Genomic DNA, 72,089 nt, shown 5'->3' with positions numbered 1-72,089 from the left:
GGCTGCTGCTTTGCTTTCTGAATCACTGGGTAGCAAAGGGGCCCTCTGGTCCCTCCACCCCGACCCCTGTCACCCGGCCCGCGCGGCCAGTTGACTGTCTCTACACCCACCCCTTGCCCCGCCCTCCTCCGGTTGACCTTTGAACACTCCAAGGCCCTGTCACTTACCATACCTCTGGAGTCAGCCCTGCGTTTTCCCCACCCTCCCGTCCCAAGCCCACCGGCATCTCTGGACCCACTCCCACCTTCCAGAATGCTGAACCTTTTGACTCCTCCATCTGCTTCTCCCTGCCCCCAGCACATGACCCAAACTCTTGGACCCTGGTCTCTGACACCTCTGATTACAACCTTTGAACCCCTTCCTTGTCACATCTTCTTAGATCTTGTGACTCTTGCTTCTCTATTTCTGACTCTTTTTCTAGCTCCCTTGTACAATTCCCTGTTCTCAACACTTTGCCCTTGATTTCTTCTCCCTCCCACCCTCCACCTCTCTGACTTCCTTTGATTTGGTTCCAGACCTGGAACTTTGACCCTTTAGACCGCATTCCAGCTTGACTTTCATCATGTGTGATCACCAGCCCCATCTTGACTGGTTTTTCTTAGACGTGGCTTCTTCTCCACTACCTCAGTCTCTTTCACCCTTGCTCCTCCCTGTTCTGCTGAGTCCCTCGGAAGACAAGCCAAATAGACCCCTTTTCTCCCTTCAATCTCTGACATATGATATGAATGGTGACTGCATTTTAGCTGTACTGCCTTCTCATTAGGTAATGAGCTCCCTTCTTTATCAGTTCAGGTCTTGCTTACCCACCTATTCTGCAAGTTCTACCTCAAATACCACCTTTCCCATGAAGATGCTTGTCCCTGAACCCAGGGAGATATGCCCATGTCATTTGAACTCCTCTGACACTGTTTTTCTTATTTCTGTCCCTCCATCCCTCTTTTTCTGTCACCATAACTAGTACAATGGTTAAAAACCCTGACTTTGGAGTGATGGGTGCAGACCGCAGTTCTGCCACATACTGTGTGCTCTTGGGCAAATCAATTTCTGTGAGCCTCAGTTTACTCATCTAAAATAAGAATGAAAAATGAATAGCCCGTAAAAATGAAACGAGATGATTCAAATATAGTGCTTAGTTCAGGGTCTAGCCCTTGGTAGGAGCTTTAAAAAAATGCTAACTATTATAGGCTCCTGTATAATGTGCCAGGTTCTGTACTAGGCACTGAGAAATTGGTATATAGGTGACTAAGGCACAGTTCCTGTCTCCTGGAACTTGACCTTCTGTATTGTATGGCAGTTTCTGGAGTTCATGGTCTATTTCACTATAATAATCAGTTTGGGGATAAAAGTCATAATCCTGAATCTTTTTGCTCTTTTATTGACCCAGCATTTAGCCCTGGGTAGAACCCAATCTTGATAAATTATAGGTTCTCAGAATAGCAGTTTTGGAAGTGAATGCTCATATAGCTCATTACATACAAATACTAGAGCCCTAGGTGAGGTGGGAAGGAGCAGGGAGTAGATTAAGATAACATCCGTTTACTCATTCATTCAAAAGATGTTTGCATACCCCACTTTATGCTACAGAAGATTACTATGATGACCCAGTCTCTTTCCTCAAGTTACTTATAAACCACTTGTGGAAACAGATTTGTTAACAGGTAATTACAAATCACCATAACAGCAAGCACCAGATTCTGTGGGCACATAAAGAAGAAAGTGGGCAGTAATCTTGAGATTGCTGAGAAACACTGGATGAGAATAGATGCATGAAATTCTAAGCATGAAATGGGTTTTGGAGACAAGTATAGCCTTCCTTTTTTCATTTTGCTCAACAAATATTTATTAAGCATCTGTTTATGCTTGCAACTATTCTAGAAGTGTAGGTTACATTAGTGAATAAAACAAAGATTCCCAACCCTCATGGAAAGTGTGTTGATCATGGGAGGTAGACAATAAATACTGGAAGTGTGGGAGGAAGTTGTAATTTTTATAGGATAATCAGAGGAGAGTAAGTATCAAGGAATAAATACTGGTGTTTAAAGCAGCCTATTTTCATATCACTTATTTAAATTCTTCAGGGAATGCTAACAGGGTTTTTTTTAAATTTATTTTTATTGTAAACAAATGGAATACATGTTTCTGTTTGTACATGGAGTAACAGCATACCATTTGCGTAATCATACATTTACATAGGGTAATGATGTTTGATTCATTCTGTTATTTTTTCCTTCCCCCCACCCCTCCCACCCCTCTTTTCCCTCTATACAGTCCCTTCTTCCTCCATTCTTGCCCCCCACCCCCCATTATGTGTCATCATCTGCTTATCAGTGAGATCATTGGTCTTTTGGATTTTTGAGATTGGCTTATCTCAGTTAGCATGATATTCTCCAGTTTCATCCATTTGCCTGCAAATGCCATAATTTTATTATTCTTTATAGCTGAGTAATATTCCATTGTATATATATACCACAGTTTCTTTATCCATTCATCAACTGAAGGACATCTAGGTTGTTTCCAGTCTGGCTATTGTGAATTAAGCAGCTATGAACATTGATGTGGCTGTGCTAACAGGGATTTTTAAATGACAGTTTGTTACCTGTTGTTTTAAACAGTTTTATTGAAACCCAGCCTCATTCATTTACATCTTCTGTGTGTTGCTTTCATGCTAGTGGCAGATTGAGTAGTTACAACTGTGATTCTATGACCCTAAATATTTATTAAATATTTGTTATCTGACTTTTACAGAAAAAGTTTGATCTCTGCTCCTTAAAGAGTTGTTATTCTATCTTTCACATTTGACATTATGTAGTCTTGTACTATTTTTGTAATTAAAACATTTTTATTTCTTAATAAGATCATCAAAAGGATCTTTTTGATTCTTGTGCTCTTTGAAAAGCTAGGATATAATGTCTTCAATAATTACACCAGCAGCTGTCATTTGCTGAATGACCACCGTGTCTCATAAACTCTGCTGAGTGTAGTATAGGCATTTTCTCTTAATACAGAGTCCCACAGTATAGAGTCTTAATACAGAGTCCCACAGTTTTAGAGATGAGGGAGTTGAGTCTCAAAGTATTTGAATATTTGCAGAATTATAAAGATTGTCTGTGTCACCAGTGTAACCTATGCTAAATGTAGTCAGTGCCCCTTTTACTGTGGCTTATTTTCAAAAATATTTGCTGATTTGAAGAAAACATCAGTCTTCATTGTCAGTGTTCATCACTGCAAGGCAAGCACAAGGCCCTGGGTTCAATCCCCAGCACCACGGGAAAAAAAAAAAAAAAAAACGAAGTAATTTTTTCTTCCCCTCCTTCCTGTCCTTGGCTGAAGTAACCAAAGGATTCTGTGCCATTTAACAAGCATTTACTGATGGTGCATAAGTAGGCCCTGTGCTAGGCATTGTGTGTTTAGCTGTGTTGTGGGGAGGAGTGTGACTTGTGTATCTGTGTCTGTATCTTTGTGTGTGTGACTGAATGATATGAGAGTTTGGCTGTATGTGTGTGTGGTGTGTGAGTATGTATCCATGTATATTGAATGTGGCTATATATGTGGGAGGGATGTGTGTGGTATGTGATCTGTATGTACCTGTGTGTAATGTGAAGGTGTATGGATGTGTCTGTGTATGTATGACTGTGTGGTGTCTACATGGCTGTGTGTGGTATGTATGTGTGGTATGAGTGTAACAATGTGTTTGTGGTATATGTGACTGTATCATGTGAGAATGTGACTGTGTATGTGTATTGAGTATGTGTGAGAGTGTGTGTGTGTGTGTGTGTCTTTGTGTGATGTTTGAGACTGGTGGAAGTGGGCACTGACCAGTCAGAACAGACACAGTTCAGGCCCTACAATAGGTCTTGGAAGTCTAGCTATTTAGCTATTAACCCTTCATTTACTAGGTTATGGTAAGATCTGGAGAGGGATGAGGTAGTGGAACATTTAGGATTCAGACTTTGGTCTTGTAGACAATTAGGAGAGAGTTAAGATTAAAAGGTCTATTTTCATTTTGAAGGCAGTCACATAAATGGATACTTTTAATCCATTAAGTCCTAAGTTTTAAATTCTGCATACATAATAAATATTCAGATATTTCAAAGTTACCATAATTGGTATATTTCTTGCCCACTTTAAGTTTTTGTCGGTGTTCCATATCTGGAACCACAGGACAAAATGGGTTAAGAAATGTTTTTCAAAATAGATTAAACATAAAAAGAGTTTTTGTTAACTTACAGTTAGGCAGAGAAATTAAACTTATCCTAAAACAGAAGTTCCTTACACACAAGTTATAGTCTAGACAGTCATTGTTTAGTGGTATTAAGAAAAGTAACATTGTTCGATTGCACAGAAATCGTCTGGGTGGTAGACAAAGGTTGTGTCTTCTTTTTACTCTGATGGGTAGCTTTATATGTCTGTGAAAGTTTGTCACTTGAAAGTGGTAAGTAAATGCTTTCCAGTTAATTGAGGTTATCCTGATGGATGGTTCCATAGGGAAAGTGTATGCATGTAAGATTTTATAAGGTCTGGCTTGAATAAAGGTGTTGAACATTTGTGTTCATTCTCAGGGTTTAAAGATGGGCAGTGAGAAGGAGCAGAGTCCAGAACCACAGCTGCCTGAAGAAGGGGAAGGGGGTGAGCCTTGGCAAGTGGATGGCTCAGAGAGTTCTCGGGTCCCAACTGGGGAAAAGAAGCATGGGCAGGAGAACCCACTAATGAGGCCACAAGGAACACATTCAGAAGAGCCATGGCAGAAAATCATTGCCCCAGCTGAAGGACCAGAGGACCCTATTGCTCGTCCAAGGCCTGAGACAGAGGAGAAGCCTTTTATATGTGTTCAGTGTGGCAAAACCTTCACCAATACCTCTAACCTGAGAACACACCAACGGATCCACACTGGTGAGAAGCCTTACAAGTGTTCCGAATGTGGCAAGAGCTTCTCCCGCAGCTCCAATCGCATCCGGCACGAACGGATCCACCTGGAAGAGAAGCACTACAAATGTCCCAAGTGTCAGGAGTGCTTTCGGCGGCGCTCAGACCTTACTACGCACCAGCAAGATCACCTGGGCAAGCGGCCATACCGCTGTGATATCTGTGGTAAGAGCTTCAGCCAGAGTGCCACACTGGCTGGGCATTACCGGACCCACCTAGAGCCAGCGCCTTACATCTGCTGTGAATGTGGGAAGAGCTTCAGCAACAGCTCCAGCTTTGGAGTGCACCACCGCACCCACACAGGTGAGAGGCCATATGAGTGTGCTGAGTGCGGGCGGACCTTCAGCGATATCTCCAACTTCGGAGCACATCAGAGGACCCACAGAGGGGAGAAGCCCTACCGGTGCTACTCTTTGTGGGAAACATTTCTCCCGGAGCTCGAATCTTATCCGTCATCAGAAAACGCACTTGGGTGAGCAGACTGGGAAAGATTCCAGCTGAAGCGGAGCCTCAGGTAGAGAGTGGGAAAGAGAGAATGAGAGACCCATCCTAGTGGAGGAAGAACACCTTTAGCATCTGCTGCTGCCACCTTGATCTCAAGTGCTTCATCCCACTTTGGAGGATGGTTTCCTGTTGCCTGTAAAACCAGGATCTCCAGGAAATCCTGAGAAGGAACTCTGAATAAAAATCCTCCTAGGCAGTTTCTTGCCATGGAAAGTCAGAGAACCCAGTCTCGGCTTCACCTTGTTGGATGTGAAAGAAAAGTAGGGTGGGCTTCAAACATGTTCATGTCATTGGGTTAGCAGTTCTCTGGAAGCACCCTGTGAAATGGTATCACCATCTGAAGGACCTTCTGATTGTCCATGAACTGTTTAGGGTATACTGCAATAGGCTAGGTTCCCACCAGCTATACCCCAACTCAAGTTGTGCTTCTGGATTTGTAGGCTGGGAGGAGTGGCTCTCCTAATGAAAGGGTCCTCCTTGACCTGAGAAGAAGTTTGAGGTTCTGTCTTAGGAATGAAAGGGAAGCCCCCTAGAATCTTCACACTCTCCCATCTTTGTTACCTATATCCATCTATTTTCTTGTGGTGATTAGCACTGATTCAGTGAAAAAGACCCATGGACCTATTTGAGGAGGTGGGGAGTAAGGGAGATTGTCCCAGTGCAGCCATTCTGGAAGGGAACTGAAGTCCAAGAAAGATAGGTGGCTGTTCTGTAAAGCTAAAAAAAGCAGGCTGAGTCTTTTTGGTGTTTGTGGAGAAGGGAGAAAAGAAAGGAACTAACATCGATTGAACATTCACTATATGCTATTGTTTCTGCCAGTTACATTGACATTCTTCATCTCATTTAGTTGTCAGCAGTCCTCAAGGGTATATAAGATGAGGAGACAGAAGAAAGGTGGCTCCCTGCCGATGCTTTTTTTTTTTTTTTTCCCCATTACATTCCCCTTGCTGGCCTCTGAAGGAGGAACCATGTAGGAGATAAGCCTGGAGATGGGAGCTAGTGTGGCCTTGTGATATGGCTCTGGACTGTTCACTGTATGGGAAGTCAGTACCAAGCAGGAAACTCTCTTCAGCTTTACTCTTTTTTTTTTTTTTTTTTTTTTCCTTTTGCGGTGCTGGGGATTGAACCCAGGGCCTTGTGCATGCAAAGCAAGCACTGTACCAACTGAGCTATATCCTTAGCCCCCTTTTCAACTTTAGATTAATTGAGGATGTCTTCTGTTGCTAGGAAAAATGACAGTGGCAGGGGTAGAGGGTAAAAGATGTGATAAGATGAGAAAAATCTTAAGACCCATAAGAAGAGTGTGCCATTAATAGCAATAATTTATTCCCCAAGCTTAGGAATACAGGGAATTATGCTTGGTTTCCTGGGCTTCTAGTTTAGGTCTGGCCTCACATGAAAGTTAGTGTTCATCCAGCTTTCCTCTAACAAACACACAACACCCCTATCTTGCTTTTTCCCCTGGGAATTGAACCCAGAACCTCACTCATGCCGGGCAAGTGCTCTACCACTGAATTATACCCCAGCCCCCAGACATCCCTTTTTGTCTCTAGTCAGTTTGGGTCCCTGCCTTCCAGAGTAAGGGTTCCTCTCATTTGTAGCTAACTGGCAGAATGTGAATCTGTTGAAACTGATACCACCCATGTCCTGACCTATCAGATGGGGTCCCTGCCACTTGTTCAGGGAGGGATATGCCAGAACTTTATGGTCATCATTTTATTGAATTCTCAACCTCAAAAGAATTATCCACATTTGACATATGTGAAAACAGGTGGATAGAAAGTGACTTCCCAAGATAACAAAGCAAGTAAATGTCAGGGCCAAGAACTAAATCTAATTCTACCCAAAGCCTGTGATTTTTTTAAGCTATAGGGAACTTCCCAAATAATTATTCTACATTTGTAGGGTGATTTACAGTTTACAAAACACTTTTCATTGCATACACATTTACTTTTGGAAAATCTACACATATTATTTAAAACAAGTCACCTAAACTTAGACATGTAAATTGGCACATACCCTAATAATAAAAGTCACCATCTATCAAATGCCTACCGAGTGCCAGTTATTGTACACCTATTATTTCCGATCTCTATGCTATAAAGTCGTAGGGTCCCCATTTTGAAAATAAGAAAATTCTACAAGGCTAAATGACCTAACCTGGCAGAGCTGGGGTTTATTTATGTGTTTGATGCCAAGACCAGGATCTTCATTATACCCACTACCAAGCTAGATCTACTGCAAGCCCCAGAGGTTGGTATGGTTACCCTTCTAGACCTGTAACCTTAGTGACAACTGCAGTGACTTTTTGGGAGACTGTTGGCATCTAGTGCAGAACCAATGTACCAGTATCAGCTTTGATCTTGGATCAGGACTTTCTGGCCAATCTCATTTGCCCTTTTTTAATCTAGTTCATAGGCTAAGGTTTCTGTGTTGGTCAGTGCTTTGACTCTTTCATATGTGTGTGTGTGTGTGTGTGTGTGTGTGTGTGTGTGTGTGAACTTCATTTATTTTTTCCCTTCACTTCCATTTTTCTTTTCTTCATTTTGTCCTTTCTTTCCCTTTTCTTTCATCTGCTCCCTTCTTCCTTCCTTCCCCTCCTCTTCCTTCCCCTCCTCTTCCTTCCTTCCTTAGTAACTGGAAATATTGACAGTGAAGACAATGTGGCTTCTGTGTTCTCTATTATGGGAAATTGACAAGTCTGGAGTTAACAATGCAGGGTGATAGGTGTAATTACATTTCTACCCAGGGTTTTATATCTGGGTAGAGACTTACTCTGTCCAGTACTGGACAGTGGGACCCAGAAGTAAATAAGACATAATCCTTCCTGCAAGGAACTCAGAGAAAGAGAAACTTCTGAACAAAGTGCTGGGGGAACACAGGTAGGAATGGCTGATCCTTCTGAGGGGAGGAAGGGAAGAGGAGACTGAGAGGATGATTGAATTTGTCCTTGAAGGAAAGTGGAAGGTTATTTCAGATGGAAGGGGAGACATGGTGTTTTAGGGAACAATGAAACATTTGATGTAGTTAGAATGTCCTATGTGAGGAGGAGAGGAAGTGGGTAAGGTAGACAGGTCAGCTCATGAAGGGTGCTGGATGCCAGGCAAGAAATTTTGGACTGTGGATAATTTTAAAGTAGGGGAATGACACATAACATTCACCTTTTAGGAAGAGCACTCAGTCTAGAAGATAAATTAAAGGGATCAAGTGATTTGGGAAATGGTGTGTATGTAGGCCAGGGCCTCCTGGGATCTTCCGGATTCACAGAAGCTCTGTATGATCACCTCAAAGTCTTGTCAGTTCCATAAAATGGGAAATCCAAGCTGTCCATATAATTTCTGCAGATTACTGAGATATGTAACCTCATAGTGTCCTTTTGCCTGAGGTTTCAGTGATAACAAGCCTTTTCTATTTTTTATATCTTTATATTATTTATTTGTTTTTATGTGGTGCTGAGAATCAGACCCAGTACCTCACACCTGCTAGGCAAGTGCTGTAGAGCTAGGGCAGCCCCAGCTTCTTCTGTTTTGACCCTATTAACCCTATCACAGAACTCAGCATTTTCATTAACTACTCCAAGGAAATTCTGTCAGTCCAAGCATTTTGTGAGTTTAGAATCCTTTTCTAGAGATTGGGAATTTTGGGGGAGGGGGTTACATCATGGCATATCACTAGCTTCCTTTCCTCTCTCCTCCCATCTTTGTCCTTAACCCTTTCCTCCTGGTTTGCCATAAAAGACTGTGGTGCATCTTGCTGTATAGATGGTGTCTTACCATCATTAAAGGTAACTTCTTTCTATACATATAAAGCTTTAGATTGAATGAAAGATCACATTATAATAGAGAGATGAGGCAATAATGTCAGAGATGGTGAAATAGGAAGTCTCAGTCTCCATTTTCCCAGAGACACCAACTTACGAACAATATTCAACCTAAAGTACCTTTTTGAGAACTCTAGAGTTCTTCCAGGATTAAGAAGCTTCAGACAAACACAAAGCCAAGAAAGAAACACACTGAAATGGTAAGAGTCATTTTGCTTTAGCCAAGATTGCCCTTCTCATAAGCTAGCACAGCTCAACTTGGGCCACAGATTCTTCCTTGAGGGTTAAAGAGAAGAGTGGAACATACATTCGGTGTTCTGAATTTTCAGAGAGCTGCCCAAAGAACTGGTTCTTCCCTTGCCTAACTTGGAATGCTAGTGAAAATGGAACAGTTTGGATGCCTGGGGGCCACTGAAAGCAAGGGAAGTTTGCTCTATCACCAGAGGGCATGCAATATGGTAGACAGAGGACTCAGCATGACAGGGAGAAGGCTCTCAACTGCAGCTCTTCCCTGGGGATGGAGGAGAAGAGTAGAGCATGTGTCCCATATTCAAACATTTTTGAGAATTGATCAGAATCAACAAAATGAATGCTTGGGGGTCACAGTAAAAACAGATGGTTGCTATAGCACCAGAGAACTTGCAGTACTGCAGGCAGACACTAGAGGGAGCAAAAGATTATTAAGCTCCTGAAAAACTGGCAAACATCTAAGAAATTATAGGCATAAACCTGGAGAAGTCACGTTCCCCACAAAGTATTCAGTGACTCTGAGCATTTAACTGGACTGATTGTTGAAGGTCTTTACTTGTATGAATCCAGTCTGTTAAATCCAGGTCTTTACTTGTATGAATCCAGTTTGGTTAAAAGAACCAAATTCTGAAATGGAAAAACAATAATTGTGTTGAAAAATTCACAGCAGGCTTGCTCATACAAAGATATAGGTCATTTGAAATGATCAGGTCAGAAAAACAAGAATGAGGAAAAGTGAAGAAATCTAAGGGACTTATGGGATGCCATCAAGTAGATCAATATATGAATTAATTTCACAAAGAGAAAAGAGAAAGGAGCAGAGAGCATATTTGAAGAAATAATGGTCAAAAACTTCTCAAATCTGAGAATGGAAATGAATATCCAAATCCAGGACACTCAAAGAACTAAGATGAACCAAAGAGATCCACACTAAGAAATATTAAAATAAAAACGTCAACAGGGGTAGGCATGTAACTCCATAGTGGAGTGTTTGCTTAGCATCCTCAAAGCCCTGGGTTTGATCCCCAGTAACCCCCTGCCAGAGTTAAACAAATAAAATGCCAACAAGGACAGAATCTTGAAAGCAGCAAAAGAAAGGCAAATAACTGCATACAAGTGAGCTCTCATTAAGACTACAGGGCCCAAAGAGAGTGTGATGATACATTCAAAATGCTGAGAGAATGGCGGGGGCAGGGGGTGGCCAAACAGTATTACTATATCTGGCAAAGCTGTCTTTCAAAAATGAAGGAGATGGGCTGGGGTTGTGGTTCAGTGGCAGAGCGCTTGCCTAGCAAGGCACTGGGTTCGATTCTCAGCACCACACATAAATAAGTAAAATAAAGGTCCATTGCCAACTAAAAAAATATTTTAAAAAAATGAAGGAGAAATAATTTCCAAGACAAACAAAAACAGGTAATTCACAAAACAGGGAATTCACCACTACTAGACCTGGTTTATAACAAATGCTAAAGAGAGATCTCAGGTTGAAACAGAAGGATGTTCAAATTGAAACAGAAGAACACAAGACAACAACACAAAAACTGAAAAATATACATCTCATTGGTAAAGCTAAATATATAAACAGAATAAAGTAATATAATGACGGTACATAAATCACTTAATTCTGATAAAGGATTTAGGAGAGAAAATCATTAAATATATAAAACTATGTTAATGCATACAAAACATAAAATGTATTTGTGACATTACTAGCATGAATTAGGGTGGGAAGGTAAAGGAATAGAGTTTTTGTATAGGATTGGAACTAATAAGCAATCACAGCAAGGTTATAGGATACATAGTTCATATACAAAAGTTAATCACTTTCCTTTATACCAGCAATGAATGAGTGGAATTTGAAGTTGAAAACTCAATACTGTTTATATTAGCATCCCCCAAAGTGGAAATACTTATGTGTGAATCTAACAAAATATGCACAAGATCTACATGACAAAAACTACAAAACTGTGTTAAAAGAAAGAGGAACTAAATAAATGAAGAGATATTCCATGTTTATAGTTAGGAAGACTCAGTATTGTCAAGATGTCAGTGCTTCCTAACTAGATCTGTAGATTGAACGAAATTCCAATTCAAATCCCAGCAAGTTATCTTGTTATATTGACAAAATGTTTTTCAAGTTTATTTGGATAGGTGAAAGACTCAATATCAAACGAGAAGACTAACACTGCTTGAACTCAGGACTTTACTATAAAGCTACAGTAATCACAACAGGGTGGTGGATGAAAGAATAGGGTTCAATGGCACAGAGTAGAAAGCCCCAAAATATACCCATACAAATATAATCAACAAATCTTTGACAAGAGAGGAAAGGAAATACAAAGGAGCAAAGATAATATTTTTAACAAATGGTATTGGAACAATTGGATACCCACATGCAAAAAAAGAAAGGAGAAATCTAGACACAGGCCTTAAACTTTTCACAAAGACTAATTTAAAATTAATCAGAGACCTAAATGTAAAAGAAAACTAAAATTCCTAGAAGATAACATAGGATAAAATTAAGTGACCCTGGGTATGATGATGTTTTTTTTTTTTTAGATATCACACTAAAGAAACATGAAAGAAACAATTGAGTCAGGAGCTGCGGCTCATGCCTGTAATTCCAGCTACTTGGGAGACTGGGGCAGGAGGATTGCAAGTCAAATCCAGCCTGGGGAATTTAACAAGACCCTGTCTCAGAATAAAAAATAAAAAGGCTGGGGATGTAGCCCAGTGGTGGAGTGCACTTGGGTTTAATTTCCAGTACCACAGCAAGGAGAAGAAGAGAACAGTTGATAAACTGGACTTTATTAACATGAAAAACTGATGTCCTGTGAAACACAATGTTAACAGAATAAGAAGACAATCCACAAACCATGAGAAAACATTTGCAAAGGCCTTAAAGGACTATCTAAAATACAAAGAAGTCTTTGTAAGGAGACTAAGAAATAAAAAAATGAACAACATGATTTAAAAAATGGGCAAAAGACCTGAAAACACACCTCACTAAAGCCACAGAGATGGCAAATAAACATGAAAAGATGCTCCACATTGTGTATGATAGGGAATTGCAAATTAAAACAATGTATCACCACTACATACCTATTAAAAAGACAAAATCCAGAACACTGACATCACAGATGCTGGCAAGGATGTGGAACAATGGGAACCCTTATTCATTGCTGGTGGAAATACAAAATGATATAGCCACTTTAGAAGGTCATTTGGCAGTTCTTAGTAAAACTAAATGTACTTTTAGCATGCAAACCAGCAATTGTGCTCCTTGGTGTTTATCCAAAGGAACTAAAGACTTACGTCCACACAGAAACCTATGTTTAGCAACTTTATGCATATTGCCCAAACTTGGGGCAACTAAGATGTCCTTTAGTAAGTGAATGGTGAATGGATAAATGATGTTACATCTATTCAATAGACTATAATTCAATGATAATAACAAATGAGCTTTCAAGCCATGAGAAGACATGAAGGGAACTTAAATGCACAGTACAAGTGTAGGAAATCTTCTGAAAAGGCTAGAAATGATGATACCAACTGTATGATATTCTGGAAAAGGCAAAATTACGGAGACAGTGGAAGGATCAGGGATTGCTAGAGTGGATGGATCAACAAAGCATAGAGGATTTTTAGGGCAATGAAAATATGAAGTATGATACACTAACATGTCATTGTACATTTATCCAAACACAAAGAATGTACAACACCAAAAAGGAACCCTATGATAAACTATGGACTGGCTAATAATGATGTCTCAGTGTAGGTTCATCAGTTGTAACAAATGTACCTTGTGGTGGGGGATGTTGATAGACAGGGTAGCTAGGGGCTGGGATGTGGCTCAGTGGTAGAATGCTTGCCTGCATGTGTGAGGTACTAGGTTTGATTCCCAGCACCACACACACACGCACACACACACAAAAGCTATACAAGTATAGAAACAGGAGATATAGGGACTATATCTGTACCTTCCTCTCAATCTTTCTGTGAAACTAAAACTTCTCTAGAAAAATTAAGTCTTAAAAAAAAAAAACTATGTTGTCTACAGGAGAATTGCTATTGATATAAAGACACATACAGACTGAAAGAGAAAGAATGAAAAAGGTATTGCATTTAAATGGTTATCAAAAAAAAGTAGTGGCTCTGTGTGTGTTTGTGTACACACATTAAGTAAAAAACTATTATAAGAGTCAAAGAAGGATATTTTATAATGATGCTCATCAGACAGATGTAGTAAAAATAATGATAATAAAACATGGCACCTAAGAGAGCATCCAAATATATGAAGCAAACATTGACAGAATCAAAGGAAGAAATAGAAAGTAATACAATAATAGCAGGAGGTTTCAGGACCCAACCTTCAACAGAAGAGCAACTCGGAAAATTACTAAAGAAACAGGATTGGAACAACACTAGACCAATAAGACCTAACAGACCTATAGAACACCTCACCCAACAGCAGTGGAATACACATTCTTCTCAAGTGCAATAGAACATTCTCCAGGATAGATCATATGTTAGGCCACAAAACAAATCTTAACAAATTTAAAAAGATGAAATCATACCAAGTATCTTTTTTTTTTTTTTTTTTTTGTAGTGGGGATTGAAACCAGGGGCACTATATCACTGAGCTACATCCCCAATCCTTTTTTATATTGAGACAGGGTCTCACTAAGTTTCATTGCTTAAGCTTGCCTTTGAATTTGTAATCCTCCTGCCTCAGCTTCCTGAGTTGCTAGAATTACAGGTGTGCACCAATGTGTTTTCTGATCACAATAGAATGAAACTAGAAGTCAATAACATAAGAAATATAAAATTTCTCAATCATGTGGAAATTAAACAATACACTCTTGAACAACCAATGGTCCAAAGAAGAAATCACAAGTGCTACTATCTTCTGATAAGTGAAAATGGAAATATAACACATGGAAACTTATGGGATACACCAGAAGAAGAAGGAAGATTATAGCAGTGAATACCTACATTTAAAAAAATATCAAATGAACAACCTATCTATACCTCAAGGAACTAGAAAAAGAAAAACTCAACCAAAGTTAGCAGAAGGAAGGAAATGATAAAGATTGGAAGAGAAATAAATGAAATTGAGAATAGATGTCACCAAAGCTGGAGAAGGCTACCGCAATGAAAGAAAATGACAGGCTTATATACTGACAAATATTAATGCAAAAATTCCCAACAAAATGCTGGCAAATGTGACACCATATTAAAAGGATTACACATCATGACCAACAGGGTTTTATCCCTAGGATACAATATTCACAAATCAATACATATGCCACATTAACAGAAAAAGAACAAAAGTCATATGATCATCTCATTGACCAGCTCACTGAGGCAGAAAAAACATTTGACAAGATCAATACCCCTTCATGACAAAAAACAACAACAACAACAAAAAAAAACAACAAAAAAAAGTAGGAACAGAAGGAAAGAAAATACCTTAATCAAATAAAGCCTATACCCGAAAAGCACATACCTGACCTCATACTCAGTGGTGAAAATGGAAAAGTTTTCCTCCAAGAACAGGGTCAAGGAAAAGATGTCTACTCTCCATTTTTATTCAACATAGTACTGGACATTCTTGTTGGAGCAGGCAGACAAGAGAAATAAAGGGCATCTAAATTGTAAAGGAAGATGTCAAATTATCTCTGTTCACAGATGATACTACTTTATTTGTAGAAACACACAGAGAGAAATAAATAGTTGCAGGACATGAAATCAACATGCAAAAATCAGTTATACCTCTATGCACTAATAATGAACAATCTGAAAAGGAAATTAAGAAAATAATCCCATTACAAAAACATCAAAAAGAATGAAAATGTTTAGGAATGAACTTTTTTTTTCTTTTTGTAGTACTGGGGATCAAGTCCAGAGGCACTACCACTGAGCCACATCCCCAGCCCTTTTATTTTTAATTTGAGATAAATAGGGGCTTGCTAAATTGTCCAGTTGGCCTCAAACATGTTATATTCCTGACTCAGTCACCCAAGTAGCTGGGATTATAGGCTTGAGCCACCTGCCTAGCAGGATGAAACTTTGGAAGGCAAAAAGACTATATAATGAAAACTACAAAACATTGCTGAATTGAGGCCCTGGGTTCCATCCCCTGCACTGAAAAAAAAAATGCTTCAAAGAAATTAAAGAACACACAAATAAATGGAAAGATGTTCTATGTTCATGGATTTCATGGGTTGGAAAACTAATATTGGTAAAATGTCCATACTACACAAAGCAATCTACATATTCAGTGTAATCCCTATGAAGACATCAAAAGCATTTTAGCAGAAGTAGAAAAAAAGAAAATCTCTAAAATTCATATGGAATGTCAAGGACCCTGAATAGCAAAACAAACTTGAAAAAGAAAAAAAGTCGAAGCTTCCCACTTCTTAGTTTCAAAACATATTATGATATAGTATTGAAAACAATATGATACTGGCATAAAGACAGATATAAAGATCAACGGAACAGAGTAATGAACCCAGAGGTAAGTCCTCATGTATACATGCTCAAACAATCTTTGACAAGTATGTCAAGACTACCCATGAAAAAGGATATTTTCCATCAACAAACAACAATGGGAAACTAGATACCTACGTGCAAGAGTGAAATTGGACCTTACCAAGCCTATGTTTAAAAATCAACAAAATAAAGACCTAAATATAAGAGCTGAAACTATCCCAGGCAATTACTAATCAAAGGAAATCTAGTTAGTGTGTGGCTGTTAAGATCAGAAAACACAGACTGTAAAGGAAAAAGCATTTCTAGGGATAAAAAAGGCCCATGGGCTGGGGAGATAGCTCAATCGGTAGAGTGCTTGCCTTGCAAGTACAAGGCCCTGGGTTCAATCCCCAGCACCGCAAAAAAAAAAAAAAAAAAAGCCCCATATTGAGGCATTGCAATTCACCAGGAATATTTAATTCTGAAGTTATAAACACCCAATAACAAAGTCTTGAAAGTTTGTGTGGCCTTGTTACTTCTGGGTGGGACCTCTAAGGATCTGTTTGGTTTACTACATGCACTCTTCCTACACCACGGTAATCAGGACTGCTCTAGTTATGCCTTCCTCATCAGCATGGGTCCTGGAGTGAGAACAATGATAGTACCCCTAGTAAATTCATGCGGACAAGGAACATAAGCAAGATGTATACCTTTGATGATTTTGTTTCAACAGCTTTATTGAGTATACTTGATATATAATGAACTGCATATATTAAAGTATTTGAGGTATAATTTTATAAGTTTGATGTAGGTATGCACCAGAATCTTAGAAAATGGAGAGGCCTCAATAGTTTTTAAAGAATTGCATTAAAATATCTTAAGAGACTCCAGCATCCACTCAAATTGTGATTGAGTTCCTTTCTTACAGGCTGGGTGAGGTTGTAGACTTTGATCAGATGAATTACAGAAGACTGTAATTTGAATCCAAGAGGAAGATACGCATTAAAAGTCCTCTGTTGTCATGGTGACTACAGAAGAGCTCACTGTAACACGTGTCTCTAGTAGAATCATCCTGGAAGCTTGCAAAGCTCAGGTCCTGCTCTCCAGTGTCAAATTCCTGATTGGTAATGACCTTATTGTGTTAATGAATTATCAACTCAATAACCTCAACTTGTTTAAGATGTCAACCTTAGCCTTCCTGAGAAAGAAACTACATATCAGAGCCAGGAACTGTTGAGCCAGTCACTCCAACTTGGCCCCCCTGAGATGGTAACTCTATAGTGGATGTGAATTGTTGTCAGTAATCCAAACTCCCCGGATATGTTAGAACTTTTTCCTCAGTGACTAAGGGGATTTGCAAACCTGAAAAACTTAGAGGTAAATATAGTGAACAGAAATCAAACATATATTAATAAGTTTGTGTTTAAAATAACTATGTGTGTATGTATGTGCTCCATACTTAAAGGATAATTTAAAAATAATATGGCACATTGAAGGATCTGGTAGATCAGCTGAGTTTGATAGATTAGATCAAAGATGTATAAGAAAATTTGATTATAAATTGCATTGGAATATTTGAGAACTAGGCCTACTAGATTTGTTTCATATTTATAAATTTTTGTTGAGTACTTGGGAAAGATTTGCTTATTAGGGATGGAAACTTGATTGGCCAGGAATACAAAGGATATAAAATAAAGAGTATATGAGATTTAAAAATTCAGTTTAAAATGCTTAATGAAATTATGTTTTGTGTTTATAAGTGAGATTGTTTAACGAAGTTTAAATCTTCTTACCTGAGTTACTTGAACAATAATAAAAGATTCCCTTAAACCTACTTATTATTTTATATAAATATATTAATAAATGGAATAGCATTCTTATGAATTGAACTTTAAGGCTTAAAACCAAGCGTTTGAGTTTTTGATTAATACATTTAGTATTCCCACTATTATGTATAATTATAATACACCAATAAAAATATGGAAAAATAAATTTAGTATTAATTTAAAACTCAAGATAGTATAAATAGTCCTTTGTGCTCACAAAAATCTGCTCTCATGCATGAAAAAAAATCACACTGAAACTACTATTATCTGCACTTAATAACTGAAGAAACTGAAGCAACTTAAGAAAGCAGAATCAACTTCATTCATGACTGTCTCTAAAGTCTGTACTCTTAACCTTGTTAACTTGGCACCCATATGTATCTCTTACACCATATTTAATCTTCAAATAAAGACAATAACAAATTATAATTCCATTTAACATGATAAAACTATCCTGTGTACTACTGAAAACACACTAATGCTTTCTCCAGAAGAAGAGATAAAAGTCTCTGAGTGATGTATACTCTACTCCTGATATCCTGTAATTTAAATACTGTGATATAAAACTGAAATCTTAAATTGATATAAATAAAGTTAACACATTTCACATTACATGCTAAAGGAATACGAGGAAAGAAAACAGATATTTGCTTAATATTTGTATACACACATTAACAAAATAGAAAATACTGATGGCAATGAGAGTCCTTATTTCTGCAGCTGATTACATGATTATAGCTGGTATTTATAACTAACTTCTACTGCCTGTTCTGTGTTCATTTTGCCTTCTGCAAGAACCTTAGTTGGTTATTGTTCTTAACCTTGAAAGGTCTAAACTATTCATAGTCTTGTCTGGATTGGGTTGTAGTTTCCCATTGACCATAATAATAGAGCATGGTAATACTCTATTATATGCCCTAAGGGATTGTATATATTCCAGATATATTCTTCCTTGCCTCCATCGTGGAGTAGTAGCCCTATTTCACCTTGGTAGTCCACATCAATCATCCCAGTCAACTGTAACTCCCTTCTTGGACTTTTGACTTTGACTCATGGAAAATCCAAAGTGGCTATGTACTAGTTGTCTTAGGTTCCAATTCAATGGAGTCCTTATTGTCTTTCCTCATGGAAGTATTCCTTACTCTGAAACTAAAATCTCTAGACCAGCATAGCATAAACTCATGGGAGCAGGAAGCAAAAAATTTTCTAGTGAGTCACTAGGAGTAATGTGAATGATGCCACTCCCATTTCCATTCCTTGATACCTGGATCCATGAATACTAGTTTTGCGTAAAACTGTACCACATATTGGGCGCTGAGTCAGAGCATATAAAGTCTTTCAGAGAATTTTGCTCTATCTCTACAAAATATTGCAATCTGTAACTGAGTCTTCAAAAGGTTATTCCACTATATATATATTTTTTAAGATGGAGCTCACTATGTTGCCTAAGCTGGGCTTGAATTTGAGATCTTCCTACTTCAGCCTCCTGATATATTCTGAGTAGCTGTGATTACAGATGTGTACCACTGCACCTGGCCATTCCACCATTCTATTAAGCCAGCTGCTGCAGGATAGTGGGGAACATGGCAAGACCGGTGAATTCCATGATCATGGGTTAACTGCAGTACTTCTGTAGCTATAAAGTGAGTTCCTTGGTCAAAAGCAATGCTGTGTGGAATACTGTGATGGCATAGAAGGCATTTTGTAAGTCCATGGGTGGAAGTATTGGCAGAAGCATTGCATGCAGGCAAGGCAAATCCATATCCATAGTGTCTATTCTAGTGAGGACAAACTGCCACCCCTTGCATGGTGAAAGTGATTCAAAGTAATCAACTTGCCACCAGGTATCTGACTGATCACCCCCAAGGATCATTTTCTACTAAGGTGCAGTAGCAGGTTGAGAGTTATCTCTCAAAATAGAGAGTCACTATATGTGGGTGTAGGCAGGGCCTTGTTTCACACTGGGGGGCTCAGTATGGGTGTCTGCATTGCTGGCAGATTGGGCACTCAGAGGTAGCTATAGCTTGGACAGCCTTGATGAGTGGAAGTCCAGGCTGCTGAGCCTAAGCATAACCTCATAACTGCTACCATGCCCACTTTATTCATGAAGCTCATTGGGCAATGACAGGTACAGTTGGAGAAAGAGGATAATTGGCATACACAAAATGGCTTACCCTATTCACTCAATTATTACTTCTCCTCTGTTGAGGTCATCCTTGGATGAGCATTCACATGGGACACAAATATCTTTCATGTCTTTTGATCACTCAAAGAAGTCTATCTGTATACCTCTTCCCCAAATTTCTTTTTTTGACAGATTTTCCGTCATCTTCAAGTTCCTGACCATCAAGTCAACCACTGGCAATAGTCCATGAATCAATATATCTGTATTATTGCATGTATGGGTATTTCTCCCCCTAAAAAAGTACACCATTAGGTGCACTGACTGAAATTCTGCCCACTAGGTGATTTCTCTTCACTACTATACTTAGGAATGTCATAGGGGCTATAGTGCTGCAGCTATCCACTTTCAGGAAGTACCTTAATATCATAAAAAACCATCTTTAAACCAAGACCAAGTCTTCTCTTCCTCTATCAAATTATTGTAGGGAACTTGCCCATGAGGCCATAGATACAAGTTGGGAAGAGAAGGCAATGTAGCAGGAGTGATAGCCATGGGCTTTGGAGCACTTCAAGTAACTCACTTGTGCCTTTAGGGCCTACTCTGGCCCAATCACATATATACAACATTCATCAGATAATAGAGTGTTGTGCACACCCAACTTTATGGCTTGGAATCAGATAACACCAGTTCGTGATAGGCAGCCACATCACAGAGTAGCAGCTTGATGGATTATGGTCAAGCATTCAGTTTCTACTAAGGTGCGGCAGTAGACCAAGAGATATCTTTCAAGGGATTAAAATACGGCATAGAACTGGATGTTGGACAGTAAAGAGGCATTTATGCCCTTTCTAGATTAAAGAAAACTGCTTCTGTTGGGCCTGTTGAATGAGAATAGGAGAAAAAAGGTCATTTTCCAAATCAATAGCTATATACCAGGTACCAGGGGCTGTGTTAATTTGTTCAAGCAAGAGAACAAAACCTGGTATAGCAACTGTAATTGGAGTCATAATTTGGTTAAACTTATAACAATCCACAGTAATTCTCCAAGATCTATCTGTCTTCTGCACAGGTTAAATAGGAGAGTTAAATAGCAGGAAACACCATTTCTGCATCTTTCAAAGCCTCTACCACAGAGATTGACATTAATTTCTGTAATATAGCAAAGGCAATATTGTTTCTTATTACAATTTTCTCAGGTAGAGGTAGTTCTGATAGCTTCCATTTGGCCTTTTCCACCATGATAGCCCTCATCCCAAATGCCAGGGAACCAGTGTAGAGATTTTGCTAGCCGATAAGTATGTTTATTTTAAGTATACATTCTTAAACTGGGGAAATAAGCATAGAATGGGTTTGGAGACCTAATTGACCCACTATGAGATGGACTATAACTAAAATTCTATTGATTACCTGACCTCCATAAGCATCTATTTGACTGGAGGGCTACAGCAAGGTTTCAGGTCTGCTGGAATAAATGTCAGTTCAGAGCCAGTGTCTAGCAGTCTTCAAAAGGTCTGATTATTTCCTTTTCCCCAATGCACAGCTACCAGATAAATGATTGTAGGTACTTTGGGGGAAGGTACTATGTGTGTCCTTCCTCAAGGGAATCTAGACATCCTTTCATTCAAGGGGATCTGGGTTTGTAATCTGGCTCAAGTCTGGGAATTGATCGAGGAATGGTGATGTTTTTTAAAAAGGATTTGAGTTCGACTTTGTTTACCTGTCCTGGAACTTTTCAGATCAAGTAAGAATATAGTAGGTCTCTCATGTATTTTACACTTCGGAACATCACAATTAAGTAGGCAATGGCATAGATATGTGTGAGTTGATAATTCCGAATGCCTCTTCTGTCCATTTTGGTAACTATGCCCCTTATGACTTCGGTGATTGAGTGCTGCCCACTTTGTCCTTGCCACCTTGGGATCCAACTAATCCCATTACACTTAGGTTTTCCAACTGAATGGCTGTGGTTCCCACTCTAAGATATGGCTACAGAGAAGAGAGATCACAGAGCTTTTCATAGATGTTTGGGCTCCATTCATAAATTTATTTCAAAATATTGGTGAAAAATTTGTCTTCTATACAACACCACCCCAGTATGTGTTAGTAGAGCTTAAATTCATTCTAATATTCCAGTCTGCCTAAGCTTTTGAATTCCTTCCTCTACATTAAATCAAGGGAAACCAAACATTTTCAACTCACTCATGATGGGTGCTATGGTTTGGAAACTGTTGAGTGTATCCTGCGTGGGTTCATGTATTCAGAACTTGGTCCTCAGTGTGGTGATGTTGGAAAGTGGAAAGTAAGCAGGCTATTGAAAGTGCTGCCCATGGAATCAAGTAGTGTAGTTCTCATGGGACCTGAGTTACTTCTTGCAAGAGAGTTGTTATAAAAGAGCAAATCTGGCCAGGCACAGTGGCATATACCTATAATCCCAGAGATTCAGGTGGCCGAGCTACAAAGATTGCAAGTTCAAGGCCAGACTCAGTAATTTAGCAAGACTCTCAGCAACTTAAAAATGACTGGGGATGTGACTCAATGGTAAAGGCCCCTTGGGATCAATACCAGTATAAATATAAATATAAATATAAATATATATATCTTGCCCCCCTTGCTGGTTTCTCTACATTATTTCCACCATGATGCCATCTGCTGTGATCTGATGCTGAGGGGCCTTGCCAGAACCAACACCATACTGTTTGTACTTTGAACTTCCAAAATTGTGAGCTAACTATACTTACTGTCTTTATAAAGTAGTCAGTCTTAGGCATTTTGTTATAGCTAAATAATTGTCTAATATAGTGGTCCATTTTTTAATCCATGGTGTAGCCAACAAACCAAAGATTTTGTTTCTCTAGAACTACTCTCAGTACCAAAATGTATATTAGGGTTCTCCAGAGAAACAGAACCAATAGGATATATTTACATGGATATATAACAGGATATTTATTATGGAAATCAGCTCACATGATTATGAAGACCAAGTCTATCTGAAGGCTAGAGAACCAGAAAAGCTGATGGTGTAATTCAGTCCCAAGTTCAATGACCTGAGAACCAGAGGAACCAATAGCATAATTTCCAGTATCCGAGGCCAAGGCCTGAGAACTAGGGGGTAGGGAGTTAGAGTGTTTTGGGGCATTCTATGGATAGAGAGGGGGCGGGGGGAGGAAGGGAGAGAGGGGGAGGGAGAGAGAGAAAGAGAGGAAGAAACTCTTCATCCACCTTTTTGTTCTATTTGAGTAGACCCTCAACAGATTAGATGATCTGTTGTGTGTATAGATCTGATACTGATTCAAATGCTAATTCCTTTAGAAACACCCTTATAGGCATACCCAGAAATAATATTCTACCAGTTATCCAGGTTTCCCTCAATCCATCAAGTTAATACAAAAAATTAAGACCAAACCACTCAAAGCCTGCCAGATATATCCTTGGACCCAGATGCCTAGGATCAGGGATAGAAGAAAGCCAGTGGAGGAAGCAGGTACCTTGACAGCATATCCAGGTCAGAGTTAGGAAATAAAACTCAACTGGGAGCCAAAGGAATACCTAGAGCCTCCAGAAAAGCTGTCCTCAAACTGAATATGCATTTATCTGGGTGTCTGCAAAACTTTCCAATGAGTATGTGAATATATTTGTTCTTAAGGGAATCATTTCCCTGGTCCTGAGCCTCAGCTTCCACATGTATACACTCTTTTAAAAAACTAACTGCTTGAGAAAAGTGACATCAGCAAGATGATGCAATGGGAATCCTTAGAACTTGTTTCTCCAGAGAGACCAACTTATCACTGTTCCCAAACCTTTTATGTGAGAACTTCATAGACCCCATGCAAACTTAAAACTGACACCAGCCACATTGTAAAGGAAAAAAAAAAAAAGTCATTTCATTTAATCCACAGTAGTCTTTTCCCCAGACTAGTACAACTTGGCAGTATCAGGAGTAAATACCCAACTTGAACCTTCTCACTTTAGAGGGAAACATGAGTAGAATATGCATCTAACATTCTGGCTTTTCGGGAGGACATCTGAGGGAATGGTTTCTGTTTTGTCACACTCTGAGTACTTATGAAATTAGCATACTTTGAATGCTTGGGTAGTACTGGAAGAAAAGAGATGAGCTGTTTTTTTCAGTGCCCAGAAAACCTGCAGTACTATAGACAGGCACCAGAGAAAACAAAGGATTACAATCTATTGAAAAAGAAACTGGCAGCCCTCTTGAATTGGGATAGTATATGCACAAACCAAAATAAGACATATCCCCAAAAACAGTTTTGAAAGACACCCAGAATTATTACGTGGGCTTATTGTTGAAGGTTCCCTCTATATAAAGGTAACCCATAAAAACTGGAAGATATGACTGCTTTTTCAAATGCACAAATCCTAGCAAAATATAAGCACACAAAGAAACAGGTAAACATGATCCAACCAAGGAAAAGAACACTAAAGAAATAGAGGTCTATGAATCACCTGACAAAGAATGCAAAATAATCATCTTAAATGAGCTCGATATGCTCCTTTAATCTAAATAGAAAATTAAATGAAATGAGGAACTGATGCATGAACAAAATGAGAATATCAACAAAGAGATAGAAACTATTTAAAACATCAAACAAAAATTCTGGTGTTGCAGAGCACAATAGCTGAATTGAAAAAGTTCACTAGAGAGGTTCATAATAGATCTGATCAAGCAGAAGAAAAAAATCAGCGAACTGAAGACAGATCATTTGAAAATTTCAAGTCAGAGGAAATGAAAGGATAAAAAAGGATGAAAAGTGAAGAAAGGCTAAGGACTTTATGAGACACCAACTAGACCAATATATATATATCCTATAAGTTCTAGAAAAAGAGAAAGAAAGAGATAGAGCTTATTTGAAGAAATAATGGTAAAAAATTCACCAAATATGAGAAAAAGATGGACATCCAAAGTCAATATATCAAAAGACTCCAAGCATGGTGAACCCAAAAAGCCTCAGTGAGACACATTAAAACCAAACTATCCAAAGTCAAAGACAGAAGTTTTGAAGACAGTAAGAGAAAAGAAGCTTATCAAGTACGAGAGAGAGAGATGAAGAAAGATGTACCATGCTAATAGTAATAAAAAGAAAGTGGGACTAACTTTAATGATTTCAGACAGCAAACTTCAGAGCAAGGCAAATTGTCAGGGATAAAAAGAGGTATTAGTGAAGCCAGGTCTGGTGGTACACATCCATAATCTCAAGGACTTGTAAGGCTAAGGCAGGACGATTACAAGTTTGAGGCCAGCTCAGCAATTTAGCAAGTGCTATGGTTCAGATATGAAGTGTCTCCCAAAATCTCACATGTGAGACAATGCAAAAATGTTCAGAGATGAAATGATTAGATTATGAGAGTTGTAACCTAATCAATGGATTAATTGACTGATATGGATTAACTAACTGGGTCGTAATGACATAGCTCCCCGACCACCATCCCACTGATCACTTCCAGGAAGTGGCAGCAGAGTGGTGCAGCAGCAGAGCAGAGGCCTGGGAGAGCTGGAGTGCAGGCAGCAAGCACAGGCTGCAGTTGTGTGGTGCCCACCTTGCTGGCACAGGCCTGCAGGCCTGAGGCACAGCAGGGCTGAGGCACAGCAAGCCAGTTAGCCCCAGGTGAGCCTGAGGCACACCAACCTGTCATCCTGCAGCAGCCTGGCCAGGGCCCAGTGAGGATGCCTGATGCAGAAGCCCTACTCCATGCAATGCTGCAGCTCTGGAACCTGAGCATGTGTGATCCACAGATTTCAACCTGTTGGGAAGCTATGATTGCAGAGGAGTGGCAAGAAAATGGAAGTGGAGCAGACCTGAATGAATGGAAGTTTGGACTTTATAGTTAACCAAAAGCATTAGTACTTTTCCAAATACTAATTAGCATAAATTTGGACCAGTAGCATTGGTACTTTTTTCAAACCTTGATTAGCATAAGTTGGAACCCATAGTATTGAGCCAAGTGCTATACAAACCCCTAGACTAGGTAGGCAACCCCCACTGGGTCCCTTCTTGCTCTGCAGGAGTTCCATTTCTATGCATCCTTGAATAAATCTTACTCTTAAACTCACTCATGTGGTCTCTGGATTTCATTCTTTGAATTTGTGAGACAAGAACCCAGAGAAAAGAAATTGACAATGAGCTGCTGGGGTCTGCTGCAACACTCGGGGGCATAGCCTACCGTTAAGAGATATAACATGTTTTTCAGCTGCAGAGACCTGCAACTTATGCAGACCTCACCTACCAGCAGAAGCAGAGAATTGAGTTTCATCTCAAAATTCTGGTTTCATTTTCTGTAGGTAGGTAGGTGTGGTTGGAAAAAACAGGTCACTGGGGGTGTGATTTTGGAGTTTATATTTTTTCCCTAGTGATGGGAACTTTCTCTGCTTCCTGGCAGCCATGTTTTCAGCTGGTTTCCTCTGTCATGCCCTTCTGCCATGATGTTCTATCCCATGACGTTCTACTTCTGGGCCTCTATCAGGGCCCAGAGCTATGGAGTAGGCTGACCATGGACTGTACCTCTGAAATTGTGAGCCAACATAAACTTTTTCCCCTCTCAGTTTTCTTATCAGGTATTTAGTTTACCATAACAAAAAGAGCTAACAAATAGCAAGATCCAATTTCAAAATAAAAAATAATTAAAAGGTTACTGGGGATGTAGCTCAGTGGTAAAGCACCTTGGGTCTGACCCCCAGTACAAAAAAAAAAAAAAAAGAAAAAAGAAAAAAGAAAAAAAGAGAGAGCTATTACATGATAACAGAGGTAATACTCCAAGAAAACATAATAATCCTTCATGTGTACATGCCTAACAAGAGTACCAAAATACAGGAGGCAAAAACTGGTAGGACTGCAGGAAGAAATAGATGGATCTACTATTATAGTTGATGGATTTAATACTCCTGTATCAGAAATGGACAGATCTAAACAGGTGGAAAGTCAATTAGGACATTCTAGAATTCAACGCCATCAATCAACTAGATATAATTGACATGTATAGACTACATCATCTGACAACAGCAGAACACACAGCTCAAATTCACATGGAATATTTATCAAGATATACTATAGTCAGGGCTACATAACATACCCTAACAAATTTAAAAGAGCAGTAATCATATAATGTCTGTTCTCAGAGCACAAAGATATTAAACTACAAATAAAAAATATAACTGGAGAATCCCCAAATACTTGCAGGTTAAATAGCACACTTCTAAATAACACATGGGTCAATGAAGAAGTTTCTACAGACATTTTAAATGTTTTCAACTGAATGAAACTCATCAAAATTTATAGGATGTAGAAAAAGCTGTGCTTAAAAATTTATAGTAATGAATGCATATATTAGAAAAGAAGTTCTGGGGCTGGGGTAGCAGCTCAGTGGTAGAGTGCTTGCCTAGCATGTGTGAGGCACTGGGTTCAATTCTCAGTACCACATAAAAATAAATAAATAAGATAAAGGTATCGTGTCCATCTACAACTAAAACAATTTTAAAAAAGAAAAGGAGTTCTAAAATCAATAAACTATGATACTACCTTAGAAAACTAGAAAAAAAAGAGCAAACTAAATCCAAAGTAAGCAGAGGAAAAGTAATCATAAAAGTTAGATCACATATAAGTGAAATTAAAATTGTGAAATCAATAGACAAAAAAAAAATCAACAAAACCATAAGCCTGTTCTTTGTATAAGTCAGTAAAATTGATGAGTCTTTAGTGAGGCTAACTAAGGAAAAAAAAAAGAGAAGACACAAAATACTAATATCAGAAATGGAAGAAAGAACATTAGTACAAAGCTCACGGAAGTTAGAAGGATAATCAGGAAATACTATGAACAACTCTATGCCCACATATTGGATAACCTGGATGAAATAGATCAACTCTTTGACACTGTTAAAACTCATGAAACAGAAATAGATGATGTGAACAGTCCTATATCTGTTCTAGAAACTGAATCGATAATTAATAAATTCCCCAAAGAGAAACCATGAAGAATTGGTGAATTCTCCCAACCACTTAAGGGGGAATTATACCAAATCTCTATATCTTTTCCAGGACACAGAAGCAGATGTAAGATTTCCTAACTTATTCTAGGAGGCCAGAATTACCTTAATATCAAACCAGAAAAAGACATTACAAGAAAAGAAAACTACAAACCAATAGTTCTTATGAATACAGATGTAAAAATTCTCAACAAAATATTAGCAAATTGAACCCAAAGATGTACAATAAGAATGATACATTATAAAAAGTGGGATTTATTCCAGGTATGTGAGACTGGCATAACATTTAAAAATCAATTAATTTAATTGTTTAAGGAAGAACAATCATATGATCATATCAGTGGATACATAAAAAGTATTTGACAGAAATACAACATTGATTCATGCAGTAAACTAACAATAGAGGGAAATTTCACCAACTTAATAATGTATATGAAAACCCTATAGTCAATACACACTCAACAGTGAAAAATTTGAGGCTTTATGGTTAAGATCAGGAACAAGGTAAGGTTGTCTCCTCTCACCACTCCTTTTCAACATTGTACAGGATGTCCTAGCTCATGCAATGAGACAAGAAAAGGAACTAAAAACATGTAGGTTGAGAAGAAAGAAATAAAAATGTTTTTGTTTGCAGATAACAGATCAACTAAGTAGAAAATCCTAAAGAATCAACAACAACACAAAAACTTTTGGAACTAATAAGTGATTATAGTAAGTTTGCAGGTACAAGGTTAACATACAAAAGTCAATTGCTTTGCTGTACACAAGAAAGCTTTCTGTCACTATAACAAAATATTCTAGATAATTCAGTTATAAAATGAAAGGTTTCTTTTGGCTCATATATTAAAGATTCTAGTCCAAAACTGGGTAGGCCCATTGCTTTGGGCCTCTGATGGAGTGCCATATTGCAATGATGGGGAGTGCATGGCAAAGCAAACCCACTTTTATTACAAGCTAGGGAGCAAAAGAAAAAGAGGAAGTGGCCTGGGTCCCACAATTCCCTTTCAGGGCATATCCCAGTAACTTAAGGACCTCCTTCTAGGCCTCACCTCTCAAAAGTTCTACCACCTCCCAATAGCACCACTCTGGGGATCACACTTTTATTTAACACATGGGCCTTTGCAGGACATACAGCATCCATACCATAGCCCTAAGGATGAACAAGTGGAAGTTGAAATTACAACATATTACCGTTCACACGAACACTGTGAAATCTAAAATACTTAGGTGTAAATATAACAAAATATGTAGAAGATCTAATATCTTGTAGATCAGGATAGCATATCACTGTGGTATATTATTGGATATATTTAGGAGAACAGCATAACAGTTGTTTTTTTTTAATGACAATACCACATACCAGAAATTAAATTCCTGGCAAATATTTGAATTTAGGATGAAAAAATTTTAATGTCAACCTAAAAATTTGCAGAGGTACAGTTTTCCAAAGTTCTTTTTAGGGAGTATATGAGCAAAAAGGTTTGAAGATAACTACTCTAGGAGAAAGAAAGATAAGAAATCTGTTTTGAGACAGTGAAGGAAGATGAAAGAACTCATATCTTAGGATCACCACCACTCTCCTCTTGAGTCTTAAATCAAAAGGAAGCCCTTTATCTATGAGGCAGTGGAGGCCAGTCTATTAGAACAAGAATGGGACAAAAACAGTGAATTCAAGAAGAAAAGAAATTCACTATCATTTAATAAATACCCTTAGATTTTTGCCTCACTCACTGCTTAATGCAAACATGTGTGGGATAACTTTTGCAAGAGATTGCAACTTTTAGTAAGGAGAGAACTGTGGTTCCTCTGCTTCTTGACAAAAACTGGGTAAAGGACAGCCCAGGAATTTAAATGGACAGGTCCTTACCTGACCAGCTATCACTTCAAAGCATCAATCAAGGCCTTTCATAATTAGGTAGGGAGAGGGACAAACTGGTTGCAGCTGAGGCCTGTGGTGAGGACGAGACAAAGGGACTGAGGTCACTAAAATTCAATTTTAGGTTATGTTGCTGTGATTTGAATCCTTTCTCCCTCAAACTTTTCATAAAGGTTTATGTAAATTTCAGACCAAGATATTCAATTGCCTACTCGATGTCTTTACTTGAAGATCTGATAGGTATCAACTCAACATATCCAAAACATTTTTTTCCTCCAAAACCTTTTGATTCTAACTTCCTCAAGACTCCTATTTCCAGTTAGCACCACCACCATTCATTCAGTTAATCCAGCTATTCTTTATTTCTCTCTTTCTCAAACCTCATAGTTTGAGATCTCATCAGCAAATCCTGTTGGCTGAAACATCAAAATAAATCCTCACTCTGACCACATCTACTTGTTGCTATTACCTGAGACAAGATGCCATTGTCTCTCACCTGGACAACAGCAAATGCTTGAGAATAGCATTCCCATTTCTGCTTTTGCTCCCTTACAGTTTACAGCATCCAGATTATCCTTTAAAAAATGTAAATCAGATTGGGTCACTACTCTGGCCAATGTTCTCCAGTGACTTCCCATCGGCATTGAAATTAAAACCAAAGTTCTCATGTGATCTATGAGGCTGTACATAGAGCCTTTCTTACCTCAATTACATGTCACCCTAGTCCAGTTGCTTGGTCTCCTTGCTGTTCCTCCAATACACCAAATGAGGTTCTACCTCAGCCACTGGTGAACTTACTAGAAGGCTTTCCCCTAAGATATGTGTATGTCTTACTTCATTCAGATCTTTGACCCTTAGGGAGGGTTTTCAAGTGATTTCATCTAAAACTGACCCCTAACCCCATCATGGCCCTGACAATCCATCATCCTCTCTATTCCTACATTGACTTTTTACCCTCATAACACAGATCACCATCTAACTCTTTTATTATATTTTATTAACAGAATGCAAGTTCCATGAATATGAATCTTTCTTTTTTCTTATTGCTGCATCCCTGGCACCAGGTAGGTGCTTAGTAAACAAATGAAATGAAACTAAGGAAAAGATTTTGGTTTCATAACAGGTAACAGTTTATACTAGGGACCCTGCAGAAGGTGGTTTTAGGGGATGCCAACCACCAAAACTAGAGGGGACCTTAAAAAAATGGAGATTCCTGGGAATTCATAGAAACCACTGTGGTGAGTTCTAGACTTTCTGAAACATGAGAAAGAGGGATTGCAGTGTGTAACTCCAGCTGATACCTGCATTACACATAGCTTATTTCACCTTTGTATCACACCAGATGAGGAAACTGAAGATTGGAAAAGTGAAGTGACTCGCCCAAGGTTAGTCAGCTAAGTAACAGAGCAGGAAGTTGAAATCATCTGTTTCTGACTCTAGAAGCCATGTTGTTGCTAAGACACCGAGTAACATAGAATGCTTGGCAAAAAGTGTGCACTCAGTTAAGTAACAGTTGAAGGAAATATTTCACAGAGAAAATGACATTTAATTTGGTCTTTTGAGACCAGACAACCTATGGAGAGGAAAACAATGAGAAAGAAGCTTGAACATAAAGTTTTAAGTAAGAAAGTTATAGGGAGCAGCTATCTAGTAACTACTAAATAGTCTGTTTGGCTGGAACTTAGGGTGTTGAAGGAGCATGTTGGGAGATATGGTCTGTGAGGTCAGAACATAGTTGAAGAATTGGGCTTTTTCATGAGGCAGCATGGAACATTAAGCCTTAGAGCATTATGATAAGAATACTGTTTTGGTCAAGTCACTTGGGGTGCCAAGGACATGGTGAACAAATATATTTGTTGTAGTGGTCTCATAGTCTGTCAAGGGTTGCTTCTATTCTCCCTGACACCTGAAAGGTTGATGTTAAATCCTGCCCTGACCTAAGAGTTCACTCAAGAACCACTAGTTGGCAGCAGTGTGCCAATTAATGGATGAGCGTGGTCCCCAACTGGTAATCTACCCAGTGGATCACTCCTTGGGCTGTGACCAGGTGTGATCACCTGGTGGAAAACAGTAGTAGTGAGGAGGGCAATATGTGTAGAGAGGATCCCAAAGACCCAGTGAGGAAGGAGAATGTGGAGGTCAGAGGATAGAGTGGCTGATGACTGCAGGTTATGGGGGTGAAGAGGGGACAGTAGTAAGAGACTGATCATGAGTGGCCTTGAGTTCCCAGGCTCAGAAAGAGATGGACATCGTGAGGGAAATGGGAACCCTGTAAGATGTGTGAGAGAGACATAACTAATTTACAATTTAGAAAGATCATTAAAATTGTAGTGTGGAGAACAAGGAGGAAAAAGTCAGGAAGAAGAGAGAAGAATGAAGAAGCTGCTGCAGTGATCCTGGGAAAGAGGATGCATGGCCCACAACTCAATGGACAGAGGTGTCCGATTTGTAGGGGACTTAAGAAATAAAAATCATAGAGTGAGAAAGGAGTCATTTAAAATGCAGTTCTGACAAAAGAGGATAAATATTCTTTATTAGTTCTCAGTTGGATTTTCTGCCTAAAACCGCCCTGGAAGAACTAAGATTATGCAAGTTCTTTTAAGTCTCTAGTCCATTCATTCAATAATCTCGACCAGATTCTGTGGTGGAAACAAACCCTACACTTTGAGGAGAGGGCTTTGATGGAGGAAACACAGGACGCTGTGGAGAGAAGACTTGGAGCCTAGGATTTCAGATAAAGCATCAATCGAAACTCAGGACCGATGGGGAAAGAAAGGGGGTCGGGGAGTAGCTCCGTTACCTATTTACCCTCTAGAAGTCACCTGATGCGTGACAGGTATCCATGTGAGCGACACTCCCCAGGACGTGTGGCGCTGAACAGCCACGTCCCTCCCTCCCGCTGAGAACCGCACCTCCGGAAGCCTTGTGTTGGGTTGGGTGCGTCTGCAGCAGACCGCGCCCGCGCCCCACCTCGACTCTGATTGGTGGAGACACTGCCTTGGCCCCGCCCCGGCGAGTCGACCGGGGTAGTCTCAGGGAGTCGGTGCGCCTCGGCGGGGCCAGGCTCCGAGCCACGCGTTGGGGTTTGGGGAGGGTGGACCCTGGCCCCAGATCTTCCACACTGGGGGAGGTTGCAGCCCCCAGAGGGAGGGCGTTGGGCTCCGGAAGCCGCGCTTCCCAGAGCATTCTGGGCCGCGGCTGGGGGCGAGCTGCGCTCCCCGCGCCTGCGCGTCCCCTCATTTTGGGGAATGGCGGCGTTCGGGAGCGTCGATTCCGGCTCCGTGCAGAACGGAATTGGGGAGTGGGGTTTCGTGTCTTTTCACACCCAGGTCTCGACCCCTGGGATGGGTGAGTCCTGATTCTGTTGGCCTTCGAGGCCCGTGGACGCGAGGGGAGCGGGACGAGCCCCTTGCACCATCTCTTTGACGGTGTTTACCCCCTGCCGCGCTCCTCCCGCTTGTCCCCACCCCCTCCTTTATGAGCCGGTGGGAACAGCCGGTACGTAGCGCGGTAGGATCCGTCCCTGGCCTCGCTTGCACTGCTCCTCCGGAAGCCTCACTCGCCCGTAAAGCTTACGGAGATAAGTCCTTCCAACAGAAGGCTTTTGGGAACACATGATAAAGCTTCCCCTCACCTGGCCCCAGCTCCCCCATGGGTTAACCACCTGGCCCCCATGCTCAGGCAGGGCACATCCTTTCTCAGCCCTGTTCCTCATTTGTGAAATGGGGATGGAGAGTTCTCATACAGTCTCTTTACTTAATGGTGATACACAGACACTTCCATTTACCAAGTACCTGTTTTTCCTTCTCACCCCTTTCTTAAGACCTCTTTATACCAGTTTTTATAATTTTGCCCTTGTGCATTTATGGAAGCGTATTATCCTTAGGTTTTGTCAGCTGAGTCTCTAGAGATAAATGTCCTTTGTGCTTTATCTCAGGTATTTTCTGAGTGCCTGCCTGTTCAATAGTTCAGACCCAGACAGACCAGGTCAACTTCTTTCCAGGAAATTCGGACAGGTGGAAGAAATTTGGATCTGTGATAAAGAGTAGAAGGGCACAGTGTCACAGGAAAGGAACAGATGAATGCTCTTAAAATTCAGGGGTGAAAGAGGAGGTAGTAGCATACAAGCTTGAACCAAAGGGGAAAATTCCAGAAGACAGATCAATGCAGCTTGATAATTCACTGGGCTTACAGCAAAAAAAGTTCATTTTTGTTTGGGGGCATGGGGAAGGGGTTGTGAAGTGTGATTGTTAAGAGGGTTTTAAACATACTTGCTGTCAGACTTAAGCACATAACTTCTTTGAGCCTGTCACATGAAGATTCAGGCACCTGGGCTGGAGAGATAGCTCAGTCAGTAGAGTGCTTGTCTTGCAAGCACAAGGCCCTGGGTTTGATCCCCAGCACCGCAAAAAAAAAAAAAAAAAAAAAAAGATTCAGGCACCTACTTCACATTTGAGATAATTCATATCAAGCCTGACCATCATGGTTGTCACAGAGCTATCATTATTTGAACTCCAGCTATCACATACATGATAGGAATACCTTGAATACTGAGATCAAGAAATTGGATTTTTCTCTGGGTAATAAAGAGATCATACAGACTTTTTGAGAAATGAAGGGCACTACCCAGAAGTGCTTAGAAGAGACAGACTCCTGAGCCAAAGTCCCAAGCCACTGCAGTGGTTGCAGCTTGGTGCTCTCATTCCCATCCAAACATCCCTACCCTGAATTCACAAGCATTTCAAAACCATGTTTCTAAAAACCAGCCATTTATATCTGTTTAGGTAAGTTACAGAAGGAGTGTGTTGGTGTATTTACAAGTTGGTTTGTCCAGATATACTATAACTTAGTGTCTGTATTTAATATTGACAACCAAAAAAAATATATAAATATCTTCCATCTATACACAGCAGGGCAGGAGTGTCCATGTTTTCTTCAGCAGTGAGTTCTCAGCCTCCCACGGCCCTTCTCTCATGGTGATCGTCTGGCCCTCAGTGCACAGGAGACTAGAACCTGGCAGCCCAGTTTGGCCTTCCCCTCTCCTCCCTGCACTCCAGTGCTCCCAACTGGTCTCAGGCAAGGAAAGATTAATTTGAGTGGTTGGGTAGGAAGAGATGGGAATGGGCAAATCCTAAAATGGAGCCCGATCCCTAAGGTCTGCAGAAAGGGGTGGCCACAACCACCTCTTGGGGTTGAAGCCTTGTAGTTCATAGTTCAATTAGTGTCCTTGATCATAGGTCCAGCCCTACAGATTAGCTTGGTGAAGAAGGCAAGTGTCTGAACAGGGCTTGGCCCCCACCCTCAGGCACTGAGCCACTCAGGGTGAAGCCTGGGGTGTGGGGACAAGAGACTCTGGCTGATAAAAAAATAATAACAAAATCAGTAATAAAAAAAATTATAAAACCTGTTGCTTGTCTGAATAGATTTGAGCAACAGTCTTGCTTTTGTTAAAATCCTGGAGCCATTAAAGTCCTGAATATTCTGCTGGACATCATTGCTGGCTGAAGAAAGGAGCCCCAGGCCCGGCTTGGCTGAGATCTGTCAGTTTGGAAGTCTTGTCCAGTTGTCTATGCTCCAGAGAAATTCTTGGGGCTGTTGGGAATAGGCCGGGCTGGGGGTGTGGAGCACCTCACACTTGGGAATCAGCCCCTAGAGGGTGGAATAGCTCTTCAGGTGTCTTGTCACTTTGGCTGGTTCCTCCCTGCCGGAAGCCAGAAGCAATCTCATCGAAGGTCCGGCCTTTAGTTTCGGGAACTTTGAAGTAGGTGAAGATGAAGAACAGAACCAGGAGCACAGTGAAGATGATGAAGACGTAGGGACCACACAGTTGCTGGAAAATACACAGACACGTTAGAAATTATGACCTACATTCCTGTCATGTAGGACTTTGGATAAGTCACTTTACCTCTGGGCCTCTGATCTTATAAAGGGAACATATCCATGTACCACCCAGGGATGCTATAATAATTAAATGAGACCATGTTTATACCTGGCATGTGACAGGCTCCAGAATGCCATTCAACACTAAGGGAAGAACCTAGACCTGAGGTCAATGTTCACAGCCAGGTAACCTGGACTTCTGAGCCCTAGCTTCCTCAGCATGATTCCTGACTTATGTTGGGAAAGCACTTTGCACATGAGGTCATACATGCAGAAGATAAAATGGTGAGGACAGAGTAATGGGGATTCTTACCTCCACATACTGGAAGCACATGCCCACAATGAAATTTGAGGTCCAGTTGGAGAAGCCAGCAACAGCAACTGCAGCTGGGCGAGGACCCTGGCTGAAGAGTTCAGCCACGATGAACCATGGGATTGGGCCAGGACCCACTTCAAAGAAGGCCACAAAGCCAAAAATGGCCACAATGCTCAGATAGGACATCCAGGGCAGCTGCTCCTGTTGAGGAATTTGGGGTGTGGGGGAAAGGTTAGACTGGGTTGTAATGACTCCTTAGAGGAAATAAGCTCCAAGGGCCCCAGCTCTGTGCTGGAAGGCAGGAAGCCTAGGGGGCTGATTGAGGATATACCATATGCCATGGGTACCTTGTGTTGGGTTTTGGTTTGTAAGATGCCCAGCTAAAGCTGGTGTGGAGTAAACATGATTCTGCATATAATCATTCTTTGTAGGAGGCCATGATAGAAAAGTTAAAGACTTTGGTTCAGATCTCAGATCTGTTGTTCATTGTCCCTTGAACAATCCTTGGACTTCCCAAGCCTATATTTAGTTTTAAGAGTGTAATGCACAGAGGTTGACAGATGAGTGTTTGTGCATTTGAGTGTCTGGTACAGGTAATCACAGTAGTCAGTCACAGGATTGGGCCAGCACAGCTGAGATTGATCATTTATCTGACATGGGACTTAGGTTTCCTTACCTATGAAGTGGGAATACAGGTTAAGTATCCCTAATCTGAAACTCTGAAATTCAAAATGCTCCAAATCTTGCTTTTTGAGCACTGCTGACATGATACCGCAAATGGAAAATTCCATACCTGACTTCACATAGTGACTGGTCATAGTCGAGTGCAGGCACACTAAAAGTATTGTATAAATTTTCATATATATTGTATAAAAGTATTATATAAATTGTATAAAAGGTGTATATGAAAATTGAATTTCATGTTTCCACGAGTCCCATCTTTAAGAACGCTTATTATGTATATGTACATATTCAAAAACCCAAAAACATCTGAAATCCCAAACACTTCTGGTCTGGGCAGTTCAACCTGTAATGGCTGAACTGCACCTCTTGAGTTGTGTGAGCTGTGTGAGACAGGTGTGTTTCTGCAATTCTGTGGTGGGGAGGGTCATACTTTTAGGGTTGTGAAGATGAACTGAGGCTACAGGTAAAAGCTTTGAAAGGTTTAATATTGGACAGGCATTTCTCTGGGGAGATGAGAGCGTAGGTCTGAGGCCAGAGGTGCCATGTTGAGAAATTGTCAAGGAAGGAGGAGAAAGCTTAAGACCTAAAGTGAGTGGGGTGAAAGGAACCGGAAGATCAGGCCCGGGCCCAGGGAGCGGAACCAGGAAGCGTTCAGTCCCCACCTAGCCTGTCAGGCTGGGGCTGACAGGCACTTTGGTATTTAAGCCTAGATGGACTTCCCAGGTCCCCACCCCACTTCACCCTCCAGGACGTGGCCACTCACCAGCAGCGCCAGGGCGATGGTCATGAGCACGGCACAGCCTGCCATGCCAGCCAGGCCTATGAGGTGCAGGGTCCGCCGGCCAGCTCGTTCCACCACAAACAGCTGTGGGCAGAGAGAGGAGTGTCAGGGTCACCCCTGCCTGGTGTCTCTCAGAGCTCACCACCCAGTGTTTCGCCAACAGTGGGGAAAGCTACATGATACTACACAAACTGAGGGAAGACAGCACCACCTCCTTTCCAAGGCTCCATCTGGGGCCAGATAAGAGGGTGCAGGGTAGAAAGCTGGCTCTGGAACCCAGCAGCAGTACAGGGGGTGAGAGGTGACCCTAGTGACCAGACAGCTGAGCATCCTGGCTGTGACCTTTGGAGAGCATCCATGTCAGCTTATAGTAATGAACCTCACAAGATGTTGAGGATGAAATGAGAGAACACTTAGGGAGCACATGACACATGCTGGCTCTCAGCAAATGCTGTCAGTTCTATCATGGGTCCCTGAGGCCCTGAGCTGTACCCTGGCTGCTGACCAACAATAAGCAAAGACTCACCGATACGACAGTGAAGGCTGTGTTGACGATCCCCGAGCCGATGGTGGCATACACAGGCTGCTGCACTCCTGCTTTCTCGAAGATGCTGGTGGAGTAGTAGAACACCTGCCAACAGAGACCACTGGGGTTTGGCTAGGTGCTGTGGCCCTTCCTCTGCCAATGTACCAGTAGGTTCGAGATAGAGGGTGAGTAAGGAATGAAGGGGACAATACTTCTCAGATGACACTGCACCAGTGACCTTAAGGCTTTTGGCTCTGAAGGGAAGCTTCTCTGGCAGATGCTTGCTTATTGTGTTTTTCTGGGGACTTAATTCACAGCACACACTTGAGCCCGGGGCTTGGCTGGAGCCACAGGAAGGGGTGGGCAGGGGCACTCACAGCATTGATGCCCGACAGCTGCTGGGACAGCTGCAGCACCACGGCGATGAGGATGGGCTGGCGGTAGGCGGGTGAGCGGAACAACTCCAGGATGGTGACCTTCTTCTCCCGCATCATCTGCCGACTCTCCTCCTTCATCTCCTGCAGGTCACGGGTCACATCGGCCGTCCCACGCAGCTTCTTCAGCACTAGTGGGACAAGAGAGAAGGTGGGTGGCTCAGAGTGGGGAAAAAGCCAGGACTCATGGGGCAGGGAGGAGGGCAGGGCCCGGCCCGTACCACTCTTGGCCCGATTCTCCTCGTTGCGGTTGATGAGCAGGAAGCGGGGGCTCTCAGGGCAGAAGGGCAGCAGGATGCACTGCATCAGGGCTGGGATGAAGATGACGCTCAGCAATAAGGGCCACAGTTCCTCGTTGCCCATGATGGAGTCCAGGCCGAACACCTGGGGGAAGCAGGGGCTGTGAGCGCCCCTGTCCTGGTCCCTATTCCCATGCCATCCCACCACAGTTGCCTTCCCTGCTTGGTATCAGCCATTGTTTTAGGGAAGGTGCTCCAGTTATGGAGGTTCTGCCACTAAAGTGAGGCTTGACCTCACTGAACATGAATTTTCTCATCTATAACGTGGGAAAAGTAGGACCTAACACCACATTACTGGGAGGGCATATGACAAGGCTACAGATGTGTCTGGCACAGAGTGCTGGCTGCTACTCTCTCATAGGCAGACTCTGGGGACAGACAGAGGAGCCTTCTGATGAGAGGTACAGTATGCATGAGGGCCTGCCAGTTGGAGGCATGAGAGATCCCAGCATGTTGAGCAAACAGTGGGGTCCCCTGTGGTTGGAGGCTCAGAGTGAGAAGAAAGAACGAGAAGCCGGAGGGAATGCTCCTTGGTGAGGGAGGCCCGTGGGAGGTTTGCAAGTGGCAGTGTGTTCTCTGGGACCTGAGAACCATGACGCTGTCCTCTGTAGGGCTCTAGAAGGCTGGGTGGAAGTCTAGTTGAAGCTCAGCCCTGCTGGATGCAGACCTGAGGACCACTGAAGCTATGGATGGGGGCAGTGCTAGGCAGGCAGACCCAGCCCTGGCTTACCTGAGCAATGAGGATGCCAACAACGATGCCCAGCTGGTGCAGGGTGCCCAGGGCCCCACGAAGAGCTGTGGGTGACACCTCCCCTACGTACATGGGCACGAAGCCTGTGGTCAGGCCGCAATATACGCCGATGATGAAGCGGCCCAAGATAAGCATCTCAAAGGACTTGCCCAGTTTCGAGAAGCCCATGAGCACAGCAGACACAAAGGCCAGAAGGTTCATCATCAGCATTGAGTTCCTCCTGGGGGTGGGGTCACAGGTCAGGTGGGTCCCTGGATTCCCTAACACCAAGTCTCCCCCTGCCCCTCCTGCTAGGACTCCCTGGACAGGAAGACATGGGCTACCCAAGAGCAGGACCAGGACCCTCCTACTCACCGGCCAAAGCGGTTAACAAAAAGGCCCACAGAGAAGGAGCCAATCATGCCTCCGACGGAGAAGATAGCCACAGAGAGGGACCAAAGTGTGGTGAGCGTGGTGGGCAAGATAGGCTCCCCATAGCGGTGGATCCATGTCTGGTTGTAGAACTCCTCAATCACCTGCAGGGGAGAAGCAGCTTTGGTGGGTGGGTGAGGCCAGGGCCCACACTCCCCAGCCTCAGATGGCTCCAGTTTATCACAGGATGCTGAAGGACCTAGGGCCCAGTGCGTTGCAAACTTACTCCATGTTCTTGAGTCATATCCCTCCCCTTTTTTGGGGTGGGGGGGGTTTGAGGGGCTGAGTTTGCTTAGGCAAGAAGTATGGGCCGGACTCCATCTCTGAAAGCCAGCGCTCAGCCTTCCTCCACGGTGTGGTTCCCAGTGCTCTGTGGTTTCACATGCTCAACATGACTTGCTGAGCATGATGGCAAATGATAGGTGGAGCAAGTTCAGGCACAGAGCAGACACACAGGGAGAAAATGCTTCTTCCCACATGTCCCTCTTCTGCTCATGGTGCCCTAAGGCCCCAGCTCCTGCCCTGGGGCCTCTCCCCAACCTCCTGCTGGGGAGGAAGCACAGCTAGACAGACAGGTTCTGCCATTCTGGTGGCCCTATGGGAAGTGCAGACTCACTGATTTTGCATTCAGGGCCTGGCATGACCAACTCGTACCACTCTTCACAAAACTCGCTGACACTTCCTGCCTCCCAGGCCCAACTCCTTTGTGGCTGGTCCGTCAGGGCTAGCCTGAAGAACCCATAGCCTCTTCCCCTCTCCAGGTGCTCAGCTGGGAGGTTTGGGGAAAGGATACGGACAAGGAAATGGTTCCAGGAACTGGAGACACCTGTCCTTGTACAGGCCTGCCCACAAGCCCTGCCCCCACCCCTGGGAGGGTAGATGTGGCTGGCACAGGCAGCCCTGGTTCTGAGCATGCTCACTATGCTCTTGGGCAACACAGACACATCTAACACACATGTAGCCAGGCTCGGGCCCAACTACTGAGAAACAGCTTCCTATGCACACAGCCCATCACAGACACACTTAAAGTCATATAATCTGAGGATTCCCAGCTTCGGCCAGTCTCAAACCTGCATGCCCCTCCTTCCCTCACTGCTTGCAGCTCACATTCAGTCTCATGTGAACCCAGCCTGACACCCTCCCCAGGTATGTGCTGCAGACTCTTCATTCTCTGTCATCCCTGTTTGTGGTCCTCCCACCCCTCTCAGGCCATAGGGGAAGAGGAGGTGATGGGTAGCTGCTCTTGCCAAAGGGGAAATGGAGATAGCCCTGGGATGCACACTGACCATCTTCATCCCTGCACTGCTGCCAGGACTTGTCAAGTCTCGAGGCCTCCACAGAGGCCAGGCTCTAGGGGGTTGGCATAACTGGTAGGGGAGAGCAGGGAAGCCAGACGGTGCAGTGATTAGGAACATGGGCTGTGAATCGGAACACAACCAAATTCAGATCTCAGCTCCATTCCTTATTTCCATTGTGACCATGGGCAAATTATATTATCTGAGTTCCAAAGGCCTCATCTCTAAACTGCAAATGTTAGCAATACAGTCATGCACCACTTAACAACAGGGATACATTCTGAGAAATGTGTCATTAGACAACTTCACTGCTGTGCAAACATCACAGAGTACACTTAATGAAAACTTATAGATGGTGCAGGTCAACCACTAGATGTGACCTCTCGATAGAACAGAGACGTGGCGGGCGTATGATGCAGGAGACTGTTGCCAGCATAACACAGCACTCTGTCTTACAGCAAACATTTTTTTAATAAGTAGAAGGAGTACTCTCTAAAATAACAATAAAAAACAGGGTAAACACATAAACCAGTAACACAGTCATTTGCTATTATTATCATAACATACGGTATTACGTACTGTACTAAATTGTATGTGCTGTGCTTTTTTACTACTCAATAGGTTGTTTACAGCAGCACCACCAATTCTTCAGCTCCATTATAATCTTATGGAACCACCATTGTATACGTAGCTGTTACTGACCAAAAGGTCATTATGTGGTACATGTCTATACCTACTTCATAGTACTGTGAGCAACCACTGAAATACACTTACTGTCCTTCTACATAGCCTAGCACTATCACCCCTAAAGTCATCCCACCACACACTGGTACTGGCCCCAAGCACTGCAGACCATCAACGAAGCCTAACTAAGCCTTTATGCCACAATTCAAAATCAAGGATCCTACTAGGGATCAATCCAACCTCCATGCCTACTGTCCTCTGCTCTTTCCTCTCAAAGCATAGGCCACACCTTCACTCTTCATACGATTTCTCCACCCTTCCCTGCCTTTGGATGCTGTTATTCCTGCCTTTGAGATCCAGCTACAAGAGTTCCCTGACTCCCAGGAGTTTGCCCTCCCTGAGGACAAGGACCAGAGTCAATGCCAGGGATACCTGTGGGTGAATACAGGAACCACAGAATAAAGGGTCTTAGATTCTTCTTCTAGAAGCCCTTAATTCTGCTGGGGAGCAGAGACAAGGCAGATTTTAACAAAACACAAAGTGCTTATGTTTTTTAAGGGACAAAAACCAACCCTAGAGGAAGACTAGTTGGGAACAGTAATGCTCCATTTAATATCAGAATCTGCAGAGAACAAGCTGTTCTAGATAAGGGAACTGTACAGATAAATGATGCTTGCCCCTCCGTGGACCCAAACTTTCCTGACCCACCATCAGATTGGAAGTCTTTCTCCCTTCTGTCACTCTCACTGAATAACCAGACCTACCAGCTGGGTTCCAGCACAGTGGTGTCCTTGGGGTTCTCCTGAGGCACAAGGAGAGATGTTTGTCTCTGCCTGCTTTTCATTTCTGCAGTCCATAGGTCTCAGGGTCTTCCCCCACCCATACATGTTTCAGAGACTGGTCTCACACAATTTTCTACACTCCTTCTAAAATTTGCCAAGAAGTCAAGTAATGGAAATTGAATTATGTGCAAAGAAAGTAAAGAAGGCCAGGTACAGTGGTGCACACCTACAATTCCAGCAACTCGGGAAGCCGGGGCAAGAGGATCACAAGTTTGAGGCCAGCCTCTGCAACTTACGGAGACCTCAAAATAAAAAGAACTGGGGATGTAGTTCAGTGGTAGAGTGCCTCCTGGGCTCAATCCCCAGCACAAGAAGAGAAAGATTAGGTAAATAAGTACTGAGTAAAAACTTAACTATCTATCTGAGCTGAATGATGTGACACTGAGGTCTTAAGGTTTCTCCGTAAGGTGTTGAGGCAGCAGGTAAGAGGACTACAGGTAAAGAGGTGTTACCACAGTCCCATCGTAGGTTGTGTCCTGCCTGGGTAACAATAAGGGGTACCACACCTTATCCTGAGCCAGCCCCTCTGCTGCTCAGACCACTTCATGGGGTAAGCAAGGGGAGCCTGTTTCTTGTACTTCAACCTTGCCCCTGACTCATCTTCTCAACCCCAAACCAGCAGTACTTCCTGGCCAGACCAAGGCTGGACAGGAGGCTTCTGCTTCTGAGTGTAGAACTTGACATTTCTGGAAAGAAGCTGCTCCTGGGTTTCCATTTCTGCTGCTGGTTTGGGGGCTTTTGCCAAAGCTGGTTTTGTGTCCTTTCCTCCTAGGGGAGCCACATGGGGCTCCAAGCTGACTATTGGCCAGGAAAGGTAGAAGGAAGGTGAAGAATCACAAGACTCCTATATGGGGAAAAGTTCTGGAGTCACCTTTTCCACCTGTCACTCCCTCAGAATCCAGGAATGTCTGGGACCCCTTTGGGAAGAAGACCCTATTGCCTATTTCCCTAACAGGATCTCACAGAGCAGTCTCCGAAGCCCCTGGGCAGCCACTTGAGTCCTGGCTCATGTTTGAGGTGAGACCCAGCACCAGCCAGCTCCAGAGGTGCTCACCTCGCGTGTCATCACAAGCTTTGACTCTGTTACCCCCACATCCAGCCACCCCCAGGTCCTACTGATCTGCCTCCTGATTTGTCCTATTTCTCTACCTGTGCAGCACCTGCCCTAGGTCTCACTTGGATTCTGCTTCTGACTCTTCATCCCTCAAAGTCAGATCCCATTTCCCACGGCTCATTACTCCTCAGCACGGCGGGCAGAGCCCTGCTGGACTACTGCACCAGCTCAGCCCTCCATTCCGCCTCTGCTCCCTTCCTGGCCCATTCACAGTTCTAACCCTTTCCACCCTGCTCAGGCATCTGGGTAAGTAGATGCATGCTGGGTAGAAAGGGAAGATCCTGGGCATGTTGAGAGGGGGCTGTCATGGAATTGGTCTATTGAGAGCTAAGGGGCTCTCAGAGATCTCTGTGTTAGCCCTTCACTGAACATAGAGGTCAAAGAGAGCTGGGGACAGGCCAGCTCAGAGCAACCAAGGGCCCTGGGATGGGACAGTGTGCAGGCAATGGCCATTTCTCACTTAGCTGCTCTCCTGGGGGGAAGGGAGGCCCATTTATTCCTATGGGCATCTTTGGACTCCCTGCTGCCACCCTCCAGCAGCCCAGGTGACTGCGGGTGAGGACCACGCTTCTGCCCCATCTACAGAGGAAGTTCTCACTTCCTCTCCCTGTCCGGAAGGTGTCTGTAGGGAGCATGAGGTGGAACGTGCCATTTGGCACATGAACGAGCTGTTACTGGTGTGTCACTGTTGTTCTCTTAAGGAGAGAAGCCACCACCTTCAGAGGAGCAGTAGGGACAGGGTTTCGTTTCCATTTTTGTATTACCAGGAGACGAATCACTACCCTAATCACTACACAGGGTAAGGAGGAACCAGAGGGAACTAGGGGTCTGCCTCAGAGACCCCAGGGCCTGTAGTCCCAGAGGGCAAAGGCCCTGGTTTTCTAGGCTTTGAGAATGAGACTGCCACCTTATGGGTCGTGAATTTCCTATCTGTGGACAGGAAAACTGTTTAAGTCAAAGTAATCTAGAGCAGGAACTGGCCGCATTTCATGTGAAAGATCAGGTAAATCCTATTAGGTAGGGTCTGTGAGCCACATATGACCCCTGTTTTTCTTCCAACCCTTTAAAATGTGAACCCATTCTTAGCTTATGGGCCACACACAGACAGGCTGCTGGCTGGACTTGGTCTTCCTGTTGACCCCTGATCTAGAATTTTAGACTATTCCCAAGAGGTTCATTTGAGAACCTCCAATTGGTCTTACCATCCTCCTCCAGAGACCCCTCTAACCCAGGAGGGCTGGGTCTTCTACATCATCCCCAACAGGGCTCTCTGAGCCAGCTCACTAAGTTAAAGCTCCCTCTTACCCTCCTTCCTCTTTCCTAGATGGTACTATGGAGATGAAGGGGTTAAATAGCCAACAGGCTGTCAGCTCTGGTAAGGAGGAAAGTGTCAGCTTGTCCAGTTCAGTCCCCCAGCCTGGCCTTGACCCCTGTTCCCAGCTTTTTGCTCCCTCTCAGTAGGGTCTTGGCCTAGCTTTTCCCTTCCCGATAGCCCTCGGCCCAGAGCTTATGTCTCCATAGCAACTCAGACATACCCCAGGGTCAGCTGGGAGTTCAGAGCCAGATGTTCCAGGTGGGGCTGGGCAGATAGATAGCTCCAACCACTGGTCACCTGGGGTCTCTCTCTAGGATCTGGGGAAGAGGCCTAAGTTGGAGCTAGAAGCTAGGCCCAAACCCACAACAGGGACTGGACCACCCAGGCTGCTTCTCTGGAAGAGCCCGGACACAGCCTGCCTCCAAACCAAGGCCAGACCTTTGCTCTGGCTATAGGGACCTCTCACTGGTCCATGGCCTTTAGGGTCTCCCTTGCAGATGCTATCATTTCACTGATAGCCCCATCTAAAGCCCTGCTCAGCCCTCAGGATGAAGTGCTACCTCCACCCACACTATGACTCATACACCCTTCCTCTGGCAAACACAGCAGCTCCCCCACACGACCTGGACACCCCACACCTCTGTGCTTTCATTTGAGCCTCTTCTTTTGCTTACACTCAATCAGCTCTCAGCCAATGCAGATGCTCCTCTGGAAAGCCTCCCTGAGGGCCACCCCTCCTTCCTTACTGCAATGCTTCTCAAATGAGGGCAATTCTGCTCCTCCAGAAGACACCTGCCCATGTCCAGGTACACTTTGGCTGTCACACTGGCACTTAGTGGGTAGAGGCCAGGGATGCTGCTAAACATCCTAAAAGTGCCCACACAGCCCCCCACAACACCAAAGGATTATCTATCAAAAAGAGTCAATAGTGCTAACGTTGAGAAACCCTGCTCAAGGGGCAAGCGCCCTCTCTGCTCCAACTGTGCCTGTCCACCTTTCCATTCCTGTCCGTGTGCAGCTAACTACAAGGCTCCGTGTGCTCACTCTAGGCTGAACTGCAACACAGATGGTCTGATTCATCTATGTCACTGCTGCCCAGCATCGGGCTAGAAGGAGAGAGGGTGATTACTAACCGGCTGACAAGTCATGGATCTAACTGAGGGACTTAAGATGATAGGACTGTGACAGGGTGTGATGGTGTAAGAGATTGTGCAACTGAATGTGGGAAACTGTTGAGACGTCTGTACATGACTGGACTTGACTCAGCTCTGAGCACAGAACATGAGAGGCCAGCTGAGTGCCAGCCTGTAGGTATGTCGAAGAGTGTTTAGGTCCCTATTTCTGAACTAAGGGGACAGTGGGCTCAGGTTGGGACAGGTCTCAGCTGCAGCTTGGTTCAGTTCTGTCACTCACAGAGTGGGCTCAGCTCAGGCAGATCTCACCTCTCTGCAGACCAGCATCTTCCACTGTCAAACAAGGAGGTCTGAAGCCTGGGCACCAGGCCCCTCCCAGCCATCACTCTGGGTTCTGAGAAGCCCTCCTTCCCAGACATGCCTCACTCCCTTGGTGAGGACCTCATGGCTTCTCTGTGGCCATTAGTCATTGGTGGTGAGTTGGCTACTGGGGAAGGGAAAGGCGATTTTTAGATCAGCCCAGTGAAGGGGTCAGGAGGCCTCCCTCTGTGGTTGGGCTGGTCTCTTCCGCCTCCTTCCTCCTCCTCTAGGGAGAAGGGACACATGGCAGGGATATCACCTTCGCTCACAGGGTGGGGCAGGAAAAGGATGCAGCGAGGCCTGCTTCCACCTCTGATTTAGCCTTTGGCTCTCCTGGGGCCCTCTCCTAGACTCAGAATCCTCATCTACAGGAGGGGGAAGATCACCAGCCCCGCCTGCCTCACAGGGCTGCTGGGAAGAGGTAATTTAAGGGAAGGTGCTTTGTAAACATTTAAGATAGTATCGTGATTAATTAGCCACTTCCAGAAGGAAGCCCTTTGGGCCTCTTTTATGGCAGAGAAGAAGCTTCTGGTAATGAGCAGCAGAACTGGCCTCTTCACCACTGGTGGGCAAAGTCTCCTGTCAGAAGCTGCTGCCAACCCGACGCTGTTTTTTTCTTTTTAAAATATTTTTAGTTGTAGATGGACACAGTACTTTTATTCATTTATTTTTATGTGGTGCTGAGGATCAAACCCAGTGCCTCACACGTGCTAGGCAAGTGCTCCACCACTGAGCTACAGCCCCAGCCCCGGATGCTGTTTTCTAAAAAAAGTGTTTCTGAGCAGAAGGGGAGTCCCATGCCAGTAAGTAAGTCCTGTCAGGGAGCATTTCATGCCATGGCATCTCTGCAGGTTTGCTGTTCCTGGTCCTCCTTCCCTGGAGGCCAGTGCACCCTTCAAGGTCTAACTTGGCTGCTCTGCTGATTCCTTCATAAAGCCCTGCATATCTCTCCCATCATCCCTGCCTCAGCACCTGTTATTCCCTTCTATTTACTCCCACAGCACCCTGAAGCCCTCTATTAATTACACAGTCGGTCCCCAGAACCTGTGAGTTTAACCAACAGAGGATCATCAATATTTGAAAAATAAAAATTGCATCTGTACTTAACATGGACAAACTTTTCATTTCATATCATCATTCCCTAAACAGCACAACTCCTCCACACTAGACACAGCATTGACACTGTATTAGGTGCTGTGAGTAATCTAGAGATGGTTTAAGTATGTGGGAGGATATGTGTAGGTTATGTGCAAGTATGACGCCATTGCATATATTTGGACTTGAGCATCCTATGACGCCATTGCATATATTTGGACTTGAGAATCCTATGACGCCATTGCATATATTTGGACTTGAGCATCCAAAGATTTTGGAGTCTGCAGGAGGTCCTGGAACCAATCCCCCAACCTGGATTCCTAGGGATGACTGTACTCTGGTTTTACAAGGGTGTCCCCACCACTCTTCATGGGGAATCCTCAGAGGGCAGGGATGGGCCTGGCTCAGACCATGTGAGGCAGTTGTGAGGGCCAGAATATGCCCTGCTACCTTCACAGGTGTGTCCCCTCCTGCTGCCTAGGCCAGTATCTGGTCCAAAGCAGACACCTGATAAGCCCTTCTGAATGACAGAGTTGGTAGAATTGAATCCCTGTATCTTCCCAAGACAGTGCCTTCAGGCCTACCAGGTAAGGTGGCCACTCTGCCCTGTTCACCTCGGCTCTCAGCTGCACTTCCGTTTCTTCCTCTTGCATCCTACTATTCTCTCGTCACATGTTAAAATGATCACTTCGAATCTGCTCCTATCAGAAAATGCTGGCCAGTCTTGTGAGAAATTTGTAAAGTGCAAATGTAATCAGACAGAACACCTGTGTGCTTGGCCGGAAGATGCCACTAGATTTCAGTATGTTCTCAAGGCTGGCTTCTGGAGTGACCTTTGGACATGTGCCCCCAAATGCTCCCATAAATGCAGTTTACAGCCTCAGCTAGCTCCTCTGTGCTGCTCACCTGTACTTCTATGGCAACCTGGTCAGCTATACTGTCCACTGCCTGTGGCAGTGCCAAACTTTAGCCAATTTCTGATTAGATAGGAAGCCTCAAGGACTAGAGAACTTCATTCTAGATTGTTCACATCTTCAGAAATATCTTAGTCTCTTCTGGCCAAATGTAGCCATGTAGCCTCTTGGCTCCTGCTTCAACCCACTTGCCTCCTCAAGATCCCACCTTACTTCCTGATTTTCTCCCTCTCCTCATCTACTGGTTTTAAAATGAAATAAAAACCAATCCTAGCCACACAGCCCCTGCAGCTACCGCAGTCTCGTCTCCCTTCTCCAGCATGTCTCCTTGGGGCGGGACACCTCTACTCTTTCCACTTCCCTCTCACACTTCAACCAACTGCAGGGAGGTTCCACCCACGCCGCTCTGCGTGGCCAGCCTTTGTAACCACGAGGCGCCGTCGCCTCTTCTGCATTCAGCAATGTAAAGGGAACTGGGCATCTAACAGCATTTCCTCACTTCATTCACCTACTCACATTGACCACATGCAACTACTACCCAAGGCAGTACAGACACAGTGGCGACACACAACACCCTGTCCTTCAAGACCTCACATTTTCCCTTTGTCTTCTGAGGCTCTTGTCTCTGGGTTTTAGATATCACCTTTTATTCTCCTCCTGCTCCTCTTCTGTCACTTGGGATGTTCTCAGGCGTTTAACTCTTAGTTCCTTTTTTTATTCCAGTCTCCCTAGGAGATCTTCCTACTCCCATTTGGATCCCAGTGACCAACTCTTAACTCTTCTCCAGACTGCATCTAAGAACCTCATGTCCAAGCACCTACCATATATCCCCAGTGGTGTCCCGCTGAACCTCAATTCCTGCATGTCCCATGACACCTACCAGTTGCTCCCCTGCCTACTCCTCTCTGATACCCCACCTTGCCTGAAACCTCAGAGCTGGTTTTGAATCCTCCTCATCCTGAACTGATGACTGTGTCCTGTCCATTCTTCCTCCCAAGGGTCTGCTTCATACCAACCGTGCAACAGCAGCCTTCCCACTAGTGTCCCTGACTGTAATCTCACATTCTCAGATCCATCTCACCACCCCGGCACCCGGATCTGTTCCCTAAGCTGCAGATGTGGTCCTGTCTGTCCTCTTCATTCTCTGAAGTCCATCCTCCACGTGCCCCCTCTCGCTGGACCATACCATGCTGGTGGCTCATTGTTTCACAGATGAAATCTACCCCAAAGCCCACAGTGGTCCAGCTCTGGCTTACTTTGGGCTCCCCAACTTTTCCTCTCTTCCCCTCCACCTGGTGACACAGCAAACTAAACACTTGACTAAATGCCCACTCTTTCTCCTCTGGCCATTTTCCTCCCTCCTCTGCAGACCTCCTGTCACCCCACCCTGTTCTGTTCCTGGAACACCTCTCCATCCTGACCTTGGAGTCCTAGTTCAGTCATTCACTCACTCTGTGACCACTGACAAGATACCACTTAATCTAGTTCTCAGCTTCAGTTGTGTACCATAATTAGGAAGCTTTTTACTCAATACCCAAACAGCATCCCAGACCAATTAAATCAGAATCTGGGGGTGCCCAGGGGATCTCAATATGCAACCAAGGTGGAGGGCTCCGCCTCCCTGCCCCCGCCTTCCACTGTTTTGCAGCCGTTCCATCTAGAAGGATTTCAGAAAGGAGCCAGCTCAAAAGCACACACCTTGGCAGGACTCCGTAAAGCACTTAGCAAAAACAGCACTTGGGGTTGTTCCAAGCCGGGGGCCCACAGTCGCCATGTCAGGCAAGCTTGGAAAAGTTCCGTCAGTACCACTGCAGCTGAGCATGACTCAGCAGGCCTGGCCTTCCTGGTGACCTGCTCCCAGCATCGGGCGTGGCCCCCACAGCCACCCTCTCCGCCTACTTGGAAGAAGCCCAGCTCTGATTCCACACACTGCCTGATTCCCCCAAACAGGCCCCCTGTCCTCAGGAGCCAGCCACCCTCACTTTCTAGCCTCACCCATCTGGACAGCGAACATGGTCCTGACTGGAGGACCATCCGCTCTCATTTCATCCTCCACATGAAGGTATGAATTTTTTAAATGACAGGGCAGTTGGTTACAAAGACAGCCTGAGGCTGTGGAAACAGCAGAGCTTGGCTTCTGACTCCACCATTCACTAGCTGTGTGACCTTGGGCCTGTTGGACATTTCATCAGCCTGGGCCTCAGTTTCCGGGTCTATAAAGTGAAAGTCACCACTCAACCTCATAAACACATGCAAAATGCCTGGTATAGGAGGGACTCCGTTACAATTTCCTTTCCTGCTGGACCCTCTTTTCCTTTTTTCTACTCCCTAAAGCAAGTAGGCGTGGCTAGAGGTGACTGCCAGCATCCCTTGTAGTCTTGACATTCCAATGAACAAGTGAGGGCAGATCTGGGAGGTGCTGTGGAGAAGGAAGCCAGACCTCCAACCCCTGTGGTTCCCTAAGGCAAGACACTATTCTTGCTTCAACTGACGCAGGGCCTCCTGGGAGACGATCAGTTTCAACCTAGAATCTGATGCCTTAAAGGAGAGTGCACTGCATGTGGAAGGGTTGTGAGCACAGGCTGGGGGACCTCCTGGGGGGGAGGTGGTGGATACCAACTCCGTCCCTGACTAGCTGGGTGACACTGGGCAGGATTCTCCTCTTTGGCCATTTTCCTCACCTGTGGGACAGGAGGGATGATGGTCTGCCCACCTGCCTGCCTCAAGAGAGCTGCAGTGAGCATCAAGTGAGATAAGTACCAGGAAAGCCCTCGGTAGTCCCAGAATGCCCTATAAACACAGCATCATTATAACGAGTGCTGTTCTGATTATTATCAGTGTCTGCATTGTGTGGGAAGTTGGTCAAGATGACCCATAAAGATCCCAGGAGTCCATGGGCCCTGAGATTCTAGAATTCTGGCTGGGGAGGCAGACATGAGTTGATGCCAATGAGTGATGCCCAGGTGGCAGTGCAAGTTGGGACCGAGACCAAGGACAGCATAGCACTCACCTTCTGGGGGGCATTGATGACTCCAGTGTTGTAGCCAAACTGCAGGGATCCTAGTACTGCCCCTCCCACGGCCAGCATGAGACGGCCCGTCACCTTCTGCAGAGAGACAAAGCACATGGTTACAGGTGTGTCTGGGTCCACGTTACCACAGGGCAGGGCCTGGGTTGGCAGGTTCCCTTGTTCGGATATCTTGTCTGACTCCTGGCACCACACCCATCCTTCTCCCAGGAAACTTGGATACTTCCTGACCTCAGGTGCCTAAACCAGCCCAGCAGACTTCTAGGCCTCTCCCTGGAGAGAGAGAGGAATCGGGGTCTTTCTCTACAGCCTGGTCTTTGTCACAGAAGGAGAGGCCATAGTCTCTGGGGGTCTCATTCTCCTGGTGAGGCCATGCTTAGAATCCAGGTGGCCCCAGACTAGATTGGGAGGCCTAGGAACCAACTCTCCCATGCAAGCAGGTTCAAATTATGTGAAAGGAACAGCACAGAGCTGGAGGAAGCGCCCTGGGTTTGGAGCCAAAGGTGTGACCTCTGATTCCTGCCCATTACCCTTCCTTCCCTCCATTTGCCTGTCTGTAAAATAGGCACAGGCACACTTGTCAGTAAGGACACAAGGTCCTGTCCCGCCTTCCTCTTCCCACCATTCACTGAGTACTGGGAAGGAAAGACATGTTCCAGATCATTCAGGGGTCTGCCGCAGAGCCAGGGGTGGAACCGGGGGTTCTGGACTCCCATTCAGTAACCCTCACAGCAGTACCCCCAAACCAGGAGCTTCCCAGGGTTATCTGAACATAGATAACACACCAACCAGAAATGCGTTTTGGAAAAGTACATGACACAAGGTGACTAAGCATGTTGGGCAGTGCATGTTTCTAAGAGGCAAAGGGCTGGAGGAGAAAAAGCCGGTAGGATCTGTTCCCTGGACACAGAAGGCAAGAAGGCAGAGGGAGGGGTAGAGGCCAGTAGGTGAAAGGGCCCCGCTTACACATAGGTGAGAGGCCAAGAGGTGTTTGCCTGGCTAGAGAAAGGTAGAGGACTCATTCTGCCTTTTAAAACAAGGAAACTAAGAAATATTAGGCAAATCCTTAATTGGCGGTGGGAGAGTGGAGTAGGGGAGCATGCCAAACAAACGGCTGGCTTTCAACCAGGCACCACACCTACACCACCCTGGGCTGGCACTGCAGGTAGCAAAGGGAAGTTTGGAATTCTGAGCCACAAGATAGTCTGGAGAAGACTCCATGATGGTGGAGGACAGTCTCAGCTTGGCCACGGGCTTGCCTCTTCCTTCAAGATCATCATAGATAACATGGGGCACAGCTGCTAAGCAGATAGGTTCCTAGTACGGTCTTTTCATTTACTAGAAGCCCACAGGGCAAGGATTGCAAAAGCCACAGCTCTCGTCTCAGAGACTGAGAAAGAGGAAGGCGGCTTTACTGCCCAAGTGCACAGCTCGGAGTCCCTATACGTCAGAACACTGGGGCCTGCCTTCCACTAGTCTGTCATGCAGGGAGATGTCCTCCTGCCATGGACCATTTCATTCCTTCTAAAACTTTGAGACCCAACTAAAAGGCAACTCCACACACAATCCCTGGCACTGTACCCCAAAGTCTGTACTCTCTCAACTCCCCAGGTAAGCCTTCAGACTCAGGGCTGCCGGTTGAGTAGACAGCGAGCATGTGACAAACCGTTGGTGGGACCCAGTCAAGATAGGGCCAAGCCCAGGTCCTCAGGTGACCACTGGTCTTGAAGAGGCTGTGGTGAGGTACTAAGCATCATCAGGAGGACTCAACAGTGACCCGTGTTGGGCTTTCTTAGCTCAAGGTGTCCAGAGTATGATACTTATGGTAGGGAAGCTATGTATTGTTCTACTACACATCGAAATAGAAATAAAATAGCAATGCAAATCTATGATTTAATGAGATGTGGCAGACCTGTAGAACGGAATACCCAAGAATAAAGCTCTTTATGTATTGCTTTGGGACAAATAACAGCAAGTTTCAGAGAAGTGAGTGTTGGATGCTACCTTTTGTATAAAAACGGAAAACAAAAGCAAAAATACCAAAGTTGGTGGGGGTAGAGAATATTCATATTTACTTCAAAGAATGCACAAGAAATTAGGTAACAATATACCTCAGGGGAACTGGGTGGCTACGGATGTGGTAAAAGGGAGACTTCATTTCACACCCTTTTGCATATTTTTGAATTGTGAACCATGTGAGTGGATCACCTATGCAAAGTAAGTTTTTTACATGCCCTATGATTTCGTATTCCTTGGAACAAAGCAATTTAAATAGAAATATTAAGAGAAAAACAATGCAGATGACCCATGGATCTGGCAGAAGTTATGCTTTGCAGAGTATAAGTGAAAGATGCCGCAGAGAGGCTGTGTGCGGCGACTACCATTATCACCACAGGCCTTGTCTTACTGAACCCCGGCTCTCATGGGTTCCAGGGGTCCTTGGGCTGCTGAAGTCACCCTTGGATCCCAGGTAAGCACCTGCTTAATTGGCACTGGGAACTGGTGGGAGCCAAGGACCAACCCCTCTGCAGCACTTTGCCGTTGGCAGGTCAAGGTCAACTCCACTTTAGAAAACCTGCCTCTACCAGGCCCTGGGTTACATCCACATCCCCCCAGGTAGGCTGCTGCATTAGAACGCACTAAAATACTCAGTGACCCGTGCTCCAGGCCCTGGGCTGGGGTTGGGGCCTGGAATCAAACAGGGCCTTGTCCTGGTATCAGGGAAAGGGCCAGCAGTCCACCGGGGGGCCAGTGGGGAGACAGATGAAGACAACATGAAGCTAGGGTGCTCCAGGCTTTAACAGGGGTGGTATGAGGAAGTGACAGAGCCCTGGGGAAAGAGATTTCTAATTTTGCCTGGAGACAATCAAAAGATGAGTTCCCAGGAGGTGACACTGGAGTTAGACCATGAAGGACAAGCAAGGAGTCTGCCAAGGAGGAAAGCAAAGGAAGACTACATTCCTGGTGCTGAGAACAGCATGTGCAGGGGAAAGAATGGGACTGATACAGCCAGATCCAGAAACAGCTGCTCAGCCTGGCTAGATGTGGGTTGCAGGTGTGGGACGGGGTCCCTGCTCCTTCCTAGGCACATGGCACTGAGCCCAGTCATATACCCCTGCTCCCACCACACTCAGCTTGATCATGGATGGACTGGAATCAAATGCAGTGAACTTCTTTTTTTCACCTTGGAATTGGGATATGTGGTAGCCCTGCCTCTGGACCTTGGTTTCCTCACCAGGCAAATGGGAATAATGTTCCTTCCTTAGAGGGTTGCTGTCAAATTCGTATCGGTGCCTATCATGGAGCCTAGTGGAGTTCCTTCACCAAGTGTTTGCTGAATTAGGGAAGGACAGGGGGTTATCTCAATTGGGCCACCATTGACCCATCTATCCCTGCTAGCCTACTGCTAAAACACAAGGGCAGAAACGAAGTTCATTTACTTAGCATATATTTATTTTGGTGTCAAGCTCATGTAATGGTGATAACTTAGAGAAGCGACACAAACCCCACAGCTGTGGCTTTCTTGTAGAAACCTTTTTTAGGGGTGGGGGAGCATGGTAGAACCCAGAGACTGGGACCCTCAGCATCCTCTGAGGATGGAGCTGCCTTCTAGAACATTCTATGCTCTTTCAGACCTTGGTCCTTATTGTGCCCTCAATACCCATCTGCCATTGTGACTGGAAACTCCTTAAGAATGTAAGCTGGGTTTTTTCATCTCTGCAACCAGAGTACCCTGTGTAGGAAATAGCAGAGAACAATTGTAAAACAGAAAATCTACCACTTACTAATTTAGTTTTTGGGCAAAACTATCTCTGGGTAGCTGTTTTGCCAAAATGGTGCTCACTGTAACTCAGCCAACTTAATAGTTTTCACCAAGCCCCTGATGAGTGCTGGAACTCAGGAGCTCTGAGAGGTGGAAACAGGCTAATGGTACCTATCCAAACCCTCCACTCCAAGCCCCCATGGGTGTAGAGAAGAGACCTTTGAAAGCAGAGGGTTCAAATCCTGACCCCACTCTTAGTTCACCAAGTGCCTTAGCTCAGTCAGTAGCATACAGAAGGTTATCTCATGTCCCCACCCCTCATTCTCCCTGTCCCAATTCTGGGGGTTCAAGGCCCACCAAGAGCTCAACTTCTCTTCTCACACACTGGGAGGGTGGGTGGCCCTGCATATCTTGCCAAACTCGCAGTGGCCTTTTGACCTGCCTGTGTGCCCTTCCTCAGCACAGCAGCTGGGCCCCAGGCTTGTCCTGCAGCGGGCTCTCAGTCAATATTGGCAGAGGGAGTGCATGTGGCACTGCCTGCTAAGAGACAGGGCGTGCCTTGTGGGAGGAGGGTCCCAGTCTAGCAAAACCCAGACGTCACTCCATCTCATCCTCCTCCCACGGCTTCCTGTAGTTTCCCAAGGTGCACTGGTGCATGGGACACCTGGCTTTCTAAGCACTGGGTTCACAACTCTAAGTAGGGTGGGAAGGGGGTGTGGCAGGGGGGTCACCTGATCCATGACAGCTCCCTTTTCATTTTCGGTACATTTCTAAGATTTCATTTGAACAAAGTTCTGGACATTTAAAAAGAAAGTAGCTCAAGAAATTGCAGACTGCTGTACCACCCTCACTTGATCGATGGGGAACCTAAGGTCAGAGGACAGGCGCCCAGGATACTCAGCAAACAAAAGCCAGGGCTAGGACTGGAGCTCTTTAGATTCCGAGCTTGGACTTTCACCCTCTGACCCCTTCCACTCCGAAGGCTTGTCAAGAAGAGCAATGGGCTAACCTCAGAAGCCTGACCTTCAGGTGACCTCAGGCACAGACTCCTCTGGAAACCATTGCCTTTGAGCCTTCTAGTGATGCCAGGACTTGCATGACTGAGCCTCTGGGCATCCCACAGTGGCCCTGAAGGCAGAAGTTGCCCATCAATCTCTAAAGCAGGGAGGGGAGGAGGAGCCAGCATGGGCACACTGCCAGGGGCTGCTCACATCCTGATTGAACCACCATGAATCTCCTCTGCTCTGCTCAGCCGGGGGACTGCTCTCACTTCACAGAGAAAATGGGAGAGGAAAAAAGTATTCAGTGGATCTTCAAACTGGGGGATCTCTGATGCCTGATTTTATGAACTTCCTGCTAATGTTCTCCCCTGACCGCCCCCACTGCTTCCGGGTACTGGCCCCTGAAGGAAACAAGGTTTCTACCTGGTGCTTTCTATGTAGGTCAAATTCCATTCCAGCCGCCCTCTAAGCCTTGTCTGTCTGAACCAAGACAGCCTTAGATCAACCTCAGGAACCTTTTGGCCACTCTGCTAGATTCTGTTCTAAGCTAAATTTGGTAATTGTGGCCCCTGGGCCAAATCCAGCCTGCTGGCTAAGGATGGGCATTGGATTTCTAAAAGAGCGTGTGTACTAGGGGTGGGAAGCAACATTTTGTGGTATGTAAAAATTACATTAAATTCAAATTTCATCAATTTTATTGGAACGTAGCCATACTCGTTTGTGCATCTGCTATTTGGGGCTGCTTTTATGCTGTGATGGCACAGTTGAGTGGTTAAAGAGGCAGACCATTTGGTTCATAAAGCTGACAATATTTACAATATCTGGCCTTTTGCAAAAAGTCTGTCAACCTCTGCTTTAAGCCCCAGGTCCCCTGAGGGGTTAGGTACAAACCCAATGCATGAACTGTGGAGAACTTTTGAAGTCTTTTAGGCCAAAACACATTATCCTCCCTAAATAACCAAAAAGGTAAGCATCCTTAAATACAAACAACTGGCTACCTGTGCTGTGTGCTTGGACCTTGGGCTGGAAACCGGACCCTGGGGAAGTTGACACCATTTAGCAGTGAGATGGGTACCAGTTCAAACAAGACGATATTAATTTGGTAAGACTGGCATATACAAAGGTCATTGTCACCCTAAGCAAATAAGTTTAAGTCCCAGTTCCTCCACTTTTGTGACCTTAAAAAATATTCTTTCCCCTAACACTTCAGTTTCCCATAGAAGAAGTTTTTCTAATTATTAAGTAAAGATTATACCTGAATGCATGTTCCCAACATTATCTTGGTCAATGGGGACTGAGCAATAAATTAAACCAAATCCCTGACTACGGAACTTGATATTTTAGTTGAAGGCTGGGGCAGAAAATAAATACATGTAATATATCAGGTGGTGAGTGGTATGAAGAAAGCATGGGGATGCTATTTCTTAATCACGGTGGAACTCGTCTGTAATGGAATATTATGCAGCTGTTGGAAAGAATGCAACACATCTGTATGTACTTGGCATACAGAAAAGAGACCCAGGGTAGATTATTAAAAGAAAAAAAAAATCAAGGTAGAATGTATAGAATGTAATTTTATATAAGGAAGGAGTAGTTACTGAACTTTTGTACCATGTACCTACTGTAGGTAGAGAGAGAAATACTGCAAATATTTCTCTAAGGTTTGCATTGGTGAACTGGGTGGGCACCACACACAACATGGACAAAATATGAAGCAAATACCCGAACATTACACATGTGGGCACACATGTACACATTCACAAAGAGGTCTCTGCGGGTAAGCACCAAACAGTGACCACCTGGAGAAAGAACACTTTTATCCTTTCTCTTTTTATGCTTCTCTTTAGTTGGCTTCATTACTTCTGTATTAAAAAAAAAAAAAAAAAAGAAAGACCCAATTTCTTTCCCCAGTCGCATCTGAAGACTTTACTGGGACACAGCTCTAGTGCCAGGGCCTGGCAGGTCCAGTGCACTGCCATCCAGAAGTCTTGGAGCAAATGGTAATTCTGCAATGTAGCACTCTACCAAAAGGGCTTTTGTTTTATTTCTTTTGAGGTCCTGGGGATTGGTCCTAGGGGGTGCTCTACCACTGAGCTACATCCCTGGTCATTTTTATTTTTTATTTGGAGGCAGGGTCTTGCTAAACCAATGATTCTTCTGCTTCAGCCTCTGGTGTTGCTGGGATTACGGGCACGTGCCATGATGCCCAGTGCTCTGAAGGTTTTATGTGGCTGGGAGATGGAGAGCTGTTCCACAGATGTATGAATAGGTCAACTTTTATAAGAAAAATGACACTTAATTCATCCTTACCAGGTAGCCTTCTGGGTGAGCAGGGGCATCCTTACCTGTCAGGGGTCTGGATGGGTGAGAAGTGGATCCAGCTCCATGGCACTGAGCTGGTGGGAGCAACAGACCCTAGGCCTAGGACACTGTGAGCTTCCAAGATCAACTACTGAGGGGCAGGTAGATAATTCTAGAATGAGAAGGGTGGGCTATACATCATATTCTGCGGCTGGTGGGCTTGTAGAGGGCTAGTGTGTGAAAAGGACAAGGGTGATGCTGAGACTGCAGAGGCTGAGCACCAGGGCTGCTTTGGCAAGGCAGCTGCTAGGCCATGGGGGGTTCACTCTCAAGTCCCTCTCACCGCCATTCAGGGTTGATGCTGAGGGTTACTGCCACCATGCCATCGATGGCATTGATGCCACCATGCCATCGATGGCGATGATTCAAGTTGTGAGCACTGGAGTGGATTTCATGATCAAGGAACATGATGGACATGGCTGCCATGCCAGTGCTGCTTCTGGCCATGCCATGGGCAACACCCATGTATAAAAGGGAGGGAGGTGAACCCAGAGCAGCATGGACACCTGGGGTCAGGACCCTGGAGGGTGGCTTTGCACAGCTGTGAGAGCGCCTCTGAGCTATTACACACCAGGGGGAGCCTTGTGCTCAAGGAGAGCACAGCGGAAGGCTCGAGGAGTGCGGGGAGACTGTTTCTCCTTCTTTAGCTGGACCGCCTGCCCTGTCCCAAGAGAGTTCGAGTCCCCCTCTTCCTCCAGCAGAGGGCCTTAGAGTCAGATCTGGCCCACCTGGGGCTCTGACTGCTGTGAAGGCAGATCTTTGCTACTGAGCACTCCTGGAGCTTCATGGGCCCCACACTCCTGGTGAGCTACAGGGCTGCTGACCCACAGAGGCAGGCATTATCTCCCACAGGGGAGGACACAGCTCCCACAAGACATGTGGCCGCCCTAAGGTCAAACGGCAGAGCTGTTTCTGTCTCAGACTTTTCCTTCCCACGCCCAATTCCAGGGCAGGGAGAGGTAAGCTCTGGCCTAAAGCAATTTGGGCAGATGTTCTCAAAAGGCAAAGAGTCCTCAATAGCCAAAATTCAATCAACTGGGGTCTTACAAGAACTCTTCCCTTTCTGGGTTGTGGAGGCATGGGGGAGGCAGAAGGCAGCAAAATGGTGAAGGGGTGAACCCTACTTTCTTCTTGCCCAAGTTCAAGACCCGGGAGCCCTGGTTCAGTTGCTGCAAAACCCCAATGTTTACGCATCAGCTACTGCCAAGGCCTGGTGGCTGGATGACAGCCTGGGGCTCTACTCCGCCCCTCCCTTGGAGGGAGGTAACAATTGGAGGTTTGTTTTGGTGGCCAAAGCTGGGCCTGCCAGCCTGGACACAAGCCTCTCTGAGCCCATGAATCCAGCCAGGAGCCTTCCTGGCCTCTGCCATTCTGGGGACATTGGTTACCAGACTGAATGGCTTTGTCACCTCTATGCCCAGGAATAAGGTGGGCGGGGAGGGAGGTTGCAGGACCCAAGCCAATGCTGCACACTTTCCCCTTTGTTCTAGGCTTCCCCAGTTCTGCCAATTTGACAGAGAGGGAAAGCTAGTCTTCTGTACCCTTGGTGCCAGAGCAGAGGTCTGAGTTCTGACACCCTGTGACCAGGAGGCACTGAGCAAAGCTGAGCTCCTGAAGTCACAAGCTGATTATGGGGGATTTAGGGCTGACCCAGCTCTGGGGCAAGTAGAATGGAATCCCTGGATGGCTCGGCACCGAACAAGGATCATCTTGGTGCTGTTTACATGGTACTGCCAAATTGGCTATGGAAATGGTCTTTCCACTTAAAAGTAGCCACCACCTAATTGAGGGCATGAAGCTGAGCTTCTCAAATCCACCAGGGGTAGCAAAGCCTCCATTTTATAGAGAGGGAAACCAAGGCCCAAGGAAAGCCACTTCTCCAAGGTCCCAGCTTTGTTTTGTTTCCATTTACAGAAGGGTTTCAGTTGTCAAGTTACATCTAACCCAACTTTTAGAGTGTGACTGCACCCAGAAAGAGCTCGGAAAGTCCTGGAGCCTGGGGATTTCTGCTCATTTGGGATGAGCGAAAGTGGCACAGAACACAGTAGGTACAGAGGACAGCATTTTTCCCCCTAACACCACAGAACACCTCAAATATTTTGTGGCAGCCTTGTCTTGGACAAGTCTTTTTCCTTCTCCAGCCTCAGTTTCCCCTTCTATCAAATGGAGGGCTAAGCCATGGGCTGCAAAGTCTCTTCCTGCTTGATTTTCCTCATTCTCTTACATCATCCTGGAAAGAACGGCAGTGTTTTAGGACAAGATGTTCAGTGCGTGACCTTGGCAAAGTCATTTTTCACTGGACCTTGAGGTCCCCATGACTTCATACCTCCTTCACAGGACAGCTACAAGGATCCCAAGAGATAATGGATATGAGAGTTCTTTTTCCAACTCCCCAAGACTGACCCAAATTCAGGCAGGTAGGTGGGAACAAAGAAGACTAAGGCAAGACAGGGCAGCCACATGAGCTGCTCTTACTCTGTGCCTGGCACTCTCACCCCTGTGCCGCCTCTGCAGACCAGCTTCCTGACAAACCCCCACTGGGAAGAACCGACAGCAGGAGTTTTAATGATTTACCTAAGTAATAATCGGGGGCCAGGCATCCTGGCTTCCTAAAAATTCACACTGCCAGAACACCAGACTTCTGGATAGAGGTCAAGGGCCAAGTACATGTTACCTGGGACCAGGCAGGCACAGTGCATCATGGGAGTCCAAGGAAGCAAGAAACATTTATGGAACATGTATGGGGACAGACACCCACATTCTCCCCCCTGAATTCATATAGATATTCTAATGATATAAAAATGACATCATTCTGCAGATGAGGCAACAAAGCTAAACTAGGATGCAAAGCCACACCAAATATCATTGTTCTTCGTACCACTGGGGCTGAGGAACCCTGCAGATTTCTGATGCCTCCTTTGTGCAGGGGTCAGACTGGTCAGTAAAGGAGAAGGCACAGATGGGAATAGACTAGTCCTTCACAAAGGGTGAGGTGAGACATCCCAGGGCAGGGCTCGCTCCTGCCTGCTGCCCAGGAGGGACCACGGGTGAAACCCTGGCTAGCCAGGCGATTTCACCTGCCCCTCCCTACTTCCTACTCACTTAAGCTCATTACTTCGAGATGCAGAGGAGCACATGGTGTACGGAGAAGTCAGCTGAGTCGATTCCCAGTTCTGAGGAGATGAAGAGGAACACAGCAGAATCAAGGCTTCAGGCCAGACACACCAGGCAAGGGATATAACAGGGTCAGGCCTCAGTTTAACATGTGGTACGGGAAGGTTGTGGTAGGAATCAAACCAGCAGTCTCCAAAGGGAGGAGCTTTAGTCTCCAATGTACACAGAGAATTTAGAAAACAAAACTTATTATCACTGATGCCTTGTATTTGTCTTCTGAGATTTCTATTTTATGTAGGCAGATAATATACCAGTATAACAGTATCTGTATATGAATTTATAAATGCAAATGAACCAGTGGGCAGGAGGTGCTCCATGATCCACCCAGTGGACAGAAGAAACTCTGGAAAAGCACCCACCAGCTCCTGCATTTAGACCAGATGCCATAGGGTTGCCTTTGATGTTAGAACTCTCCCCTCCACTTGGTAGTGGACAGAAACAAAAGCCCTGCTGATCAGTCTGGGTTCAAATCCAGCTCAGCCACTTACAAGCTGTATAACTTCAGGAAAGTTACTTCCCTTCTCTGAGCTCCAGGCCAGTGAGGAACCTCAGCAGGGCTAAATGATCAGTGACAGCAAAAAGCATTTTAGCCTGGATCCCAGTAAACTGGAAGTGGCTGTTGATTTTCCCCTCCATTCTTCTGTCTCCACTCAAAAACTCACTTATCCACTCAAATAAATACCGAGGTTTGGCATCACATGCTGACAAGACTGTTCTTTTCTTTGAGGAAGTGACAAAAGTTATCCCTATCTTTCATGTGGAGGAACAGAGGCCCAGAGAAGTTAAGTGTCCTACCAGAGTTTGAAGATAACACAGCAATTATTTGGAATTTTGGGATCTCGGCACTTGTCCCTGGTTAAAGTCACCTCTCTTATATTTTTTAGTTATACCTCACCACTGCGGCTCATCCATACAGGCTGAGAGACTCAAGGAGGGAACTTACTCTGGTGTCTGTTCAAGCCTGAAAGCCCAGGCAGGATGAAGCAAGTTCCTCTAGATTCAACAGGTTTGTATGGGGAGGCCTTTTCCTGCTGAGAATACAGCCTGGTGTCACCCTGCTGTGTCTCCTCGGACACCTCCACAGCACATATATAGTGTAGTTCAGGTTCAGTCCCAAACCTGCTCGTCCCAGGTAAAAACAAAGGGCATCCTTGGCCCTTCTCAGGCGATATGGGAAAAATCAAGTAGGTAAAAGGAAATATTTTAAAAGAAAAAAAAATGACCTGAAAATATTCTATAGAAGGGCGAAGGGAGGGAGCAAAGCAACAACGCCCTACACACAGAGGGGTTCAATAAACACTTGTTGAAAAGGAACCGCCCTGGGGCTGTCACCAAGATTCCCTGCAGGACAACCCTTTGCACAGACGCAGAAAGAGCGAGCGTGTGTGTTTAAGTTACCGAGATCCTATCGAGGCAGTCTGCCCCACCGCGCGACCCACCTAAGAGTCCTCATCATCCAGAGCATGGAGTCCCTCATCCCTCGGGCCACGGTGGGCGCTCTTCCCGCTCAGCTCCCGCCTGGGGTCCTATCCCAGCCCCGGGCTCGCGGGCCCGGCCCGGGACCGTGCCTCATCGGAGTACATCTCTCTCCCCAGGACTTGGCAACAGCTTTGGGGCCCGCGCTGTCCAGAAAGAAGGGTCTCAGCAACCGGCTGTTCTCCCAGAGCCGGGCCAGGCACCCCCGCGCTGGAGCGCCGGCCTGAAGGAAGTGCCCTCCGCCTCGGCATCTCGGGAGGTTGGCGCGAGGACGGCGGGAGGCCGGGAAAATGCCCCTGGCCATGCCGTTTACCAAGCGCGGCACCGGGGCGAGGGGAGCAGCGGCCTGGATCCCTCCTGGAGCGCGGGCGGGTCCCGGCTCCGAGCCGGGGCCGGGGCCGGGCCGGGGGCTCGGCTCGCTCAGCCAATGGGCGGCGCGCTCGGGCCCCCTCCCCCGCACCGGGAGGAGCCGGCGCAGGGCCGCCGCCGCCGAGGTCGTGCGCGACGTGCTGCGCCAGGGCCCTGTGTCCCCGGCCCCCGCCGGGCCGCGTGGACGGCGCGGCGCCCCCGGAAGGAAGCTGGGTACTCCGCGCGGGCGCCAAAAACGCACGTTGCGCCCTCCCGCTTGCTGGATCCGGAACCCATCCCCGCCGCGCCCCTAGCCCCGGCCAGGCGCTGCGTCCTGAACCCGCGCGGAGCCAGGCTCAGAGAGGTGCGCCTTCGGCCGGCGGCGCACAGCACGGCCAGGCGATCAGGGAGGCCCGGGCCGGCCGAAGGGTCCGAAGGGGTCGCCTTTGTTCCGGGCGGGGAGGGCTCGCGGCGCGCGACTCACCTTGCTGCTGGGATCCATGGCCGCGCTGCGCTGGTGGCTCTGGCAGCGCTGGGTGCGCGGGCGGCAACAAGCGGGCGGGCGGCGCTCTCCGGCTCAGGCTCTGCTGCGACTGTGACTCCGACTCCCGTCGGTTGACCTCCCGCTCCCTGGCACACTTACTCTCGGACCCCCAGCCGCGATCTGCACGGCTGCCGACGCTACCTCAAGCCTCTTGCCTCTAGCACCAGAGCTCCAGGACCCCAGCGTTTATAGGACCCCAGCCATTGGCTGGCCAGGCTGGTGTGTCGGGGGTGTGTGGGCAGAGCCTGGGGCGGGGCCTGGGGCACAGCACGTCCGGGGCGGGGCTCCACAGGAGGGGGCGAGGGGAGGGGGAGGGGGAGGGGCGGAGGGCTCCTGGCTGCCGCCTCTCTCTGGCTGCCAGCCTACCTTGTACCCAGTGCTCTGGGACCCCTGGAGGTGCTCGCTGTGTGACCCTGGGCAAGTGCGCACACCTCTCTGAGCCTCAGCAGCCTCTGGCAAAATGGTGGAGCTGGTACCCGGCTGTAAGACAAGCTGAGAACTGCATAGGGTAGCGCGTAAAAGCTAGGACTTTGGATTCTTTTCTCTGCTCCTGGATAACTTTGGTAGACTAACATAATCATAGCATCACCTTCTAGGGTAGTTATGAAGATTAAACGAGTTAATGTTTGTAAAATATTTAGAACATCTTTTACGTGGAAAGTGGTATTTAAGTATTTATTAGACTACGGGAGGTCTTGCTCAGTGATTGAGATTTCCCTTCCTCTTTTCCACCCCCAACATTCCTGCTCCCAAGCCAAGCCTCAGCTTTGCACCAGCCGCGCCCTCTGCCTGAAATCCATACCCACTTTTTTTCTGGGCTTTAAAATCATCTCTTTGATAACTTTTCTACTTCTGACAGTCCAGGTGTAGCTACAGTGACACCGAAGTGTGAAACCTACGAGAGGCTGGGAACTGAATGGTTAAGGACACAGGAGACTTTGGCATTGAGCCAGCTCATCTGTATACTAGCCTAGCCTGATCCTGGTCTTGGAGCCAGGGTTTTCTTATGTAAAATGAAATTCATAACAGTTCATGTGTTCTCACCAGAGTTACAATTTCCATGAGGTGAGCTCATGAAGTGCTTAGCATGCGCTGAAACACAGTCAGTCCACATTTACTGCTGCTGGTGGTGGTGGTGGTGGTATTGTTATCTGAGTTCACCTTATTTCCTCTTCCAGACCAGAGTCTTTCTTGAGACACAGTGAAGGGAAAGACCTCCAGTCCCAAGGTCTGGGCAAAGTCTGGGGTTAGCCTCGGGTCCCTTTCCCTGTGCAGGAGGGGTCGCCATGGGATTAGTTGCTGTTGGAAACAAGAAGGCTGAAATGACCCCTGGGTTCTCTGGGCAGCGTGTCCTGTACTGGCCAAGGGGGCACCCTGATTAGGCACAGAGTCCTGGAAACAGACCCCTTCTGGGCATTTCCCTGCCCATGGCTCCAATTTCTACAATCTCTTGCTGCTAGCCTGGAAAGTGTGGAACTACCTCCCTCCTCTCTCTTCAAGCCTATAGAGGGCACCAAGTCTTGCTGACTCCACCTTCCACACCGCCACCTCCTCCTGCTCCCTCTCCTCTGTCTTTAGCATCTCTTTCTTCTCCGCCAATCCTGGACCCTGTTATTCCCCTACTCACATACCTGACATTGTCATGGAGGGAGAGGCCCAAGCCTGGCCATCGAGGCCCTTCTTTGGGGCACCAGTTTACAGGCTCAGCCTCACTCCTAGCACCAGCACCTCACATCCATACTTTGCTTAGGTTGTATCCTCTGCCTAAGAAGCCTTCCCTCCACCTCAACATGCCAAAGAGCACCCCAGGAGTGGGTCCTGCTCCGGGAAGTGCCCCGATTCCCTCAAGTGGCAGTCTTTCTCTCCTTTATTCCTTGGTGTTCTTCAGTGTGCTGTTGTCCTCTGACTGTCTCCCCAGAATGTGAGCAACCTGAGGACAGTGCGTGTGACTGAGGCACAAGGTGAATGGGCAGAGGACAGGTCTCTCTGTCTCTAGCTTCCCTTCCATGCCAGTCCCTTCTGCCAACACTTGCAGCCTTCTCTTCTATATCTTTTGGATTTTGCTACCTCCCTGCTCAAAGTCTCTCCTTGGTCCCCTGTTTTGCCCATCCACTCTTCTGGCTCAGCCTCTGGATCACACTCTCTAAGCAACCCCTTTCCTTCTCCAGACCAGCCCTGTGCAGGTCACTTTCCCAGCGCACTACTAGCTTCATGGTGCCCCAGACTAGATGGGCAGCAAGAGGGAGGATGAGCGTCAACAGTTCCAAATCAAGTGCACAGGATACGCCTAGGTACCAGGGCGCAACTCGCACCCCATGGGAAGAAGAGGGAACGGGGAGCGCTTCTGGGAAAGGGGAGCTCATACTGAGCAGGGTTTGGAAGGCTGAATATGAGTTCTCCAGGTGGATTGAAGGGAAGGCCACTGGAAAGAGCAAGGTACAAAGGTGGCAGAGAATGACTGCTTAGGGGACAAGAGAATTACTGCCAGAGATTCATGGTAGAGTCAGAATTGGACTTGGAAATCCCAGTTCTGCTATTTACTTGCCAAACATTCATGAATACAGTCCTCTTCTCCAAGTCTCATGATCCACATCTATAAAATGGGCACAACCACCCCTTCCTAAGTCAGCTTGAGAGAAAACAGGTGTGTATAAAGGTTTATACTATTAATAAAATTACTAATTCTTGATGTCAGCAGTTCAGTCAAACCCCCATCCCATCATCAGGACGCCACTTGAGGGCAAAGCAGAGCAGCCAGAAAAGCAGCTTTACCTTTGCCCCACCCCACCATACCTGCCCAAACACAGACCCCCATTACCTGCTTGAAATTCCACTCCTTGGTGTCCTGTTTTATGATCCCTAGAGGCTACAGTTTAGAGGCAAATTCACCAGGAGCTATTGACACTGGACCAGAGGTTAAATTCTCAGGTGGACTGGTTTGTGTTTTTAATGACTGAGTCCTTGGAAACAGAATTTGACTCCATCTAGGGGGAGCGCACAGGAGAAGGCCTGAGAAGGTTGTGTCTGAGCTGGGCAGACTTGGTGCTGGGGAGGGGAGCGTGGACAGATGCCTGGAGGGAACGCAAGAAGATTTAACAAGCCCCTTGTGGCCTGGCTGGCTCCTAGGGACTTTTGAGAGAACCAGCATAGAAGGGGGTGGGGAGAAGAGACATGAAGATAGAGAGGGGAGAAGAGTCTGAGGAGGTCGGGTCACAGAGGCTCCCAAATGCCAGGTATAGCAAAGAGGACTTTCTTCAGTGGGCAGTAGGGAGCCATAGAGAGTTACTCAGCAGAGAAGACACCTGAGGAAATCTCATCCTCCCTTAACCGTATATGAGGCTCTAAAAGCGGGTGGGAAGAGCTAGTGGAGCCCCAGTATTCAGCTTGGAGAGGCTTAGTGCCCTCCTCTCTAGCCTGTGCCCACACTGGCACCTTTGTTTTCTGGAGGCCGATTTCAGTCCTGGAAAGAACTCGGACTTTTCTGGGTTGATTCCAAGTAGTTCCAACACTGGTCAGTGGGGAAGAAAAAAGCTCCCTGGGATTGGCAGGGAGGTGCCAGGTGCATAGGCTGATGCGGATGGGCGTCTGGTGCGTGTCTGAGGGCACACAGTGGGCCCAGGGCTGAGGGGTGGGGCAGTTCTGTGCAGGGCGGGTCCTAGCGGCTCTGGAGCCAGGAGTGAGTAAGGCGAGCCCGGAAAAGTCTCTTTTGCCTTTAAAGGCAAGCGTCCTGGCAGCCTGGAGAAGAAGCTTTGCTGAGTCAGCTGCAGCTGATGCAAGGGGGGCTGGCAGGGGCTGGGGCAGGAGATCCCCTAATCCGCAGGATGTTTTGCAACTCAGATCCTCCTGGACTGCAGGTAAATGTGGTGTTGGGCTCCAGGAGAGCCTGCTGGGCCAGACGGGACAGTTTTGCGTCTTCAGTATTTTCAGTCTGGTTTGCACACCTGCTCCCAGAAAGCTAGGCAGCATCCCTCCCTCCTCCTGTGTACCCCTCCCTGGCCCTGTGCAAGTGTTCCCATCAGTGCCACCACCTGCTCATTGGTACTGAGGGATATTGAGAGAACATCCCTCCTCTGTCTCCCGAGCACCAGGCTTGTCTGTTCAGCTGCTTTCAGGACGGCAGTTGGGACCGCACACTCACCATGCTTAAATCCAAACTCATCATCTCTCCCCCAGTTCTCCTAGTCTCCACCCCAGGGGTAGCTCTTCCAAATGGCACTAGCCAGAGATCTGATATCATCCTGACTCCTCTCTCTCTCCCTCATCCTCAGTATGCACTCAGTCCTATGGATTCTGCCCTCCCGGAATACTGTTGAACTCTGTCCCCTCCTCTGCATTCCCACAAGCCCTTCTCTAGGCTAGAGCTCCTGCTCAGCATCCTCCAACCAGTCACCACCTTGGTCTCTCAACCGCACAGCTGCCAATCACTCCCTCCTTTAAACATCTTTCCACGGCATACTACATGGCTGATCTCCTAGACATCACGTCGAGGTGTTGAAGCCACATGCAAAAGGGTATAATTGCATGTATATAAAGTTCAAAAACAGGCAAAATGTGTGGGACTCTAGAAGTCCTGAGAATTGGTCCCCTAGATGGGAGGGTCTTGACTGTGAGGGGAACTGGTAATCAGGGCTAGGCAGGTGGAGGCTAGATCAGCAGTTCTGGTGTTTTCCTCTTGCTCCAAGTTTTAACACGACTCAGCAGCACCCGCTTACTCATCCTATCTTTATTTGAAATTTTGATATTTTGTCATGGACTTTTTGCATTAATTTTGACTTTTCAAAAATATTACATTAAGATTATTATTTATCTTGACAACTGAATTTTGGGCACTCCTCCCCCTACCTTGAATTTCACCTGGGAGTTGAGCGCCTCTCTTGCCACACCCTGTTCCTGATCCTGTGATCGTAATCAAGGTGCTGATTATGCAGGTGCATTCTGTTTGTGAAAAATAATTAAACTGTGTACACTTCCGATTCTTGCACCTTTTCTGTAGGTATAGTTTGCTTCAATTAAGAACAATTATTTTGTTGGGTCTGGTGGCCCACACCAACAACTCAGCAGAGGCTGAGGCAGGAGGATTGCAAGTTCCAGGCCAGCCTTAGCAACTTAAGACCCTGTCACAAAATAAAAAATGAAAAGGACTGAGGATATAGCTTGGTGGTTATAGCTTGGGTTCAATCCTACGGAGAAATTTTGTTGTCGTTGTTGTTTTTAATTTAAAAACGTTGCATGGTTCCATGGGAATGTCTGCTTCCTCTAGTGTCCCCAGCATGAAAAACAGTGCCTGATACATTCTGGGTCTCTGTATATATTTGTTATATGCATGAATACACTATTTCAGTTAATTTAGTTCTCACAGGAACTCTGTGAGATGAGGTTTTTTTTTCCTCTCCATTTTCTAAAGGAGAAAATGAAAGTTCTTGGGGAAGTTAAATTAATTGCCCCAAATCATGCAGGTAGTAAGTGTGAGTTTTAATACCTTGCTTACAAAAAAATAAAGACTCTGACCAGCAGTGCTTGTTCAGCACCAGACCCAGCATTGGTGGAAGCAGTTTACCATGCCTGGCTCTTATCACTTAGATTACAGTTATTTGAACCTTATCTTCCCCTTAGATAATGACCTCTCCAAGGCAGGGACTTGGGCATTCCAGTCTTCTCTTTATCCAGCAAGTAATTTGACATAGGAAATAAACTATAAATGTTTAATGAATGAGTAAACCAAAGAATGAATGAAGGAGAAATCCAGAGGTCTGCTTTGGGAGACCAACCTGCCAGCTGTGTGTCTTTGAGCACGATTCCTAAGCTGAGTCTCAATTTCCCCAACTGTAAGATGGGAATCATATCAATACTCACCTGGAAGATCGTGACTATCAAGGGAGACAATGTCAGCATGTGGTAAATACTTGAAAAATGATAACTATAATCATTTCCAGTGTTTACATCCTCAAAGCCTGATTTACTTTAGGGTTGCAGGCATCTGCCTCTCTCAGTTTCATGTATTATTTTCAGGGGGTCCTTAAGGTTGGAAAGAGAGGACCTGGTGCAGTCCCATAAGTTCTCTTCCTCAAGTCCATGGAAAGGGCAGAATGCTGGAACAGTCCAGAAGCTTGATTTCTGGTCCGGCTTCCCTCTGCGGGTGGTGCCATCTCTGTTTCCTATTCCCTGTGGGTCTCAGTTTTCTTTCTGTAAATGGGCCCACGATAGTCTTGAATTTGGTTGGTGCTATGGTATCTGCTGGTAATCCCTGCTACTCAAGAGGCTGAGACAGGAGGATGGAAGTTCAAGGCCAGCCTGGGCAAGTTAGTGAGACCCTGTCTCAAAAATTTAAAAGACAACCAGGGATGTAGTGGGAGTGGTGGAGTACTCCAGGCTTCATCCCCAGTAACACACACACACACACACACACACACACACACACACCTTGAGCTTATAGGGGGGCTTTGGGAAGGATTCAGTGCTTTGGCCCTGGGCATAGTGCCCAGTAGGACTCCATAAACCTTGAGTGTGAGGAATTAACTTCATGCCCTGTGGGTGGAGGAATAGCAAGGAGACTGGAGAGACTCAGAGACACTGAGAAGTCCAGGGACTGAGGGAGAACAAATAACTGGGCTTGGCTTTTCTGTTGTTCTGAGAACCATATTTCTCCAGAGAAGTGGAATGTCAGCGCCCTTCAGACTGATGTAACTTTTCTTTTTCTTTTTTTTTTTTTTTTTTTTTTTTTTTAGTGGTGCTGGGGATTAAACCCAGGGCCTTGTACACGCAAGGCAAGCACTCTACCAACTGAGCTATATCCCCAGCTCCTGATGTTACTTTTTGAATGGACAAAATGTCATCCCATACATCATTTGTTTGGTCTTCCCCACACCTTTTACTGAAGGCAAGACCACGCACATCCACAGCTGAAGACACTGAGGCATGCAGAAGGTAAGCCACTTGCTTGAGGTCACAGCGAGGGAGGAATGTGTTAGCAAACTGAAGACATGAAACCTGGACCTCTTCACTTCTCAAATCCATTATGCAGTAATTTGGATAGAAAAGAAAGCACATAGCTCACCCTCCTGTGGAGCAGCCACTATCTAGCCACTGTCCATCCGGGCCACTCCCCCCACCCCCTCAGCCCCCACCTGGATGCCACCTGGCAGTCACATGCATATTCATCATAGAGGAGCTGGCTGACTCACCCTTTATACTGGAACTGACTCACGCTTCAAAGCAGAGAACCTGTTGGGAGCCCCTGGGGACCTTCCCTTTCCACACAAAAAAGGCTTGGAGCATTAATTTCATAGAGACTTGAGGTTGATGCTCTAAATCCATGGCAGTTTAGCTGGTAAGAAACAGAAATCACTAGGCTGAGGAGTTCTAGACTCAGAGGAGTTTGCTGAACTCTTGACTTTGTTACAATTTCACTGGATGACTTCAGACAAGTCTTTGTTCCTCAGTCTCTTCAGCTTCCTAAGGAAGTTGTTGCCACAGGTAACCTTCCAGACTGCCACAGACAAGGCTGTCAGAGACCCCCTGTGTGGGGATGGGGTGGAGAGAGGGTGAGTGATTCCTGATGTCACCCAGGCACATGTGCATTCATTAAAAATATTATTGAGTGGAGAAGCACCATCATTGATTGGCATGGAAAGAAAGTCATGATATTTTTGAATGGAAAAAAGCAGGTTATAAAACTGTATGTTTGTCACACTTCCAAAAGAAATACATATGTTTCATGTATTTGGATTTCTGTAGACACATGCTAAATGTTAACTGAAATTAACTATG

At 45.3% G+C, this 72,089-nt stretch overlaps 2 protein-coding genes across 3 annotated transcripts in view; one reads left to right on the top strand and one right to left on the bottom strand.

Moving 5' to 3' along the window:
* Nucleotides 1-7,479, top strand: part of Znf691 (zinc finger protein 691) — a 7,622-nt gene extending 143 nt beyond the window's left edge. Inside the window, exon 2 of the mRNA XM_047530449.1 lies at nt 4,560-7,479. Coding sequence (XP_047386405.1) covers nt 4,569-5,399 — 831 coding nt within the window. The 5' untranslated portion in view covers nt 4,560-4,568 and the 3' untranslated portion in view covers nt 5,400-7,479. The remainder of the gene's footprint in view (nt 1-4,559) is intronic.
* Nucleotides 7,480-34,545: 27,066 nt separating this feature from the next.
* Slc2a1 (solute carrier family 2 member 1) lies at nt 34,546-64,536 on the bottom strand. 2 transcript variants are annotated; one of them, XM_047554362.1, is made up of 10 exons: nt 64,263-64,536; nt 51,638-51,733; nt 39,819-39,979; nt 39,444-39,684; nt 38,636-38,798; nt 38,358-38,545; nt 37,981-38,085; nt 37,437-37,538; nt 35,987-36,190; nt 34,546-35,623 (listed from the first exon to the last, which is right to left on the bottom strand). In XM_047554362.1, exons 1-10 carry the CDS (start codon nt 64,278-64,280, stop codon nt 35,423-35,425), a joined length of 1,479 nt encoding a protein of 492 aa, XP_047410318.1. In that variant the 5' UTR covers nt 64,281-64,536; the 3' UTR covers nt 34,546-35,422. The 2 variants fall into 2 exon arrangements, with proteins under 2 accessions (XP_047410318.1, XP_047410321.1); XM_047554365.1 differs by lacking the exon at nt 64,263-64,536 and adding an exon at nt 63,394-63,721.
* Nucleotides 64,537-72,089: the final 7,553 nt, after the last annotated feature.

This window comes from Sciurus carolinensis, chromosome 1, assembly GCF_902686445.1.
Source record: "Sciurus carolinensis chromosome 1, mSciCar1.2, whole genome shotgun sequence".
NCBI classification, from domain to species: Eukaryota; Metazoa; Chordata; class Mammalia; order Rodentia; family Sciuridae; genus Sciurus; species Sciurus carolinensis.
This window is presented reverse-complemented; position numbering and strand designations above follow the sequence as displayed.

Bases quoted from the DNA above. Each gene is read 5' to 3' on its own strand.
- Slc2a1 (XM_047554362.1), bottom strand. The intron at 39,980-51,637 runs GTGAGTGCTATG...TCTCCCCTGCAG, and splicing joins TCATCAATGCCCCCCAGAAG to GTGATTGAGGAGTTCTACAA. The intron at 37,539-37,980 runs GTGAGTCTTTGC...CTCTGCCCACAG, and splicing joins CAGCCTTCACTGTCGTATCG to CTGTTTGTGGTGGAACGAGC.